Raw genomic sequence first — 72089 nt, 5'->3', positions numbered from 1 at the left:
GTGTCATGTCTGGAACGCCTCTAACGTCTTTGCCTAGCACTACTTTCCAAACTCCACATGCAGGTACTCCACATGCAGCACCTCTACGTGCATCGGATGAAGCACGTGCATTTGCAAAAGCACGTGTAGTCGACAAAGAGGGAGGAGGGAGAGTCGAGGGGGAGAACGAGGCTTGTGTTGAGGTGGGAGGGTCGAGGGAGTTTCATTGCCTTCAAAAATCAGAAAAGCGGCTTGTGGCAGGAGGTGTCGAGGGTAGTCCATAGGAGGTACCCAAATCCTGAGGGTTAGTGATTCTCGGATGATTGGGGACGCACAAAAGTGAGGGATATGCTTCACAACAAAAGATCCCACATCATGACACGCGCCAAGGACTCACTGCGGAGGCACGAGGAGGGGCGTGGAGCCTATAGCCAACCACCTATGTGCCACTGCATAGAGTGGAAGAAAGCCAAGAAGAAAGCAGCAGAGAAAGTGAAGAGTTGCCAGCATGCAGAGGCGCGACGGATCCAAATGGAAACCATGGGATCGTTGCATTACGGATTGGGCGGCAGAGAGTCGTGGGAGGCAGAGTTTGTAAGTATATTTTGATTTCTAGTTTTTTAAAAATTATATTTCTTTCAATTCTTTATATAATTTGTTCTAATATATTGTGACTCATGATTGTTTGTTTATATCATAATTGTTTTGCAGACTACTATCGTTGGTAGGATACCTACTCCTAGAGAGGTAGGTTACCATCGAGGCCATAACCGCACAGCCACGTGGCTTCACTTCTATGCGGAGGGTCTCATCACTGAGGACCAACACAACCAGGCCATGAGGATTCGACAGCCAGAGGATGTATGTTTTTCTTACTTTCCTATTAAAAGTATAGCTAATTATAACTTTTTCTCCACCATGTCTATGTAAGCAACCTTGATCTTTTGTGTGTGTAGGCGAACCCGGATATGGAGCATAGCGAGGAGGGGGATAGCGATGCTAGTAGCCATGGTGGTACTAGTAAAGATGTTTCTTCTTCAGATTCGTAGAGGAGCACCATACCTCCTCTATGGCCTTGTTTTCTTGTATATGTATGAACCATCTTTGAGCCTACTGCTTGCGGCCACTCTTTAGGTCGCAAGCACTTAAACTTCCCATGTAAATGCTTTTGATCTATAATGAATACATGGACTTTTATTTTCAATTCTCGTGCTTTTAGATCCATTGTCTTTTTCCCAAATGCACAATCTGATGTATAGGAGGCGGAAAAAAAAAACTAGAGATTGCAACCACATGCTCTCTAGTTTTTTTTTTCCAATTCTGTTTTGCGTGTCTATCCGCGCGTCTAAATTGCAAAAATGCGCGTTTATATGCGCGTCTACACTGTAAAGTACGCGCGCTTCATAATTCAAATTTAAAAAAAAAATTAAATATTTTTTAATGATATTTTTGGTTTTCCGTTCACGTCTACGAGTGCTTGTAAAAGCGCGTCTATAAGCGTGTCTATATGCCCGTCTAACTGCCACATAGAAGCGCTAATAGACACGCAAAATGAATTAAATAAATAGCAATTTTGGTTTATTATGCGCATGTATTCACGCATGTATATGTGTGTCTATTGCACGTCTATTTTTGCGTGTAAATTCATTTATACATGCGATTATAGACGCGACATGGTAGACGCGCAAATAGAGGGGCGAATAGATGAGCCCGTAAGATTTTCTCTATATTCAAAAATCGCATCTAAAAGTGCGTCTATGAGGCCTTTTTGTTGTAGTGAATTATCCATGTGTCAACTTAGGAGGGAGAGTATTGTCATTAAATCCCTAATAATTGGGGGACACCCTCTATTGAATGAACTTTTTGGAGAGGGAGGAGTACCATCATTAATGTTGAAATTGCATTTCACAGCGGATAAAAATTTGGATAAAAATTTAGTAAGAAATAGAGAACATATAATAAATACGATATGAGTAGAAGCTACTTTAAATTTCAAAGGAATTGATACAAATATGGCTTTGTCTATCCATGTGCTTCCACTTGAATCTTAGATGGCAATCCAAATAGATGATAGGTGAAGAGCTTAAGGATAGCTACTAGTAAAACTCTAACTAGGTGAAACATAGATTGATGCCTTTGGAGGGGTCTTCCTTTTATAGCCTAGGAAGGCAGTCCGATCAAGCTATCCGACCATATTATGAAACTTTCCTAATAATTCTAGGAATATTCCCTTTACCATTGTATCCCAAAACAGGGGTCCTTGATAACTCCCATACCTTGCAACTTGATGCATTATGCCTCAAGTTGCTATGAACATACTACTCTATCTAACCCAAAGGATAGATCCATGAATGTCACTTTCTTTGCCATCCAATCAAATAGACCTCATCTAATATACAACTCAAGACCCACCAATGTTTGTGCTCACACATGCCTTCTCCTCATAATGGGGGCCTTACAACCTAGAGCACTATGGATCATTGGTAGTGCCTTATAAGAGTGGGGCATTGAAATATCTAACATCTCCCCTCAACGTCCATGTCAACTATATCCTTGGTCCAATGACATGTCTTTGAAGATGAATTCGAAGGAGATCCTTTGTAAGAGCTTTGATGATGATATCTACTCCATTCTCCTTTTCTAGATAATAGACCACATCTCTACTATCCCATCCTTGATCAAGTTACACACACTCTCCTCCTTGAGGTCTCCATTCAAGAATGTGAATTTAACATCCATTTGATAAATTGATCACTTCTTATAAGTGGCATTCTAGTAGTTGGGCCAAACAATTCTTGAAAATCAAATCCCTTAACTTGTGAAAATCCTTATGCAAATAATCTAGATTTGTACTTTTTAAAGCTTCCATTACGCTTGTACTATACCTCGATCATAGTCAGTCATGATGTGGTGTTTAAGGAGCAGTCACACACAGTGGAGGAGGAGAATATAAGATCTTCCACTTTATCATCCAATGAAGAATTGGTCCACTATGAACCTATCCCAAGAGCTATCCCTATCCTCAAGGAGGAGGAAGCATCATCTTTGGATGATAAGGAAAAAGTTCGCCAAATTGCAATCACGCTAGAGAAAAAGTGATTGCAACAATGGGGGAAGAAGCTCTATGATTGCAGTAATCCTATGCCTACGATAAGTAAGGAAAAGGAAAATGGACCAAGGAGGTCTCTAAGAATAGAGGAGTAAAGAAAGGCTTCCGGTCACATTGTCAATATGGCCTTGGTGGATGTGATTATGAGAGAAGTAAAGAAGCAAGAAGACTTGAAAGAAGCACTTGCGGATCCAGCATGGAGAGCACCTATGCAAGTTGAGTATGATAACATCATGAAGAATGATACTTGGGAGCTCATTGATTTGTGAGAAAAGAAGATGATTATTGGCATCAAGTGGTTTGCCTCTTGGTCACATAATTTGTAAGCATTTTGCTCATCATTATAATCCAAGAAGATACATTTTTTGCTTTTTTGATTTAATTTGTTTCTCTTATCCTTTGAAACATGTGCATAATATTCGCATCAAGAAGCTCTAAAATATGATACAAATTGTTTCTTACTAGAATAGACCTCGTGAGGAGTTTTTTCCTTAAGAGACTTTGTGTAACTTGGATTGAGAATGTAACACAATATTAGTGAGTTTGGGAATCTCCCAATTCCCATTTTTTGAATACTAAAAAGATGGCATCCGGATAAAATGCCCATAAGTTTCTCAAAACCATATGATGTGACCTATGGAAATGCCTTTCTTTGTTGCTTTCCCATCATGCAAGCTGCACATGATTCCTTCATTTCAATTACCACACGTAGATGAGAAATCATATTTTGCTTATGAATCTCCTTTAACACTGCAAAACCAATACGACCAAATCTTTCATGCCAATGTTTGCTTGTTCCAACACCATAAGTGGTTATAAGAGCACTTAGAACATGTAGGTTGTTCCTTCTTTCTCCTTTGTCGATCACTATATCGATAATTTTTGCATCTATCTTAGTAACCTCATCTTCGATCAGTTATAGAAGCAATTGATAGCAAATTTCTCTTAATCAGTCAAAAATACACCATATTTGAAAGCATTTTGAGTTCACCATTTGCAACAACAAAGGAGATAATACATTTTCTCTCAGTAGGGTATTTTGCATCATTCCCAATTGTGAAAGTGATGGGTTCTTACATAGGCTTAGTAGATTCATATGGTCACCATGAATAACTCCAACTCTGCTTCAGTCGGATTGACTATCTCCTTCCCTTTAGTCTTGACAGTGCCATCCTTTTCATATTTTCCTTCTTGACACAACAATCTACAATTTCATGTCTTCTTGTCTTGTAATAGATGCAATCTCCTTGAAACTTTTTCTTACCACCTTTATTGTTTTTTTCACGAGTGGTAGAGGAACCACCTTTGCCTCTTGAGACTTTCTCTATGTCTCCCTTTTTCCTTTGCATAGTTCTCAATTTGTGAATTGTTTCCTTCTCTTTATCAAATACACACTCTAAGCTCCAAACATAGTTGTCTTCTCTTTCATCAAATACTAACCCAATAGAGAGCACAGAATGTCAAGTTTTGCAATTTTGACTTGGAGAACAGCTATTGATTGCATAGAGTATAGGGTTTCATTGAGATATGAAGAGGTTATTTTGAGTACTATTTGCAAAATCTATTGCCTCCGATATGAAAATTCTAGGGGTTGCAAGCATTCATAGAGAATCAAGGTGGAGCAGACAAGGTCAATATGTCTCGAAGATGGGATCATAAAGGGCATGCATACTCGAGGAGTCCACCTTATAGAACATGTAAGATACTACAAGAGTTCAAAATAAAGGGTATTATATTTAGCAAAATGGGATTATATTTACAAAATCGTTTTTTTAAATTACATATTGAAAAGAATCCGTAAGTTTAGTAAAGTAAAAGGGGTTACTTTAAGGTCTTATAGCATGTAAAGAAAATGTATTTATTAATATCCTTTGAACACGTGTGATATAGATGATTTCTTATACGTGGACCCCTCGAGCATGCACACTACTACCTGATTGATAGCACATTATCAACCACCTACTCTTTCATGCACTCAAATGATTGTACTCACATGTCTAATAGTATTGAGTCAATAAAATATGAGATTGATGACTACATTTATTATACTGCTAGCTATAGCATATCAACTCTAGTGTGCCTTGATATACCCTCAAATGATAACAAATATGTTGACGAAGTGAAAATTTCAAAAGCTACATACAACGATAGAGGTGTCCACATAGGGCTACATTACAAATATTGAGAAGCTGTGTGTGGGCAGCCAAAGCAAGGATATGTCTTTCTACGATAAGTCCATTGTGGCCTTCATTGAGGAGAAAGCTAGGCTAAGTAGATTAAAAATTTTACTAGCACTTTGTGGACCTCCGAAAAAGGTGGATGATTTTCCAATTGAGCATAATGATATGATTACTTTTGAATTTCCAACTACACATATTAAGAAAGAAATGGTAGGCATGGAACATAGGCAAGTATTGAATCCACCTTTTTGGTTCACGACAGCAGTGTGCCCTTAGCATATCCTCAATGACTTGATTGACTTGCTTCATTTGGCCATCAGTTTGGGGATGGTAAGCTGTGCTAAAACAGAGTTGAGTCCCAATAGCTTCAAAGATAGCTCTCCAAAAGTGTGATTTGAAGAGAGAATCGCAATCACTAATGATTCTTCTAGGTAATCCATGTAGCTTGAATATTTCTTTGATAAAAAACCTTGCAATGTCTGAGGCTTTATAGTTTGTCTTTACTGCAATAAGGTGTGCAACCTTAGTCAGCATGTCAACCACAACCATAATGGAGTTGTATCCTCCCTGAACTTGGGGTAGGCCAACAACAAAGTCCATACTAATGAGTTCTCATTTCATTTGGGGAATGTCAAGTGGTTGCAACTTCCGTGGCATCTTGACATGTTTGGCTTTGATACGTTGACAAGACAAGCACTAAGTGACATATTTGAGAACATCACCTTTAAGCCTCTCCCAATGGTAGCTCTTTCTAACTGCATTGAGAGTTTTGGCATAGCCAAGATGTCCTGAGAAAGGGGAATCATGAGCTTCCCACAATATCTTCTGCTTAAGTGACTGGCTTGCTGGTATACATAGCCTCGTTCTATAGTAGGCAAGTCCACTATTGACGGAGAATTCATGATACTTAGCCTGTAGCTTTTGGTTCTGGTCTTTGATAGATATCTCCCTTAGCATCTTTTGATAGGCTGGATCATGGCATGCTTCCTCTCTAGCTAGCTCAAGTATTGGGTTGTTCGGCATAGATACCTTTGTGGCTAGAGATCTAGTTGATAATGGATTTTGCAAGATTAATGAGTTAAGAAATGCCTTGTGACTGAGTGCATCGGCAACTACGTTCTCCTTTCTAGGTCGGTACTTGATTTCAAAATCATACTCCTCCAGCACTTTGATCCACCAATGTTGCCTCATGTTGACCTCATTCTGGGTAAAAATCCACTTGAGACTTTTATGATCAGTCACTAGTCTAAACTTGTTACCCAATAGGTAGTGTCTCCAAAGCTTTAGGGCATGGATGATAGCTAAAAGTTCTAGATCATGGGTAGCATAATTCTTTTCGTGGCTCTTCAGTTTCCTTGAAGAGTATGCTACAGGATGACCTTCCTGCATGAGCACACATCCTAAGGCAAGTGCGCTAGCATCAATTACTACCTGGAACTCCTTACTGAGGTCTAGAAGTTTTAGTATATGTGCTGATACCAAACTTTGCTTCAATTTATCAAAGTTGGTTAGTTCGGGAGTTGACCATGCAATGGATGTTTGCTTCTTCAATAAGTCCGTCAGAGGTGCTGCAATCAAAGCATAATTTTTTATGAAGACCATATACCATCCTGTTAATCCAAGAAAACTGCATTTCTTTGACAGTTGTTGGTATTGGCCATTCTAGCACATCCCTGGCTGGGTCCACTGAGATTTCTTTCGCTGATACGATGAAACCCAGATATTCAATTTGACGTTTGAAGAATGCACACTTTTTCATCTTAGCATACAGCTTATGTGACCTCATTGTCTTAAGGACAATCCGAAGTTGGGTCTCATGATCTTCCTCCTGTTTAGAATAGACTAAAGTGTCGTCGAAGAAGACAAGCACAAAGTCATCAAGATATGGTCTAAAGATATCCTGCATTAACCTGTTGAAGGTGGCAAGTGCATTCGTAAGCCCGAATGACATAACTAGGAACTCAAAGTGTCCATATCTTGTGTTGAAGGCCGTCTTTGGGATATCTTCTTCCTTGATTCTTATCTGATAGTAACCAGACTTGAGATCAATCTTTGAGAAGATCTTCGCACCCTGAAGACGATCAAGAAGCTCATATATTCTAGGGATAGGGTACTTATTCTTGACAGTTGATTGATTCAACCCTCTGTAATCAATACACAGTCGAAGCATTCCATCTTTCTTTTTCTGGAACAGTACTGGAGCTCCCCATGGTGAACTGCTAGGATGGATGTAGCCCTAATCTAACATTTTCTTGAGTTTTTTCTTCAGCTCAATTGCTTCCGGTATGGACATTCTATAAGGTCTCTTTGCAATTGACGCAACTCCTAGCACTAGCTTGATCTCATGATCCACTTCTCTTTGAGGCAGGGGTTCTGGTCCACGTATTCCTTTAGCCAAGAAGATCCTTCACTAGACTCTGCTTCTAATCTAACTTATTGAGCTTAATCAAGTAGACAGGTAGTCCCTTTCTGACTCCCTTTATAATTCAAGATGCTTTGGCCAATTGAATTTTTGGCTTCCCAGCCTCACCTTGAGTTGTGACCAATTTCCCTTCAGGGTTTTGAAAGGAAATTTGGCCCTTTCCACAATGAATGTGGGCGTCATTAGGTTTAAGTCAATCCATTCCAAGTAGACACTCATGGATGCCTAAGTTCATGACTCTGAATTTGATTAAAGTCGTCTTTCCTCCCAGAAGGAATTCCACCTTAGCAGTTTACCTGGTACAAGTAACCTCACAACCATTTGCCAATTTCACAAGCAAGATAGGTGCTTCTACTGTGGCTATTCCTAATCTTTTTGCACAAGCTTGTGAGATAAAGGAATGTGTACTGCCACAATCAATCAAGGTCTTGAAACCTTTACCTTGATAGTCTGACGGTATCTGAATCACCGAGAACTGGTGATTCGGCCCTTTCTTGTGAAGAGCGGCATGGACTGTCACCCTTTCAAACTCTGCTTCCATGGTCGGATCTTCTTTTTCTTCACACATTTGCCTATTGGCAATGCAGATAGTTCTTCCTCTACCTTGGGTAGTGACTCCCTGGCCACGGCCCGTTCCTTGGAAAGGTGCTTGGTGATGTCCTCCTCCAAGCTTGGGACATTGCCTCTTGAAATGACTGGGCTCATTGCAATGGAAACATTGGAAGTTTCGGCTATTTCTTTGAGTAGGGACAAAGTTGTTGACATTATTAGTCCTTGCTTTCTTCCTTTGTCCCTGATTCTGACCTTGGACTCTCTTCATTTGAGGCCTAAATGCTCCTCTGTTCGGGTCATTATAAGACCAAGTTTTGTTACCTCTTGGTCTAGCCTACACCTCTTGAATTATAGGGGCAACTTGAATGAGTGCGTCCTGAAGATCTGATGGGCACATAGATTCGAGACAAATATTCACTGGTGAATTTAAACCAACAAAAAATTTTGACACCTGCTGTGTCATGTCCATCTATGGTGCATACTTAAGAAGTGAGACGAATTTAGAGTAGTATGCATCAAGAGTGAGTTCCAACTATTTTAGCTTGTAGAACTCATTCATTTCTACGTACGATACGCAGGTGGTAAGTATCTTCCCTGCATGGCTTTCTTCAACTTCTCCCAGGTAACGGATCCTTCCGCGATCCCTTGATCTCTGCACCATTGCTTCCACCAAAGCCTGGCTTTGCCGGTGAGCTTCAGCTTGGCGAGCATAGCCTGGTTGGTGGATGCAGTACCGGCTGCTTCAAAGTAATCCTCCATGGATTGAATCCGAATTTCAGCCACTACAAGATATAGACCTTATACCGACGTTTAAAGCGACGAAAATACAAACAACAAAATTTTCCCCCGTCGTCGCAAAAAGCGTTGTTATTGACGACGCCATAGAAACGTCACTATTGGCGTCGTTATATGCGTCGCATTTGCGACGCATATAGCGACACATATAGCGACACAACCAGTAAATTTGCGACGCACATAGCAACGCCAATAGCGACGCGAGCAGTAAATTTGCGACGCAAATAGTGATAGTAACAGGGAAAAAAAATTTTGTGGCAGGGTAGCAAGCTGCCCTACCACATATAGCACTGTGTGTTGTATGAGAGCCATACAAAATATTTTCTGCACTACTGTATACAAAGCGCTTGCAAACAAAAACAATGTATACTGAAATCATAAAACTGATACATGAAATAAATACATGATTGCATAAAATGCGATTGGTACAATCATGAAAGGATATCACTAATACATAGAAAATGTCTACATAGATCAGGCGACTAAAAACTAAAGGTGTGTGAGCTCCAAGGATCCAAGGGCGAGCTACAAATCCTCGTCCCCCAAAAGCTCGTCCCACCGCAAAGGAGCATCAAACGGATTCTACAGAAAAAGAAACAACACATCAATCCACCATACAATAATGCATTCAAATATCTCATGGTAACTACGGACAAGAAAGATGAGTGACTTACAGGGCCGCCGCGTCTATACAATCAGTCGATCAATGCATTGAGACCGTGCCTCTCTGCATATCGAGTCTCAAGGCCTTGCGGATCTCAATTTGTAATGGAGTGCTGCAATGAAAACAAAATGCTAACTGTTAGAAACATGATTGTCAGTACAAAGAATATTTCAAAAAAACAAACAACCAAAACAAAAGAGAAACTTACAAAGTCCTCCAAATATGTCCTATGGCCGCCACTCCCAAGATGATGGACCACTCCGGCCTCAAGTTATGCCCTCATCGCCTCCCGCTGCTGACTCCAATGTCCTGGTGAATCTGTAGCCTCTTCCCTTAGTCGGCTCCAGTCATCTGCATCTAACCACTTGGTCTTTGCAGCCCCACTCTTGATTGCCTTGGGTGCGTTGGATCGTCTATGTGACATGTATGCACGCATGCAATCTATCATCCAGTCCGTAGAGAATCTATGATCTACTGTGACTGGGACTGGAAACTCCTCGTGCAAGGATGGTACTATGTAGTCCTTGGTCCCCTCCAATATGTTCTTCCAATGATCCAGGACGTTGTGCCGAAAAACTTGTTAACACAACTCTCTCATGCGAGCCATCACCCTCCTTCTCTCATCATTCATGATGATGGATCCTGACCTACTATCAACCAGGTATCCATAACCCCTAGGAGTCTGCCTAAGATGGGTCCTCTCCCATCTCCGTCCATGCTCTTGGGCATATCTAGGAGACCCCTCTACATCCGGTGTACCGACGGGGGTAACCTCTCTCGAAGTGGCACTCAAAGGGGTGCCACCAAAAGGGGTGCCACTTGCTGACGGCTGTGCAAAAGCCGGAGTAACTGGAGTAGACGTCCCCACAGGTGTGACAAATCCTGGAGGTGACGCAGCTCCAGCTGAACGACGAGACGGAGACACCACATCCGTGTCTCCACAGTAGCATCCCCCTGATCCCGATGCAGTCCCTCCCTCTGGCCCAAGTCGTGAGGTTCGACATCGTCTGCTCGAAGCTGAAGCATCTGATCACGCTGTAGCAGATCTAGTAGAGCGCCCTGACGAAGAACGAGACAGCTCCTAGTCTGCCATCTCTCTGAATCTCGCGAGCTAGTCTGGAGACATGCGTGCCATCATTAGCTGAAACTCCTCATCGCTCATCCCTCGACTCATCCTAAAAATGTCACCTGCACAAATAAAAAATGGTGTTAGAATAATCAACTTAAACTATACAAAGCACAGTAATATAAATCATTTTTAAAAAATCCCTCTTAAAATGCATATCTTATGTACCTTTATGGAAGATCTAAACAACGAATTGAGTAATACAATTCTCCAAGAATGAAGTATCCTATGGTCCCATGTTAATCTCCTGACACAACTCTGCATACACTGGAAGGTCAATAGACATGTCACCATAAAAGAATGAGTCTGCCTGGTTCTCAAAAAATTCTTGGACTCCTGTATTTCCATCATTGTTAGCCGATGTGGGCTCCAAGCTTGCGGCGGCCTCCACCCCTTGTAATATCGACCCCTCTATTTGCATATTATCTTCATCTATACCCGGAACATCGCTTTGATCTTATACTCTCCCACTTCGAGGAGTTGAAGGTATAACATACCACCATCGAGGTTGTCGAGGGTTTGAATAGAAGATTACCTGTTCACAAACACCTACAAAGCGAGTTCAAACCATTGTGACATAAACCATGTCGTATTACAATTAGCAAGCAAATGACTCTATGCACCTGTTCACAATAGGCCGGCAACACAAAGGTGTCACGCAAATCCATCCATTTTTTTTCGGAATCTATTTTGAGAAATCCAGATGGACCTCGTCGAACTGTTACCCCAGCTCCTCCAAGTACCACTTTGAACCACTGCACATCGAATAGTATCATGGAGAAGCTACGGTAATTCACCGTAATAATACTTTACAAGTTTCCAAAATACTCCATCTCATCCACAACCGTGTTTAGATCCATTGCTCGTCACCGGCTCTCTTGCTCAAACCTTGCCATGACACCACAGTCCATTGTGGAGCACATTTTGTCAATACGCTCCATGCGAAAATGTCGTCCGCGCGACCACGCTGCACTATATATTTTGTACTGTACATTGAAACACTCAAATTAGATGTCGCATATAAAATTTAGATACGACATATTCTAAATCCCTCATCACCCTTGGACTACATCCCCTCAAGAACTCCCACTCCTCCATTGAGACCTCTGTCCCTTCGCTGGATGCTGCGGTCAAGGCTCCATGCAACCATTGTGTTGACATAAACCGCGGCATCTTCTCCATGCCTTTGGGATATCGAATCGGTCGATGACGCATACTGCATCGGAATTCAGCTCGCGCTTCCTCTCGATCTTGCCTTGCAATCTGGTACTTGGCGAGCCATGTCTCCATGGAGGCATGGTGCAACATACAAAAGTGATTCACCTTCTCTTCCATTGAGGCATCCATTCTTTTTTCTACCCCATTTCCAACCACCACATCTCCAGTCAGTCTATCATCGTCCTTCAGCGTCCATAGCATTTCATTGTCTAGTTCCACCGTTGGTAGCCATTCTGAGATATGCACTAACGCCTCTGACACCAACCAACCTTCCGCCATGCTACCTTCTGGCTGAGCTCGTTGTCGCACAAAGCCTTTTAGGGTTTTCATGAAGTGCTCTAGGAAGAACATCCATCGCGCATGGACAGGTCCAGCAATCTCCACTTCGTCCATAAGTTGCACAAGAAGGTGGACTTGTATCGTGAGCATGCTAGTGGGCAGATATTTCTCAAAGAGACAGACTGTCTCCACTGCTCCCCGCCTCGCGGATTCAATAGAGGACGTCTTAATCTCTTTCTGTGAGATCCATTGCACCAAAGTCGACAACTTATAAATGGCCCCGTAAATTTCTGGAGTAAGGCATCCTGCGATCACGATCGGTAGGAAAAACTACCACAAATGAGAAAGCATTATGAATAATGGCCACTTTTCAAATTACAAAATGCCCACGCTAATTACAATCCATTCTGTTCACAAACCTGACATATCTTATGCCAATCATGGGATTTTAGCCCCGACAATTGGTCATCATTAGAAAATGCGGACCTGAGAGAACGCATCATACCCGTTGGAGTGCGGATAGACTTGATTACTTGCTTCACAATGCACTCTTCTTTGGTGGACACAACCCAAGGAGCGCAAGGAAGCTACACTCCCCCTTCAGCACTCGACTGCAGAGCCAAAGCGCCTCCATCTTACCTACCTCCTTCAAATCCATTCGTGACCCTATAGTGTCTCTCTTTCCTGTGATGTGGTCCCATAGCAAGCTACCCACATTCTTGAAAATATGCATGGGATCCAACAAGTGGTTGACCTGTAAGTGGGTCCAATATGGCAACTCGTAGAAAACTGAGAACCGTCGCATTCCATTTGGATGTGATTCCGGGTTTGCCATTTTCAGCTCGTACTAGCTTGCGGCGTTCATACGTGTTGGAGATCATCTAAGAAAACCTTCCCTGAGTTCATGATCCTCCGGCAAGAAAGCGGCGTGTCCTTGATATACCATCTTCTTCATCGTTCGTGACCTTCGGGAGTCTAACTGTGGCCCACACAATGGATATGCATGATAACCTGAGGTAATCAGACCTGTAAGGCGAGCCACGACCTAGTGAATACTTGATTGAATGAGATAAAATATAGATATTACCAGCGAGAATGGAGGTCTGCTCACCTGAGCACTCTCCCAATCCCGGAAAGTCATGCATCGTCCACATGAGAACGGCTCGAATGTTGACTGACCACCGACCATCGCGCCTGCTCATATCTTGCACAGTGACCCCCTCCTCCCACAAAATCTTAAGCTCATCGACTAATGGACGAAGATACAAGTCAATATTTTTTACTTTGTAGCGGCCCGGGACGAGCAAGCTAAGGATGAGATGTCCTTTCTTCGTAGAAAGCCATGGAGGGATGTTGTAGTTGACAAGCACTATAGGCCACACACTATAAGAAGTCGAGCGCAGACCGAATGGGTTCACACCATCCATGGCGAGACCGAGCCGAAGATTCCTTGGCTCTCGCGCAAAGCCTGGGAAGGTAGAGTCAATGTGATTCCATGCGCGCGAATCCGCTGATATTCGTTGAACTCCATCCGTGGACCTATTCTGCACATGCCACGTTGTCAAGCTTGCCATGCCGGACGTGCGAAACATGTGGTTTATGCGGGGGATGAGTGGAAAGTGTCTGAGAACTTTTTGAGGGATGGTTTGCCCTTGCAAGTCCTGTCGATACCTGTGAGCACCACACTTTGGACATATCTCCATAGTCTCGTATTCATCTTGAAACAGTATGCAGTCGTTGATACATGAATGGATGTTATTGTAGTCCATGCCAAGCTTCCGTAAAACATGTCGTGCATCATCACGAGACTCAGGCATGGTATTTGCAGGTGGTAATATATGATATTTCAATAACCTGAAAAAAATCATAAAACACCTTGAAAAAGCACAAATGTTTGCAATAATACTGTAAAAAATAATAATCAATGAAGCCTATATGCAAGGTACCTGAATAACTCGGTCACACTTGTATCGCTCCAATCGTATTTTGCTTGCACACTTAAGAGTGCAAGCAATGTCTTCAACCGAGATACTCGGCACCCATCATATAATGGTATGGATGCTTCCTCTCTAAGCAGGTCAGATGTCTCAACATCCATGGGAATCAATGCATCGATCATTGCCTCCATCTCAGGCTCCAAGATTGTAGGTAGGTCGGGAAGGTTGTCTATCTCCTCTGGCATTGACGGTATAGATGGGACTTGCGAGTGGTGGATTGGCTCCTACAATCCATCCATCGCACGTCCACGAACTCTTCTAATTGGCCGCAAAGGGTGCACTCCCCCTTGAGTCGACACATCACCCCCCTAGATAGAAAATTTACCAACAAGACCCAATCTTATTGTGTATGGTTTTCAATTAGCTTGCGAGTACAATGCATGATTAATATTAACTTCAAATTACCGTTTGCTGAAAATCTGCAATCGCCTGATCAATGATCTCAGATTGAAACTCGCCAAATCATCGTATGTGTTCTATAGACAATCGGTGTTTTTGTCTAATTGCCAACTTGCATTGAGAGCAAGGACATGGGACACGTTGATTAAGATACGTCTCGCGATCTTGAACAATAAGACCTTCTTCGTTTTCCATCTTATCTAAATTACAGCAAACGAGGCTTAAATGGATAGCTTTATGGAGATGCACGTCAAGTTGCAAGTTGATCATAAATCTTGCATTGTACATAGTAGTTGAGAGATTGATTGATGTTATATCTCGGCCTTATATCATGCTCAAGGATTTGTTTGTCCCGGTAGATAATTATTCGTTATTGTAAAAAACTGCACTAGAGGGCTTTGAGTATAAGTAATCCATTTATGAGCATCATTGAGGATCTCTTAGTCTAATAATAAATCAGTCTCAACAAAAAGCATCTTAGAAATGTGGTTTTTTTGTCCTAGGATCGTGTGTTAAAATTAATGCCATCTATGAAATTTATCAACTATATTAATAAAATTTATTTCAATCAATTCTACTCATAGTCATAAGACCTGAGAGAAAATATCCTATACTCAATTTAAGGGATTCTTCTTCTATAACAATACTTTTGGGTTCATTTTGATGAAGTACCGTAATGACCATTAGCTAGGGTATCATTTTCTTTTAGTCCTTCCATTGACTAGTTGGCATGATTTCTAATTTGTTATGCCTATAAAGTTAATACAAAAACAATGAATTATGCATTTCACAATTAGATCCCCTACTTGTAGATTATGAAGGACATGACCAATTTTAAGCCATCTTAAAGAGTCACCAATGTACATGGCCCATGGCAAAGCACATTGTATACCATTATCGATAAGTCTATTATCGTGCATCTTAAATCTCCTAATTAGACTTTATAAACGGTATGACTAATTCTTAGCCCCCTTAAGGAGTCGATGTAATGGTACCCATAAAAAAAGTAAAGTGGATATCATTACCATAATCATGGATATGCTATCATTCCAATATATGTTATCTTTCTCTTTCTCTCCCTCTCCCTCCCTCTCTTTCTCTTTCTCTCGTATTTCCTCTCCCTCTCACAATATATCTTAACACTCTCCAAAAGCAAAAGGGAGAGGGAGAGAGAGAATGCACTCTCCCTCCCTCTTCCTCTCGCTCTCTTTCTCTTTCTCTCCCTCTCTCGTTTCCTTCCCCTCCCTCTCCCTCTCTTTCTCTCCCTCTCTCTCCCTCTCCCTCTCTTTCTCTCTCATTTCCTCTCCTAAACAAGCAAAAAAGAAAGTGATTCAAACATTAAACAAGCAAAAGGGAGAGGGAGAGAGAGAATGCACTCTCCCTCCCTCTCCCTCTCCCTCTCTTTCTCTCTTTCTCTCTTTCTCTCTCATTTCCTAAACAAGCAAAAAATAAAGTGATTCAAACATTAAACAAGAAAAAGGGAGAGGGAGAGAGAGAATGCACTCTCCTCCCTCTCCCTCTCCCTCTCCCTCTCTTTCTCTTTCTCTCCCTCTCTCATTTCCTTCCCCTCCCTCTCCCTCTCCCTCTCTTTCTCTCTTTCTCTCTCATTTCCTCTCCTAAACAAGCAAAAAATAAAGTGATTTAAACATTAAACAAGCAAAAGGGAGAGGGAGAGAGAGAATGCACTCTCCCTCCCTCTCCCTCTCCCTCTCTCTCTCTTTCTCTTTCTCTCCCTCTCTCTCCCTCTCCCTCTCCCTCTCTTTCTCTCTCATTTCCTCTTCTAAACAAGCAAAAGAGAAAGTGATTTAAACCTTAAACAAGCAAAAGAAAGAGAGAGGGAGACTCACCGATGAGATATGGCGAGTGTGGGGCGGCTCTTCTTTGCGATGAAGGCTCCTCCTCTCCTTCGCGAACAACGGCGGCAACGCCGGCGCCAACAGCAACAAGTCTTCTTCCTCTCCTTCTCTCACGATGGTCGCTCTCTCCCTCGCTCTCGCTCTCAAAACTCAAAAGCCACAAATGCGAAATGAAAACCGCGCTCGGTTTCGGCCGCTTTTTTTCCCTATGGAGCATCGCTAAATAGCGATGCCAATAGCGATACCAATAGCGACGCCACTATCCGCCGTCGCTAATCGGCGTCGCTACTAGCTCAAATCCTTGTAGTAAGCATCCGCTTGGACAATCCTACCTTTCCCGTCAAATTCGAGTGGCTTAATCTGCGTGAGAAGAAACTTCTTCTCCTGGATTACAGCAGTACTTGATGTAGGAGGCGAACTGGGAATCTGTACCTGGGGTTGTGACTGGATAAAGATTTCTTAATGTTATTACTCGTTAAACATTATGATTTATCTTACATCTTCATTTCCGCTATCAACCAAGAAATCGAACCACTTAACTTCTTATCAATTCTCATGAACAAAACAGACATTGATAAAAAGAAGTCTAATTGTATTTATATGGGCATAGCCCTTTCGAAATACAACATTTCTTTGGATGATAGGGAAAGTGTTTACATTTAGTTTGGGGAGAATAATGTTGTATTAAATTTATCTACAGGAACTGGATAATAGTATGGTTTCGGGTCATGGATCTTCAGGAATTGGTAAGTCATTAGAAGATCAGGGTATTCTTTCCTTTGGAACCCATTCTTCTCATGGCGCCCCAACACCTTGATCCTGTCGGCGGGGATTACACGGGTCACTTCCTCATATACATATGAGTTTAGCTCAACCCTCCAACCTCGAATATGTAAAGTTGAGTTTACGTGAGCTTCCACAAAAATGAACAGCTTCACGATTTTCAGGTCTTGTAACCACTTGATCCTCTTTAGGTTGGTTTGAAGGTATGCAAACCGGTGGGCAGCTATATAGTAGATTCCTGAGGCACTCGTCCATCTTCCTTCCACGTGCAAATGCGATGGATCATAGATATGATCTAGGATGTTCATCATCTCAACCCTTTCTTGATAATCCGAGGAATGCATCGCAGTGATAAACATGACTCGAAACACTAAGAACTTGTTCCATGCTTCGTAATTCTGCAAGACAGCATCGAAAGTAAGGAAATGTTCAAAACAGTAGCATTTGTTTTACTTCATCTTATTAAAATTTCTTAAAACAAATTCTTCGTTGGTTTGCTCTGATACCAACTATAACGTGTCCGCCTGTAATCTTCAGGACACGTCTTAGCAGCCCATTGGAAAGAATGTCTAGAAAGCTCTGCCCGGCACTCCCATGGAATGTCACGGGGTTTGCGATCTAGGACTTTCCGCGTCTGCCACGTAGCGGAAGTATTCTAGTCGTTCCCACTTAGGACTGACCTGAATCAGGGTTTTTCCCTAATGGTCATTTCCTAAACGGCAACTAGCGTCGAACCTCAAGCAAACTACTTTACGCAGAAACGCCAGGTCCGAAGCGGATTTACGCTACACTTGGTTCAAGGAGAATGGAAAACGAGAGGGATACAAAGCTCGACCTCTCTGCTATAAGGCATAGTCCCATTCCGTTCCCCTAAAACAGTGTAAATTGGGATTATTATAACTTAGATTCAAAGTCAACGCCCTTGCTGTTCATTTCCTTTGTAGGATCTTCTTGCTATCCATCATGATTGAGAAAAGTTCCCGGCCAACCGGGACCACCCATCCATAGGATGGACCCATGGCCACATCCACCGCACTTTCCTCACGTTGTTTTAGTTATTTAATTACCTACCACATTTAGTTGGACATGCATCAATCAGCTTCCTTAATTATCCCGTTAGGCACTAGTTCCTTCACGTAATCATAGCACTTGACATAGAAAAGTAATGCCAAACAAGTTCCTTTTCAACAACTTATCATATTTATCTTTGGAATACATTTATAACATCCAACCCGTAGGCTTATCCATAATCTGCCCGAAGGCTATTCGGCAATCCACAGGGATTACTAATCCAAGAATCCGCCCATAGACTTGTATGCGGGCCTCGAGATCCAATCCCGAGTCACGTTGGCCTCTTGTGCAGGGCCCGAAAGACGAGGGATTTACGGCCAGAGCCCTCTCTAGCACCCAAGCGTCCTCCTGCTCCAAGTAGTGCTCAACGGAGAGACCTCTCGCGGCGGATTCGGTCTACCTTCCCGATGCGGTTAACAACCCCCTTGGTTAGGGTCAGGCAGGTAGTCGGGGGTAACTGAAGTGCCTCTCCCTTCAGGCCTTCAACCTGAAGCATTAGATATCTTTTCATCCTTTAATTCTTTGAGCAAACAAAGCAAAACAATACTCTTAAAACTGTTACAAGCACAATCATTTCCATTGGTCGTTATTTTTGGCCAACTGCTAAGGAGCGAATCCTTCTTTCTGAATGCTTCTTTTCGAGGACTTGGTCATTCCCTTGTGATCAAATCACAAGATCATGCGACTCTGCAACCTGTTACACGAGTGTCGCATCTAATCCATAGGACTATCGGCGTTTTCTAATCATGGCATCATGATTAGAAAGGAAACAAGATTAGGGTGTCTTCATCACAATCTGTTCCTGATTGCATTAGACCAACATTGTTGGTCTTAGTGGTTCCAAATTCAAACCGACTTATATCCTGTTAGCGAGCGATCCTTAGGGTAAAAACCCTAGATCGTCTTTTGCAAGTACGTCCTAGAGTCTCTACATTCTGTGAATGTGGGAAAGTATTTAGGGTAAAAACCCTAAACCGGTTGTGAAGGGTTTTAGCTTTGGCAATAAGAGCGATTAGGTCACGTCCTCAACGTGCTAAATTCCAATTAGCACTTGGGATATGTTGCATTGATTTAACCATTCCTAAACGAGTCCCTCGCGGTTTAGGTGTTTAGGTTAAACCAATTTTACTTTTCTATTCTTGAAGATAATTACGCTACCATTTTCGTAACCACATGATTCATTGCCTACGTATAAGTTGATTTACAAACCCTAACTTTTCGGGTTAAGATCAAAGCATAGGTTAAGTTATAACATAATTCCAATTGATCCTCATATAACATGCAAACAAGATTCATGCTACTAAGCTTTAGGATTTTATGTTTAAACATGCAGCCTTTTTCTACTTTCATTTCGAATGAATTATTCGTATGCTGAACTTACACAACCTTTCATTGATTTGAGTTTTTAGGCCACTTGCCTAGAGTTAAATCTTCTTCATATAGCCCTACCACTTTCCTACGGTTGCTAGCAACTTTCTTTAAAGAATCATTTCGAAGAAAAGATGTTCAATAATGCGACATGCGATTTATTCCTTCCATGCATAATCAAAGTGTACTATCATAATTTTGATTTTATAAAGATGATCTATAATTGATCTAAATTCGTTATTTGTAATGTATATAACAAATTTCTAAGAATGCATAGACGTCTCATGTCCTTACATTCGTTCCATTGGGAAAATACAAATGACCAATTCCTTGATCGTAAGCTATTTCCTTTTAATTTATCCAAAGCGTTTCCATCGAAAAAAAAAGCATCCTAATTTTCGTAAATGAATCATGCACAATTGAATTATTACGATGTAAATCAAAATTAGAAAGAAAAACCTGGACTTGCCGTGAAATGTCCACATTGATGCTAGGAGATGATCCTCCTACGTTTACGCCTTGTGCCTTCTTAGGAGCCATCGCGAATTCCGTCTTTTCATCTTGGATGCAGATTTATGATCTTTGCCAATCTTCTTTGAACACGAAACTCCCTTTGTGACCACTTGCACCGCCTTTTGGAGTCGGCTTTAGAAGGCTTTATAGGTTTCCTCCTTAAACTCGGCTAATGGGAGCTTGTGGGAAACCTAAGGGGGAAAAGGGGTTATTTCTTGGAGTAAATGGGCTTTTAAACCCACTAGAGAGGGTAATAACAAAGGCCCATGGGAAGGGTTTTAGAACTCAAGCTAGTGGAAGCTTGTGGGGAACCCAAAGGGGGGAAGAAGGCCTTAACTTTCGGGTTAAATGAGCTTTTAAAGGGCCTTGGGTGAAATGGAAAAGGGGGGAAAGAGGGTGTTTTGTGAAGGCCAATAGAAAGGGGGTTCTAAGGTACCCCGAGGTTAAAATGAACCTTTGTGTAGGAACGCAAGGGGGAGGGGGGGAAGGTTTAATGGGCTTTTAAAAGCTTGGATGGGACCCCATGGGAAGGGGGGTTTTTGGATCCGGAGGGGTGGGGTTATTAAACCCACATGAAAAGGAGTTATGAGGAAGCCCACAAGAAGGGGGGCTTCCAAGGAGGCTTTAGAAGCTTCCTAAGAAGCTTCTAAAGCTTCTGGAGGTACCATGGAGGCCCACGTGGAAGAGAGAAGGCGGCAGATGGGGTTCGTTGGTGGTAGCGGCAGCAGCTCACGGCTTGGCGGCGCCAAGCGACTCCTCCCTCCTCACAGCAATCACACGGCCCTCCTTTAATGCCAGCAAGCGCAGTTGCCTTCAGCTCTTCCTCTCTCACGTGAATCCGATTATCACAGCCTCCCTCTTTCCTTCCCAGTCAGTCTTCTCCCTACATGGCAAGGTTATTTTATAGGGAGAGGGAGAGGTACCTCCCTCCCCCCACGCGGCCAGACGCATGGCTATAGCCTTCCCTTGAGCTCCAGCAAGGAGCTTAATCAACCTTGCTATTTCCCTCTCCTCCAGCACGGTAGTCGGCTGGGGGAGAGAGGGATAATTTTTTAAAAAATTACCATTATTCCCCATAAATTATCCTTTTGGCCTCCTAAGAGGAGGTTCTTATAAAGAATGTGGTTTTTTTGGAATCGAAATTATTACATGAGGCTGATGACAATGGCAACACCAAGCACAGAGATTTAGAGTGTCGAAGTGTGCACCTACAAACGAAAGACTAAAGACTAAAGAGTGTGTGTTATGGGAGCACTAGATTGTGCTCAAGAGACTGGACTAGATGCAAGATTTATTACAAGACTTTTGATTTTAAGATAATCCCGATACAATGATAACTTAACAAGATATGTAAAATCCCACAACCGAGGACTGTCATAATAGACAACATGACTCGATAGGATATGAAGAATCCCACATCCGAAGACCGTAGGTATGGATACAAGATATTAGAACCATAAGATCTCCCTCGATGGGGATGAAGAAGATACAAGATAGTACTAAACAAGATCTTGTACTATGAGATTACAACATGACAAGACAACATGAGTATAATGGAAGACAAGGTAAGACTAGATACCATGATTAGACAAGAACTACAATTGGATGTTGAAGTTACTTACTTGGAGGCCTGAACTCCTTGAGCTCCCTAGACTAGCATTGGCAAGACTGAGGAGCTCTATAGGGAGCCCCTCCCTGTATAGGTGTTTGAGTGCATCTAAAGATTTTCTAGCATGTTCCATGATGACATCATGAATAATGTAGGCAATGATATGGCATATATTCTAGAAGGTTCTATCATGATGTGGCAAGGGTGGGTTCACATGGTTGGCTCGAGGATGTCTTGTTAAGGTTGCATTCGCATGGGGTGTGGATTCATATGGCATGAGCAAGAATTAATTTGTACACTTGATCATGGGATATCCGTGATAGTATGTGTATCTACCAAGTAGGACGTGTGGCTATAAATATCCAAAACAACAAAAAATCGGCTAACTTGCTCCTATAGGGCTAAAAATGTTGATTGACCAGCTATAAATGTTAGTCACTAAAGAGAAAAATGCCAAAAAAAAGGGGAGACCCCGAAAGAATTCAAGACGATAGTGACAATGTCTGATAGGTTTAGGTAGACTATGGAAAGTACAAGGTACGTAGCCTAGGAATGTGTAAAGAAAACCAACAAATAAAGAAAATGCACCTAAACTATGAGAGCTTCTATGTCTCTATCAAACTCTGAGAGAAGCTCACAACTAAGAGATGATAGATTAATAAGACAAATATAGGTAGGCTAACAACAAGGTCATGTTTATAGTGATGAAATTCTTACGTATGCCAAAGTGTGAAGCTTCAATGTGATTCTAATGTTTTCAAATTGTAGACCTTTTTTGTGTTCAATAGGTTTACATTTTCTAATAATTTTTGTGCTTCTCATGCTTTGAATGGTGAGAACTATCATGGTTATTCCAAAAAAAGCTTCAGATTTTATACATTAATCAAAAGTGCAAGTCTATGGGTGTTAAAGTATTACAACATGACTTTTACAATAGCTATAGACAGAAATAGCTTTGTTGATCCGTTACATGGAGTTGCTATGATTTACAATGATAAAAATGAGGACTATTGGTGTTCTTGCTACTAATTATAAAAATGCCTGTTGGTTATAGAGGTCGTGTTGGTTATCAAGGATGTTGGAGAACACAAAAGGTATCTACATGTATTTTTGCATACCTTACATGGCCATCTTAAATGCTACTATCATAATCCTAAGCATGTTGTTCTCATAAGAGGTTTGATTTTGTTATTACTACTATTAGTATGACGATTTTATGAGCTAAAGTGTTCCTACTATCAAGATTCTATTACATGTTGTATAAGAGGCATTGCAAGAATTTAATCAAGGGTGAGTAGCAGTTTGAGGACCAAGGATATATGACTTATTCCTAGTATCTCTAAAGGTTTGTTGCAATAGAACTTGGATTCTAAATGAGTTCTTATTAGCTATATACAAGGAAGTTAATGTTTAGAGTGCTTGAATATTGCTAGATTTTTAGACAGATGAGTCATGGACCGAGGCTATAGTTTAGACAAACTACAATGAAGTTTCAAGAACACCATAATGGGGAATATAGGAATTTCCCATAAGCTTGGGACACGTGGTCAAATCTTTGGATTTGTCATAACTTGAACACTATAACTCCTAATCGAGCGCTCTATAGCTCAAAATGTTCCATTTTTCAAGTGCTTTCCATTGATAGATCAAATCATATAGTTTTGAGAAACTTATGGGCATGTTATCCAGGTGCCACCTTTTTAGTATTCAAAAAATGGAAATTGGGAGATTCCCAAACTCACTAATATTGTGTTCAAGGAGTTAGCATGGAGAATACATGGAGATTTGGAGGAGAGCAAGAGCTAAAGTATTCTTCTGTTATGACAACTTGAAAGCAATTGTTGTTTGTACTATTGCTATATAGCTAGGTGACTCCCTAAGGATCTATTGTCACAATCATGCTTGAGGCAAGTATAGAGAGGCTATCTAGAGATGTCAAAAGATAAGCAATATACTTGCACATAAAAAGATGATCATGTCTAAAGCATAGTGCATATATGTTGCCTTGAGACTTGAGAGTTTAAATTAGAGTTACTACTTTGTATGTAGTTTGTTGTTGCTAAAGCTTTTTCTAAAGTAGATGGAGCCATATACAAAAGTTAGAGATGCCACATGGGTTTAGATAGTTTGGGCAAGCATGAATCTTTTGTAAGGGTGGAATAGCTATCACGTCTGATCTTTATAACCAAATTTTGTATTGTACTAAGATGTTTAAGTATTTAGATTGTTTATGTTAGGAAGAATCACATGTCATATAATAGTTTAAATAGCAAACGAGTGAAGATAGATTTTCTTTTTCTCATGTGTCTTGTCTCCCTTTGGCAACAAAATCTATACATATTTGAGCAAAGGTATATTGCTTGTGATGATTTATGTGTTGATGATTCATAGGGAATGCATCTAGGAAGTTTCTTTGTTGAATTCCTCCTTGGATAGGTGTCAAGTGGTTTAATGAAAGACGTTGGTTTGAATTGGTGTGCTAGACTAGAAATTCCTAGTTAAAATTTCACTCTATAATTTTGTAATTAAAAATGCCCAGTGGAATTTCCTATCTAGAAATTCACATATCTAGGAATATGTGCAAACTAGAAAAAGTGGTGGATCTCTTACATGCCAATAAGTAGGGAATCACCTCTAAACCCTTTTTCTATATAGGAATATATTCATACATATGAAAAATTTCTTACATAGGAAATTTCTCATGTGATTCCTTAGTTATTTTAACCAGGAAATGTTCCATCTTCCCTAATTTTTACATTCTTTACTTACATTTATTTCTAATTAGCAAATTCTATTAAAAATCCTTTTTTTTTCTTATGTAGGGAATGATTAAAAGTTCCCTATGTGAGTTTTCCTCTAAGAAAAGTTGCCCTTTTCCGTAGACAGCCAACGCGCACGGTTTTGCCAAGATGAGAAATAGTCGGTGAACACAAATATCGTGATACGGCGTGGGCCCAAGCATGACGGGACACAGTTCACCTCACTTCTCCAAGGTCCTTTAAGTTTGGCTTAAACAGTGAAAAGCATCGTTACTAGAACATTAAAATTAGGAGGATAAACATTTGTGTATTTGAGCATCGAAGGACGATTCCATATCGAGCCATTGATCGACAGGAGCAACAAAAAATACATCGCAAGTAAGCAGCATCCTCGCTTGTTCACCGGTCCTTCGTTCTGATAGTATCATCGAAGGGGCAAAGAAGTCGAGGTTGAGGCTGCTTGCCCACGGAAGGTTATTGATCAAAAGGTACATGAATATAATATTCAAAGGAGGATGAATCAGGAATGTAAACATTTGCCGGCTGATCGCATACTAGAAGGGATCTACAAGCGCCGTGCAGGGTGCTTATCTGACAAGTCAAATGCTGCCAAGTTAGCAAGGAGGAAGGTCTGTGGGAGGAGGTGGCAATATTTGGTCGCTTCGCCCTCCGTTTTTGACAATAAAAGCCATGGACATGCCCCATGAGCTATGCAGGTCAAGGTGGCAATGCATAAACCAGACACCTGCGTCGTATCAAACAATGGAAGCGTTAGTGAATCGAACTGGACCTTATGAGAAGGGGCTGTCGGGCACTAATTTACCAAAACAAGACGAGCGTGCAAATCTAAACATTTCGCTTCCAATTTCTTTGCAAGGTTGATTGACCAGATAGTAAAGCAATCAGAACATGGTCCTGTGAATAAATTGTGATCATCATATGGTGTGTGTGTGTGTGTATGTGGCATACCAGGGTTCGTAGTCCTGAAACGGACGGCGGCCCAGCCTCCAAAAGGGATGGCAACTGTGTTGCGCGATGGGGGGTTGATGAGGTTGAAAGTTTTGGGATCGGAGGAGGCATTGAAGGTGCCGAAGCCGGTGCCCACGATGTAGAAGTTCTGCCCGTGGAGATGGATGGGGTGGCTCTCGAAGAATAGCGTGGCGGTGTTCTGGAACACGATCTGCACTTTCTTCCCGAACTCCAGGACCTTCACCTTCGTCCCCATCACCGACTGCTTGTTGCTCGGATCCACTCCCGTGTAGTTGTACACAAACAAGGGCGTGTCCGGGAAATCTGTCGTGTACACTCCGTTGATGTGATTGTAATACGCCTGCGCCAATACATAACAGAGGTCAATGTTGCGAATGACAATGTCCGGCCTTAATTATAATTAAGTACTGTCGTAGTAGCGACATTTATACTATGCGTTGGCCATCAGTAAATGTACCTGAAGAAGGGAAACTGATGGTGTGTTGAAGGTGACGTTGTTAATTGACGCTGACAGCCGGTTGCCTGGGATCGGACCTGAGCAATCGGAGCAAGGTTTCAAGGCGAAGCCGGCTGTGAAGAAGAGGTCCTCGTCGACCGTCTGGGGTACGTTGTAGTAGTAAAAACCTCTAGAGATCGATTGGCCCTTCAAGCTCTGAGTGAAGTTTGCGACGAATGCAATGTCATCCACGGCCGGGAAAGCGGGCAGGGGCAAGTTTGGAGAAAGGACAGTGCTGGCCCCATTGTATCGGAGTATGGCGGTGGGGGCTTTGGTAGGGTAAGGGACGAGCGAAGGGTTCAGTGGTGAGAAAACAGTAGCCGATATGAAATATTGGCCTGTTGGCTGGTTGGCCGTGAACAGCACATTTGTAGTCTGCCCAGGTGCCACCACCACAACATCTGTTTGGTAGGGCAGCGTGTACTCTGCATCGACCTCCACTACTGTGAGTTTGTGGTTGGCTACACCCACGAAAAACGTGAAGCTCATTGCCGTGTTGATGATCCTCAGTAAGTATCTTCGCCCGGGCATCACGTTGAATACTGGAGTATCTGCATGACACCAATCGTAAACCCAATCGACTAAGTACAGACCTCCAATTCGTTAAAGAGAGTGAATTAATTACCTCAGATGAAAAGGCAATGATGCTCAGCCATTTCCCACAAATATCAGTACCCACTTTCCCCTATCCATCGTCCTCGTGTTATTTCCCAAGCCTTCACTATGAACTCGTGTGCTAACACTTGCGTATCAGATTCTGAAGTACAGCGCAATAGAGACCAAACTCGCGGCGCCAAAATTTTTTATCGCATACCTGCCAGTGAGCAATCATATAGGGCACCAGGTTGTCCATTGATTGTCAAAGCATCGGCAACTTGGTTGCCTCCTCCGGTCTGCAAAGCTTGGGCAATGACATCTTCTACATTGGCATTCCACCATTCACCTGTTGATCACGATCACTCGCACTTCAGTAACAGTCATATATCACATGCTGATGATATTATCATCCCTACTCATGATGGTCTCTCCAGTGAGCAGAATATATACATCTGATAGTAAGTTCTATAAAGCATTACCGACAAGAATCGGAATCTCATTATTGGGAGTTGTGAAGGGGTAGGCAACGTTGTGCTTGGGACGGATGATGAAGGCCCCATGCACGGTAGCCCTCAACCAGCTGTGATGGGCATGCCAGAAGAGGGTTCCTCGCTGGTCTATTATTTGGAACTTGTAGGTGAAAGAGCTGCCAGTCTGAATCGGGCACTGAGTAATGTAGGCAGGTCCATCGGCCCATGCACTGAGTAGCTGGCGGACACCATGCCTGCCCACGTGATAATTACATTCACCCCAGTGAACAAGACAGAAGTACACTTATCACGATATTAAGCAATAATAACAGCGTCTCCAATAGCGTTCATATAAAAAGGCCTAGCCATATTATTGCCACCAATAAAATAAAATTACAACAATTTTGTTGACTTATACCAGTGAATGGTAATGTTGTCGGGTACGAAATTTGTGACCTTCACAACGACAGTGTCACCCTCTTGCACGTAGACCGTTGGGCCCGGGTACTGGCCGTTGATGGTGATGAGTGCTTTAGTATGGCAAAGCCGCGTGTAGTTGGCATATTGAACCTGGATTGTTATATGATCAGACGTCGACTAGCATGAATTTAAAACAGATCACTCAGATCGGAGACTAATTATACATCTAATTTGATTCTTGGACTCTCCCAGGCTAGAGAAACGTAGCAGCTAGCTCTAAGCTGATCAGTTCCAGTGTCATGGATTTATAGGGGCTACATCATTTATACGTCTATTGCAGTAATGGTGACGGTGAAGAGCAGTATACCTTCCAGTCTAGCTGATGAATTGTCGCAGCTTCCACGTGTAGCTGATGATCAGGATCCAATAGGAACAGAAGGCAGAAAACAAAATGAGCCGCAAAGATGGAAAGGAGAGAGATCACAGGCTTATCCACCATGTCGACAAACAAAACTGACGGTGTAGGGCCTGCAGCAGCAGGAGGACAGCAGAGCTGATAATAAGAATGCTGGAATGCAAGGTTCTGTATATCGCAATGCAGAAGGTGTGCTGAGCTCGTAGATATGTAGGCACGTACAGGGACGCGGTTTCCTCTGTCAGAGAGAGAGAGATACAGAGAGGGAGAGGAAGGCAGGAAGGCACGTATAGAGAGGAGGTCTTCTCCGATATAGGGAGACAGGAAGCTGATGATAAGAAAGCAAGAAGGCACGTACAGAGAGGACTCGATGAGGTCTTCTCCGATATAGGGAGAGAGAGAGAGGGGGGGACTCGGGAGTAAAGACGGGGCGGGGGGCTGCAGAGCTGATTTCAAGAAAGGAGGAAGGCTCAATGCCGATAGTAGTGCCTTCGCCAATATATAGGCACGTACAGAGAGGAGGTTTCCTGTGAGAGAGCGAGAGAGAGAGAGAGTGTGTGTGTGTGTGTCTGACTTTCTGAATGTCCAACCTCAAGGGTCTGGACTCTGAAAGTCCTACTCAGGGTCACGGTTGGAAGAAAGAGTCAGTCAAACGAGAAGAACAATAAAAATAATACCGAACGTAAGAAAACTGACAGTAATGATAATAATAATAGGAAGAGGGTAGCCGATTAAAATTTAACATAAAAAAGAAAGGGAAGAGCTAACTAATTAACAGCCGATAACCAATTATTTGCGATGTATACTGACCGATTAGACTTGACGTCTGCCAGCGTGCCAGCGTACCTCTTTTGGGAAAAGAATGTTCTTATCTACATCGCCATTCAACAGGGCTGAGGGCTTTTGGCTGAATTGGTATGTACCGCGTGAAGGTGTCCGTACCTACATACCGCGTGATTCGCGTGAAGCTACATACTCGAGTCTCGATTCTCGAATGCTGATTGACTTCCAGCCCCACCATGAGTTGTTTTCTACCACAGTGCTGTTTGACGTGTGCTGTGGTGGGGAGTCGGGACCGTGATCAAGAAAGATGGACTTGTACATTGAAATATCATGGCTTTTTCCGCGTAGCTTCGAGAGGTCATTCGGACGACAAATTGTTAACATCCCCTTTGAGACCCTTTCCACGCCCCCACAGAATGACATAGAAAGAGTGAAATGTAAATACGCTGATCATTGCAATTCCTTTTTTGAGGAAACGTTAAAATATATTGATATTAGAAAATAAGAAAAGTTGTATGGGGTACAAAAGTGAGAGTTTACTCTCCCTTGTTTATAGTTCACACGCCTAGGATTTTCCATTTACAATGTAACATAACTATAGGCTTTAGAGTTCTTTAGCATTTTCTTCCTAGCTTTGAAGGGCCCAAGCCAAAGCAGAAGTCTGGTGTGTACAACAATGTTAACTTTGAGTTCTTCCATTAGAACCTATGCTTAATAGCATCGTCAATTTTTGCCTTTTGCCTTACAATCTCTTTCTTTCGACAACTTCTCATGTTGTTGTAGCAAGGTGTCCTCCTTCTCATTGACATGCATCCATACATCAAGTTTAAATGCAATGAGTGGATCCCCTTTGGTGTTATCAAATTGAGAGTTGTTTCTACTTATCGATGTATTTCATAGATATAATCCACGTATCCAGGTCTAGATTGCAAGAGGAATCCCTTGTATTTCCCTTAGTAAGAATTATTTCGAGTTGAAGCATGTTGGGTGGACTTTCCAAAACAGTACTTGCAAATACCCCCAATATACTTTGGTTAGTTTTACAATTAATAAAAGTATGAGCTATTGTTTTTGTTTCTTTTCCACATCTAACACATAGTCCATTGAACCCTATCCCCATTTTTTGAGTCCTTTCATTAGTCTAGAGAGCTTGTGAATTATTAGCCATTGTAGACATGAGATCTTTCCTTGACTGGAGCTATTCCGATCTAAATGCCATCTTTTGTTCAACTTTTGGAACAACTAAGAATTGGATTCTTCTTGAAGAGGTACAGGAAGAAGAGGTTTATTTGGGGTCCAAAAAAATCCTTTGAGTTCGAAGCTAAGGTCGTGGTTGATGGCCTACTTAATGTGTTGGTTACATTTGTCAGGCGTCCTCTCCTAAAATAGAGCTAGCTCATAGTCTTTGAGATTATATTCACGCTTGAGGAGTATGTTGTTCATCCAGCCCCTTATTTTCATACATCTTCAAATTTTTCTATGCCTTTTTTGAATATCTTGAACTAAATCTGGTCTGGTTCTACATGTGGGAGGAAGCAACTAAACCATAGAGAGTCCATCCACCAATACCATGGGAGGGTGAAGTTTTATTCGGGTGACAAAGTAAGAACCTAGGAGTATTTAAATCGTGCTTGCCATATATTTTTAATCAATTGAGAATAGTCCATCATTTGAACTTGGACTTTGCTAAAGGCCACAAAGATTACACTTAATCCTCTCCATCTTGAAGATTCCTCTATGTTAAGCTATCTTGCACTGCAATGGATGAGTATAGCCCATCATTTATCAAGGAAAAGAAAGCTTTGTACTAACCACTTAGTAGCTATTCTTGTGGCTATCAACTCTCTAGATTGGAAAGTCCTAGGCCTCCCTTTCTTTTTGGCAATATAGTGAAGCTATCACATGTTGGAGGATGTGTAGGTTTCGAGGGGTTGGATTACCATGAACACCTAACAGCTTCCCATTGTCATCTAGTGGACTTCGTTTGTTCCCAATCTACTAATGTCATCAAATTATTGCTATACCCATCTATTTCCACCTTGAGTTGGTGGAGTTCTCATCAAAGTGTCATATCTGCTTTTTTGCAATATCTCCTATCTCGTAGCTTGCCTTCGTAGTATTACTAGCTCCTCATCTCTTGTCGCCATCATCTCTATCTTGTACTTTTAGTGTTGCATTTGATGTTTGTGTATTGGTCACTATCAAAATCAGTTGAACTCCCTCCTCAACATCTTCAACATATCTCCTACCTTTTGCAGTTGCTATTGTGCTTACTATACCTTGTGGATAACTATATTTTGCCCTAGATCAGGGCCTACAGTTGTCACCATGCTCATTCCAAATTATCCTACTCTAATAATTCTCATGGTGGTTGTATTTTTGTAGCCTACCCGCTCCTACATCGTCAACTCTAATTAGTGGTTACTGCAGTTAGGATCCATCTCCAATGGATGAAAAACTGTGACACCACCCTCAATGTTAATAGATTAATCAATCTAAGTTTGTATTAGTGGCTAGGAATTTATGATGTAATCACATGATTTATTGAGACCTCTATGTGACTAAGTAGGCATTTTTATGATAGCCCGCCTGATTATTTTATTTTCTTTGTTTGCCAACTTTTTCATATTTATGGCCTATTTATAGGGTGGGCTCCCTCCTCAATCATTCACTTCAATTACTTTGACGTTTGTGGATCCTGTTGCAAAGGGGAAGCTAATGTCAGTGCCTATTTGTGATTCACTGGTATTGTACTATCCCTTATCTTGGTATATGGATTACATTTCCCAAGCATTCTTCTGAGTTCTCTTTGTAGTATTCTTCTCTTTCTTTGCAATCTCTCTCTTCTCTCTTGTGTTGTGCAATCTATTACATTAGTTTCACACACTTCCATCACTGCACCCACTTGCGACATGGTATCAAACATCTCTATTTAGTTCGAAGAGGTATTTCTTTTGCCATTGTAAATCTGTCCTCACCGTTTGCTACTACTTGCTGATCTTTCTCTATCTATTGCTATCCAAGTGACTTGTCCCTAACCAAAATCGGTCTGTCTCCAACCATTTACTACTTAGGTTGTCGACAACAATCTACGATTTCAATCTCTACATTATTTTATTCATGTGCTACTGCATTTAATTCCCGTACTGCTTGTGTTTTCCTAACAATTGCATTTTTTGCATTAAAGGTCTCTGTAGGCTAGGATGATTGTCATTTCAAGTCCTCTTGGTTGCAAACTTCATTTCTTGGTTGTGTTTGATTAGATTTTGTTCTTTTAGACAACAATCCTTTTATGATCAACTTAGTTGTTCTCTTCACTGCATATGAGCTCTTGCCAAGTGCAATTTGTGATGTGTTTCTGCTATACCCTCTCTCTCTACCTCTCTTCTTTTCTTCATCTTAATATAGTCAAGGGGAAGGGATTGTGTCAAGCCACAATCTATAAGGGATAATGAGATCAGACATGATACAAAAGATTGAATGCAATTGACACCAAGAAGAATCTCTGTGTATTATGAAATAAGAGGACTATACAATATAAGAAACCTTAAGTTCAATACCAAGATACAATGAAGTAAAATCACAATAGAAGCCATGATAAGAAACCCAATGTTATACCTTGAAACTCTTTGAAGCGTGAGTCTTGGATCCTTCTTCAAGTTGAAGGAACCCGAGGTTAAGTGTACTCTTCAATCTCTACTCTTCATATATATGTCTTCTCTTGAAAGTTTTCCCAAATTGCTCTTTCCTCTATTTATAATGGGTGTGAACAATTTACTTCAAATCTATCCTTATTTATGCTTTCATGCTTTTGACTTTTCATGGTCTTGAAGTTGAGTTTACTTTTCCTTGTGGTAGAGCTTTGAAGCTCTTGCTTTCTATATATCTTATCCAACAATATGGTGCACAAATCGGATGTTGGATGCGTATGTTGTAGTGAGCACTGAAAGGTCCCCAAGAACAAAAGAACTCTACTAAAGCTCATAAAACAAGAAGAAAGATTTGCACAACATGAAAAAAAGAGGCAAATTGGGTATAATCTCCCCCCATGCCTTGTGTGAGTGCTTTACAAGGCATATATTTATAAATTTATTCATCTCAAAGCTAAAAAATAGCCCAATTTACAATTAGCATGCTTTTAGCTTTTGTGCTTGCTTTTGTCCAAATAAAGAATAAAACGATTGGGTGCCCCAAAAGTCAAGCTGTGCCCAAATACAATGTCCAATAATGAAATATTTAAACCGAGTGCATAAGCGTATACAAAATAATAAATGTATGTCAAGCACTTCAATAAATAAGTGCGCCTAAAAAAATATTAGTGCCACACTTTTAATGATAAGGTGCGTGTCCATAAAAAATGATAGTTTCTTCTAGGTAATCTGAATATACATTGGATACACCCCATCGCCCGGCCGCTGCTTCCCAATGCCGCTGCTACCTGCACTACACATCAAACAACTGAAGCATTCACAATTGTTAGAAAATAATAAAATTTAATCGATAAAAGTGAATACCTAGTAGTCTTTAGCTACAAAATAATCAAATAGATTGGAACTCTGTCCTAACCTTAATTTAATACGAGTGCACTCTAAACTCATAAACATCCATTAATTTAAATATGTATTTTGCAGAATCACCCGCTGTGGAATCACCCACTTGCACATTAAATTTATCTGATGCCAAAAAAGGACAGGTGTCCCCTTCAACTTCTCGCACAAGGAATCCACCTTGTGTACGAGCCTTGAAAAATAAATATAATTTTACGGAATCCACTGCAAAGCCTCATGGAATCCACTACAGTCTCACTAAGTCCACCATGGAATATACCTCCTGGCATCATACCCCTATGGTGGGATAACAATTGTCCTCAATTGCTATTAGCTCAATGTGGAGCGAGCAGTGAGGGGTAAGCACTTAGGTTGCGGGCGTGCATCCATTGGGCCTCTTCAACAAGATGATTTTTAAACTTAACCAAATATCTATAATATCTACGGCTAGTTCTAGTCAATATCTAGAATATTTTCAAGTTCAAGGATTTCACTTTCTTCCGTAACAAAGGAGGGTTTTCATAGACAAGATGGATAGGTAATTGGCCTCTAAAAGGTCGTAGTAAAGTGATATGAAAAGTATTGTGGATTTTTCAATGTGGGGGTAGTTCTAATTTAAATGCATTGTCGTTGATTTTGTGAATGATTTTGAAAGATCCATAAAATCTAGGGCCTTACTTAACAACATGGTGTTTCTCAACACTTTGCAATCTTATCTGTAACTGGTGTAGGCAATCTACATCCCCATGGTGGTTCAGGAATTGGTCGTTCCCATGGTTGTTCAGGAATAAAATCCATTGAAATATGTTCCCATTGTCGTTTAGGAATTGGTAAAGGCATGAACAAACCATATTCCTTACCATGGTGTCGCTTGACTCATTGACAAATTAAACACTTAGAAACAAAGTTAGAAACATCAGATTCCATTTGTGGCCAGTGAAAATCTTCAACTAATGAGTAGAAATAATACCTCTATGGCCATGATATGGGGGGCAATGAATTTCGTGCAACACAAATTATCTAAATGGTACAATGACAAACAATCTTTTCTCATAAAACATAAATCCATTAGAATAAGATAAAGAAGCAATTGGAATCTAGTTATTAGTAACTAATTTACTCCAATCAATTTGAAAACTGGGGTCATGGTCATAGGTATCTTTCATAGGGATAAGGAAATCAAAAGATAGAACGGAAATGTTATGGATAGTTGGTCTTCTACTCAATGCGTTGACAACAACATTCTCTTTTTCGGGTTGATATTGGATAAGTGTGCAAGAAGCTGGGAATCAGAGCATTGGTCTTTGATCCATTCTATGACAAGTGGTATCAGAGCATCGGTCTTTGATTCATTCTTTTCTTCTATTCTTAGTCCTATTTTCCTATATCAAAATCAATTTCAGACAAAAATGGTATAAGACAGTGACTAGTGGAGTGTTGCAGATCATCTATAGTTAGTAAGAGACTATATATGGAGATATCCAAGGTCAGATATGGCAGAGAATGGCTTAAATGATAGGACGTCATCAAATTTTATGCAAAATTGGAGGTAATTACGGTAAAGGATGGTTAACCGGGCTTAGTTTGGGAACAAACTGTGGTTACTTTGAAAAGAGGGAGTTCTCTTTTCCCTTTCCTAGAGTTTCCTGCAGGTTTCATGAAAGTTCAGCACCAAGATCAGTTCATTCCTCTCAAACCCCTGATCTTCTTGGCCAAGAATCACCTGGAGTAGCTTCCCCTTATCATGAGCTTCAGAATGAGCACAAGGTTGCTCAACCTTGGCTCAGTCAGGCATCCAGGAGCAGCCCCGAAAATTGCGGCGCAATTTTCGGACTGATTCCAGCCTGCTCCCTGCACAGCCTGCTCTTCCCTTCAGCCCTGGGACTCTTCCTGGTCTTTTGCACAAGCAGTAAACTTCAGCAAGATAGAGATTCTTAGCCCTATTCAAGGTTCTTCAGCTTCTTCCTAAATCCTAGGTGAACAGTCTATGGCAGCCATGAAAGCTTCAGTCTGACCTTCCAATTTTCAACAATTTCTTGAAGATTCTTCATCCTTTTAGCCCGTGGGATCATCTCAGCAAGGATTCTTCAACAAATTGCAAGGATTATGCACGAAATGGTTAAAGATTGAAGCTCAAGAGCTTCTATGGAGCAAAAATTTGGGGGAAACGGGTCTAATGCTTCAATTTCAAGCATTTGAAGCTTCAAGATTGTTCCTAAGTACTGAATAAACAAGCATTTGGGATTATTTTACCAACATTGAACAACCGGAGGCTCTATCAAGCATATGAGATTGATCAAGTCATCATCAGCCATGTTAAAGGTACTCTCCTTCAATTCTCAATGTCTCTCATTAATCCAATTGCTGAGCTTAATCCATTTGATCGAGAGATTAAAGAATTGAATAATATCCATCAAATTTTCAGCCAACCTTTGCTTGAATCAATCCATTCATGAATGCAATGCTTACTTTATGCATACTAGTTCCAATCAGTGAATTAGAGGCTTCAATTTGAAATTTCAGCAAAACAATTGAATCCCATTGATTGAATCTATTGATTGATGAACTAGTTCACTCTAATCCAATTCATTGGCTCAATTTCTTTTACCCAAGCTGAAATATTTTAAAAGGGTAAGTACTAGCAATCAGTGAGTCACTGAATTGCATTGGTAAGCTCCTATCCCAAACTTTCAAAATTTCATTCAATTGCATCTCATGAAAGGCCGAATGAATATTTCAAAAATGCATCTCATGCTGATTGATTAGAATACTCGCCTCTGCCATGTTGAAATTCCCACCGAGGAAAAAGGTGGATGCCGGGGGAGATAGTGGGACAAAAGAGAGGTGACCCTCCCTCACTATCAAAGATTCCAAAGGGGTGCAACCAACCGACACGAAGTGAACTTTGCCCGCCTCTCGGTGATTCGGAGCCCGTGTAGGGAGACTGTCATGCCGTTTTATCCCTCACACAGGTATAGTTAGTGGAAAATTAAAGACTGAAGACTTTCCAAAGGATCAAGTACCTACAGGTCCAAAACATGGTAAAACAGGGAATTTACAGGGCATTTATAGGGTACTTACAAGTAGTTATAGGTACACCCTTTATTATTAAAGTATAGGTGCAGGTACTACAAGATACCCACAGGTCCTATATACCCTTTTACTGGGTTTGGTAACCATTTGGGGTTACTATCTTGCACTACAGGGTCAAAACAGGGCACTTATAGGTCTAGACAGGGTGCAGGACTGGACAATTCAGACTCAGAAATCCAGATACAGAATTTTCTGTCCTAAATCTGTTATAGTGTGCTATAGCTCATCTTGAAGAGGGCATTCTTAGCTTCGATTTGAACTAAAAAGTTTTTAAATCGGATTTCCCTAGCAAAAGTTATAGTCGTTTTTCTGACAGGGGGTACTGCAAGACTGCACTATTATGGCAAGACATAAAGGCGAAAATAAGGTCCAGGAAGATTATGCTCAGCAAATCAGGGATCATCTTGTCAAGAATGGAGCAGATGGTTCTATCTACTGATCAAACCAAGGCTTCTATTGATAAATTGGTGGAATCTAATGAACAACTTATGGCACAAATTTCTCAATTCATGCAGTTGCAAATGGGATCAAGAGAAGCTAATGAGAAGGCTTGTTCAAACAGTGGCCCTTCAGCCCCACTTCATCCATCTAACCAAAATGGTCATAGATATGGGATTATTGGAAGAAGAGGCATTCCAAATAGTCAGTATGAAGTAGGAGAGGCTTCACAGAGGCATGATGACTATTTGGGCAGTTTGAATGGAGCCAATACTCAAGCTTTTGGACTACATAATCAAAATTCTAGGGGTGCTCTACCAACAGGAAGATTGCATAGTAATTCTCAGCCACTTGTTGGAAGATTTCCGTCTCAATTTGAAGGTTCTATACTTGGTAATCCTGATCACTCAATTTTGGGACAGCAACCCTTTCATAAAAGGGAGTTTAAGGACAAAATTGTTTTAGCCAAATTTAATGGTCAGTCATCTTCACCATCTGATTTAGAGGAATGGGCCTCTAAGATGGAGTTCTACTTTGACATACACCCTAAAACTGATGACATGAAGATTCACTTTGCTTCCTTGCATTTGGAGGGATTTGCCCATACTTGGTGGAGGTATATTAAGAAAGAAAACATAACTGTAGAGAATTCGAAACCTTTTAAGATACTTATGGCTGAAGTTTTTGTTTCTCCTCTTGAGAAAGAGAAATTAGCACGGAGATGGTATGGTTTGGAACAAAGGGGCCTAAGTGTAAGAGAGTACACTAACCAATTCTTCAACCTGACCATGTATGTGGAAAGCATCAGTGATGAGGCTAAGCTTCACAAGTTTATGTATGGTTTGGAGCCATCTTTATCAGTTGATGTTATGGCACAAAATCCTACTTCACTTTTTAAGGCTATTGAGCTTGCGGAGCGCTATGGAAGAAAGTATAGAAAAGAATCTTCATTTCAGCCTGGTTTTGGACAGCCAAGGACTGTTTTAAAGCAGGGAAAAGTTGGTAACACTTATGGTAGTAATCATGTGCCAAATGAGAGCTTACGGGTACCAACTTATCCTCCATTCAATGCTTCTAGGCCTCAAAGTAATTTCAGGACAGCAAACAGTCCAAGAGTTGATTTCAAACAGGGGGACAACAATCCTAAGTCCATCTGAGCTAATACAAATCCTAAATCTATTCCTATGGATCTTTACAAAGAAAGGAAGGACAAAGGCTGATGTTTCAAGTGTGGGAAAAAGTATACACCTGATCATGCCTCAAAGTGTGTATACAAAAATATCAAACCCAAGCTTCAGAGTTGATGCCAGGAGGCATATTTCACGGTGGATTCCGTGCCACGGTGGATTCAGTGAGGTTTTACGGTGGATTCCGTAAACTTTGATGACTGGGGCTCATACACAAAGTCGATTCTTTGTGCGAGAAGTTGATGGGGACGCTTGTCCTTTTCGGGCGTTTCATTAATTTAGTGTGTACATGGGTGATTCCATAGCGGGTGATTCCACAAAATGCATATTAAATTAATAAACGTTTATGAGTTTAGAGTGTGCACTCGTAATAAATTAAGGTTAGGATTTATTTCTAACCAGTTGATTTATTTATATAGCTGAAGACTGCTAGGTATTCTCTTTTGTTGGTTTAATTGTATTATTTTACTAACGATTGTGAATGCATCAGTTGATGTGTAGAGATAGCAGCAGTGGCAGAGAAAAGCATTGGAGGATAGCGAGTATTTGATTTATGGATTATATTTTGATGGATCCATACCTTAGACATGGCGCTTATATTTTGTCACGCCTATTTATTGAGGCATTGGATATTTATTATTATTTTGTATGTGCATGGGCGCACGATTATGTTATTTCTACTTGGACATTGTATTGGGCATACCAGACTATTTGGGCACCGCCCATTAGCTTTATTCCTATTTTTGTGTTAAAGCAAACTCAAAAGCTAAAAGCTTGCTATTTTGTAATTTGGGCTATTATTTGAGCTTGAAGATGAATAATACATAAAATACATGCTTTGTGGAGCGCTCACACAAGACATGGGGGGAGATTGCACCCAATTGGTCTCTTGCTCTTGTCGTTCATGCTTTTTACCTTGTAATTTGTGCAAAAAGTAGAGTTCCATTGTTCTTGGGGACCTTCCGGCATTCACTACGCGAGCGTACAGCATCCGATCTACGCACCAGTGGTATCAGAGCGAAGCTGAGATCAAGAGCTTCCAATCGCTACCCATCTCGTGCGAAGGCAAAGCTCCTGGAATGATCGGGCTCTACGGTCAATCTCGTCGCGAACGGTCGATACAGGCAGATTTCTGGCAATCAAGAACCCCTGTTTCCATCATCGGATCGAGAAGGACCGGTCTGCAGAGACGGAGGACCACTCCTACATCTTCTTCATCAAGTGGAGCCCCAAGAGGAACACCAAGGAAAAGGGAATTCTCTTGCAAGAAAATCTATCTTGTAACATCAACAAGCTTGTTTATCATGTTTCATATGATCACAATGAAGAAAAGAACACCAGGCACAACAAATCTTCATATAGCATCATGTAGATCTCCCACAGATTTGATAGAATCAACCATATTCTTCAATATCTTCACAAAATCCATCAATAGAACAAAGAAAGCAAAGGAATACACCATCTTTGAATGGAAATATATCACATAGTATTCATCTTCAATATCTTCATAGTCTTCTCTCTCAATCTCTCATATACAATCACTCTGTTCAATAGAATTGGCTATCTCTGTCTCTCTCTCTCTCTCTCCATCAATAGTACATCATCTCCTCACTACAATCTCTCATAATCACTCATAATAATCCCTCTTAGGTCGTAGATACCCCTCCTAAGAGGTATGTCTGATATGAAGAGTCACCAAAGCCACTACAGTGTCTTTTCATAGCTCACTACTGTCACTTCACTCTAGTCTTCACTTGAGTCTTCAATAGCTACTTCTTTCACTTCTTTCAGCTCCTTTGCACTTGTATTCACCTCTTTCCAAGGCTAGAAAAATTTCCCAAGCTACACTCTCATCCATCAAAACACATACAGAAGCATACAGAACAGTCATAGAACAGTACCAGAACAGCTACAGTACAGAACAAAACAGAACAGAAACAGAGGCTCTACAGAAGACCTACAGAAGGTTACAGAAGGTCATCAAAACCACATAACTCATACTCAAACCATTCCAAACTCTCACAAACCATTCAATAAGCTTTCATAAGATCTCAATCTTCATCAATCAATACTCCATCCCTCCTTACAGAAGACAATCAGAACAAAACAGACCAAAACAGAACAAAACAGAAGGTATACAGAACCAATCAGAACCTATCAGAACATCACAGAACCACATATCTCCACTGATAAACATCATGAACTTCCAAAACACAATCAATATCATCCAAAACACTCTCAAACCACTTCTAAACCAATCAATCATCTCATAAAATCAACCATTCAGCTCTCAAAAACAACAAAAATCAGCCAAAAAAACAAGTCATTTCAACACTCAACATATCCCCACACTTAATAAGGAAGCGTCCTCGCAACCCAGGAAAAAGAGAATACAAGTTCAGGGAAAATCTCAACTTTGATCGTCAATATCTCTTCAAAAAGAATCCATCCATCACGACCCCAACTTATAACCTATTTCTGATATAAAAATACAAAGAAAGGAAAACCCATTTTACAGGAACACTTCTTATCAAACTAGAAAATCACAACAAATTTGTAAAGGATATAAGAGTTTTCTTCTTCTTCATCAGCATCAGCTTCAACTCTCCAACCACGACCCCATCACCACAATTCTCAAAAATGTAGTTTGCACGAAATCCAATCCAATAGGAAATCACCACGTTTGTTTTACGTAAATGAACTCACAATACAAACACTACACACAACACAACCATCTGAATGAATCCTTCAAAAAGAGAGATTTTGATTAAAAAGCTTCCACCATACATTGGAAAGGTATCAATGAAGATGATCCCTCTTGAAAGATTGATGTTGTCGGAAACGATCCATAGACAAGGATTCATCTACAAAGGTTTTGGGAGGATTTTGAAAAAACTGAAGACAGCACATCCTTTCCAACAGGACCAGGTATCTGCTAGGCAAACAAAGGGCATGAAAATACAATATATCCAATTGCTGGGAAAATGCTCACATTGACATTCATGCACAACTTTGGAATAGGCTTGGAATCATTATGAGAGTGCCTATGCATATACGCCAGGTACCAAGCAAAGTGAGCAGTTAATCTCACTGAAGGATCTACAGACTGTGAATACTGCTGAGCAAAATGAACATAGTTCTGATAAGCTTGATTGGCAGCTATCCATTCTCCTGGAATTACTGGCCAATTAATTTGAGGTCCTATAAGGGAATCATCCGAACTCCATCCCCTTCTTCTGGAAATCTGATTATCAAACCCATCACAGTCACTAACCAACTGAGGTGGTTGAGATATAGAAGTGTTAAGTGAAGGAAGTGGAATAAGGAAAAGTGGATGAAGTGAGGGATAGGCAAAATCATAAAAGGAAGAAAAGGTTAAAGAAGGAGTGGCAGAAATTTGGAGGGAATCACTAAGGAAGGGTGTTAACTGATAAATAGGAAATGTAGAGGGTACATGAATGGATGGAGAAGGACATGGTGGAGAAGGGGAAAATACCCTATCCTCAATAAAGGAACAATATGTAAAAATGGGAATTTAAGGGAAAGATGAAGGTTGGAAAAGAAGGGGTAAAATAGTTGTGGAATTAGATTGACAAAGGGAAAGATATAGAGCATATCGGTGAGCCATTTGTTGGTAATATAGGAGGGTAGGAACAGAAGGTCCTAAGAGAGATCGTCTATGATAGGCATCAAAGAAGGTAGAATCAAACGGATTATGTTTTGAAAGATAGGCTAAGAGATCCATCCTCAGTTGATTAGTACTCTGGGCAAAGGTAGGAGCTGTGTTTTGTCGTTAATTCAGAACCACAGAATCAATCATAGGATGCCACGAATTATCATGACAATCAGCCACTTTGGAGGAGTAACCCTGGAACATGTCAGCTATACGCAACTCCAAATGGTTGACATACAAAACAGCCTATAGTACCACATCCCCCACATACCATGCCATATCCACCTCATCTGGAATTAACAAGTCTCCTCGTAGATACATGTATGACATCAACATGGTATCTGGCGTGACAGAATCTTCAAACACCATCCTTACTACCTCTGTGAACAACTCAGCAGACCAAGCCCCACTCCATCCATCCTCTGGAAGAGGTAAATCCATCGTGGAAAGCTTCATGTAGAAGACTAACTTCTGTAAGTGGTAGTGGACAAAGAAAGAATGGTCTGGTGGAACATATTCCTCAAACTGCTCAAAGGTAGACCATAACAAGTCCATTCTAGATTGCAATCATTCCACTTTATCTTGGAATAGAGGACATAAGGTAGCCTGTCTCTGAAGAGCAGCCAAGTCCTGCGGTGAAAGAGAAGGAATCAAGGGAACATTAGGGCTTGGAAGAACAGATCGTGACTTTGCCAGTTGATCTTGCAACTGCTGGATTTGGGAGGCTTGGGATTCCACTGTGTCATTAGCAGTCTGTAAAGCTGAAAGTTTGGCATCTAAGAGAGCTTGGAACTCCTACGCTTCTCTGGACATCCTCTCCTTCTCCTCTGAAAGGCTAGTAACCTGGGAGTGAGCCTCTAGTAACTGGAGCTTCAAAGAAGAGATCTCATCGCTTTGGGTGGCAACCAGCTGGGTTTGTTGTTCCATTTGCTTAAACAAATCTGCTAGGGTATCCTTAGCAGAAGCTAACTCGGATGTTGCCTGATGCAACTGGTCCTTAGACTGCATGAGTTCTTCATAAAAAGACGCGTATAGCTGTTGAACACAGGCTGTCACTGACAATTCAATGGAACTTTGAATATCTTTACAGAGGAAAGGAATTGCATCTCCCGAGACGAGACTGTTCAGTGAGGGAACTGATATGTCCAATGATCCTTCACGATGTGCTCTGAATAGGTTATTACAAGTAAGATACCTAGGGTGTTCAGTGCCAGAGGTAGCAAGAATGGGCACTGAAGGAAGTACTGAAGGAGCTTTATCCGCTACCCGCTTCAAGTGTTTGCGCTGTATGACCAGGGGGAGGCGGAGAATCATCATCCTCTATGTCAATAGGTTCTGACTCATCTGAAGGTGGAGGAGGAGGTACTGGATCTGATGGAGGAGGTGGAGGCACAGTCTTTTGTAAACCTGAATAGGTCAAGAAGGCAGACAAATATGATCCATATGTGACATTGGTAACATTACCCCTGGTGACTTTGACGAAATGTTGATCCATTTTAGTGAGGAGGTAAGTGCTCCAATCAATAGCAACTCCTTTCAACACCATCCTGGAAGCTGTGAAAAGCTCTTTGGACAAATACTAGGATGGCATTTTGGCAGGCATAGACCTGTCCTGGAGAAACTGACAGACCATCTTCCATACGGGATCAGTGATCATGGAAAAGGAAACGCCTGAAGAGTTGATCACCTTCTTAACATCCAACATTTCCCTTGTTTGCTTTTGCAACAGCTTCAGAATCTCTTCATTAGAGAAAAGCTGACGAGTGGTAACAAAAGGTTCACCTTTGGAGGGAAGAGATAGAGCCTTCCCTAAGCCTCGAGGGGTCAAAGTCATAGAAATTCCCTGGACTAGTCCTGTCTTCTTGCTGTAGGAGGCCAAAAACTCATCACATAATGACGGATCCTCTGGAAGCAATGGAAAAGAAGTAGCCACAAAAGCAGCGAGTCCCGCCTTCGTGAGAGGCTCAAAAGTGAGTAGGGAAGAGTAATCCCTACTAACTAATGGGACGTACTGGATAGGGGAGGAGCGTGAGAAGGCGCCATTCAGATGGTTACACACACATCACAAACACAGACAATCAAGGAGAATGCCTGCAAAGCAACAGACAAAAACCAAGGATAAGATATCAACCAATATGGTAAAACGTAACTCGACTAACTAACCCCAAGCAATCCACAACCTAGAAAAAATTCGACATGACCTCGAGACATATGCGACCGAAAGCTTCATGCTATGCATCAGACAAACACCCAGAACCCCGTATCAGGCAAGAAAAGAAAAAACTACACACCGTACCCGTAACCGTAACAAAGACAGGAAACCAAAAGATCACCACATCCTACACACATCAAGGCCACAACTTTGATAGACCAGTGTTTGACCATGGAAATAACTCCAATGACTGTGCAAACCCATCCCACGAAACCGGTTCGTTAAAAAAGGGAATTAAGTGCAGTGAGAGAGGATGAATTTAATAAAGGGTTTATTTTAAGAAATTATTAAGAATGGGTGAATTTTTTTTAAGTGATAAACCTTAGCAAGAAAACGGCGGTTCGTTTTTATAAATTTAATTACCAATTATTAGGTGAAAATAGTGCTTTAATTCGAATCCCGGACTGCGATACCCAGACGGGGTCTCTAAATGCAAGTTCATTAATTACAAATTAAGATGATGTGGAGCGCTTTTTTGCCAGCGCGTGCTCTGGTGACGGCTGGTTCATTTTAATGAAAAATAGCGCGTGCTAAGTGAACGACAGGTCTATTTTAATTAAAAAATATGTGTCTGTAGCGCGAATGCGCGTGGAAACTGTGGGTGAATAAATAGTTCATTTTAATAATTAATTTGTGATTAAGGGAAAAATGAAAATAAATAAAGCACATAAAATAAATACCTCAAAGGGGTGTGTGTGTAATGCCTAAATGCGCACGGAAGAGTCCCCCAAAAGGAGTGAATCCAGGAAAAGAAAAATAAAGACCACTGACGAAACAACAAAGACAACACCTTAGTGGGTGTGTTAATTTTTTTTTGTTAATTTTTGTAATTTATGATTATTTATGGTTGGTTTTTGTTTTTGTGGTTGTTTTGTGTTTTTTTTTGTTTTTTTAATATTTTAATAATAATAATAATAATAATGAAATCAAGATATATAGCACATGAATATGTGATGAAGGGAAAAAATAAAAATTCATCCGTGGAGGAAATATCCACAATTTAGGTTAATAAAATTAGGGTGTTATTTTTTTTTAATTTTTTTTAAAGAATATTTGGCCCGTGTATGACAATATTTTAAAGTGAGAAATTAATGGAAAAATTTCAGGGGTGGGTGGAATTTTGTAGAATTTTTTGGAATTTTTTCTGTATTTTTATTAATTTTAAATGAATTTTATGCATTTTTCAAGGTATTTTTGAATAAATAACCAAATATTTAATTTTTGGTAACTGTGGGGGTGGAAATTTCCATCTCACAAATTTCAAAAAAATTGGCAAAAATATGGGGGAATTTTTAGAATTTTTTTTTGGAATTTTTTTTGAGTGGAAATTAATTTAGAAATTAATTAAGTCAATTAAATCAGGAAAATCAGGTTAGTTGGGTAAGTAGGGTCAAATCAAGTCAGCTAAGTCCTGTTAGTCTGTGTAAATCATGTAAGTTAGACTAAGTCAAGTCAGGTTAGTCAAAGGAAACTAGGTTAGTCTGGGTTAGTCAAAGTCAGTTAGGGAGACTAAGTCGGATTCTAACTAACCTAGGGTAGACTAACTAACCTAGGGTTAGTTAGGGTAAGGTGGGGACTAACCTAAGGGGGGTTAGTTAACCTAAGTAGGGTTAGTCTAACTAGGGTAGGGTTAGTTAACCTAGTGGGGGTTAGTTAACCTAAGTAGGGTTAGTCTAACTTAAGTAAGGTTAACCTAACTTAACTAGGGTTAATTAAGTTAATTAAGGTTAGCTAAGTGAATTGTGGTGAGTTAACTGAGGTGGAGTTAGTTGACTTACTTGTAGGTACAGGGAAGAGGAGGAGGAAGGGGAGGAAGGGGGGAAGGAGGAGGAGGAGCAGGAGGAGGAGGAGAAGGATGAGGCGGAAGAGGGCGGCGGCGCGGGCGAGGTTGGTGTTGAGGAGGAGAGGAGGTGGCGCGTGGATGGCTTGGCGGGTGGAGGCGCCGAAGGGGTGGTAGAGCCGAGCGGCGCGGCACGGCAGCTCGAAAAGGCGGGCGGCTGGTCGTAAAACGGCGGGTGGCACGGAAGGGAGCAACGGCGAGGGCGGCGTTGAGGAGGTGGCGCGTGGATGGCCTGGCAGGTGGAGGCGCCGAAGGGGTGGTGGGCACTGCACACGGCGGCACGTGGAGTGGCGAGTAGGGAGGATGCCCGGTGGCGGCACTGCACACGGCGGCGCGGGCGCCGCTGAAGGGCCGTGCGAGGGAAGGAGGCCAAGAGGAGACGGCCGGTGTGGGTGGCCGCTGAGGGGCGCGCGGCTGGCGGCGAGGAGGGGAGGGAGAGGGAGGAGGGTGGAGGGAGGAGGGGAAGGGTGGGGAGGAAGAAGAGAGGGAGGGGAAGGGAGGGGCAAGAGGAGCAGAAGGTGGGGGAGATGGTAGGGGAGGGTCGGGGAGAGAGAAAGAGGGGAGAGGAAGAAGAAGAGAGAGAGAGAGAGAGAGAGAAAGAGGGGGAGGGTGGTTGTGGGTGTTCGTTGGGGGGATGGGTGGGGTCCATGGGTGGGGTGCCCAAGGGGTGGGAAGGGGGGTAGGGGAGGAAGATGGGCAGGGGCCCAAAGGGGGAAAATGGGCGGGGTGCCCAAGCAAGAGAGGCGTGTAAAAAAATTTACCGTGATGGGATCGAAAAAGGACCGAGAGGGTGATACGGGCCACGCGGACGCGACTGGGGCGCGCTAAGACGCAGAAAATTGAAAAAGGGCACGTTCACGCGCGGGACAGAGCGCGTAAAAACTCATAAAAATAAAGAAAAATTAATAACTCCCAATCCAGACGTCAAAAACAAAATGTTGCAAAAACAAAAAGTGGGAAGGACGGCAGGAGGAAGACAGGGAAAATATGTGACGGAGGTTTCGGGAGGGGTAAAGGGCGGTCACGTGCAAAAAACACAAAAAACGGATCAAAAAACGCAATTAAAAATTAATATTGGAAGATCCGTGCATCGGAACGAGGTGGAGGAAAAAGGAAAATTGTGCAGAAAGACGTGCCCGACAATCCTATCACATCAAAACGTAGTTCCGACTGAGATAAGATGGGTTCACGTGGGAAAAACCCAAAAAAAAACCCCAAAATGGGATCAGAAATTAATCTCGGACGAACCGTTCGCCGGAATGATATACAGTAAGAAGGAAAAATGTCCGCAGGAAGGGGTGGCACAGGGTTGTCATGTTAAACTGCAGTTTCGATGGAAGTAGGAGGGGTTCACATGCGAAAAACTCCAAAAATACGCCCGAAAACTCATTGAAAAATTAATAATAAAAAATCCAGAAGTTGAAAGAGGGGGGAGGAAAGAGGAAAAAGGTAGGGGAAGACAGGAAGGACACGGCTGTCTAATCAAATTGGAATTCCGATGCAAATAGGGCAGGTTCACATGGAAAAATATCAAAAAAACGCACGAAAAAGTCTTAGAAAATCGGAAAATTAATAATGGACAAATCGTGTATCGGAATGACTCGGAGTAAAAAGGAAAAATATTAGAGGAAAGGTGGTTGTCAGGGCTATGATGTCAGATCACGGTTTCGAAGCAAAAAAAGCGCGTTCATATGGAAAACCGTCTAATTTGTGCAAAATGCTTCAAAAATTAATAACTCAAAAATCGTGCACCGAAACAGGGGTAGCTAAAAAGGAAAAATGGTCAGTTCAAAGGAAGGAACAGGGCTATAAGGTTGGATTTGGACTTCAGTGAACGTAGGGTGCATTCACATAGCAGGACCTCAAAATCAGGGAATGAAGGAAAACTACAAGGGAACAGCCCCAAGGGTGGGTGGAACATGAACGGTTGGGTGGGAAGGGACCCCATTAGGGTAATAGCAAGGCATGGCATACATCCATGAGCAGGTTGAGGCATATGCAGAAGGGTATACAATGTAGATGCGCAGGGACGCGTCCCCACACTTAAAACCTTAACAGATAGGGTTAACCGAGCAACAGGGACCTAGGACCACGCCACAGACCATCCACTAACGTCCCCACACTTAAAACATAAACGTCACTGAGAAACAGAAGGTGTAGGGTTAGAAAAACTTGGCCCATGTTGTTGAGGATCAAGGTTGATTGTCAATGGCACGTCCTGTGTTGTTGTCGGCTGCTGGAGGTACCAAGGCATCTTCTCGGCACACGTCCGTCATGGAAGGGACCACGCGGTAGCACCCAGGGAGGTAGTTGATAGAAGGAATCGCAGAAAATTTGTCGATGATGAGGGATACTACACTCAACTCACAGTTACTCAAATGGAATGAAAGAACAGTCACTCGCCCCATGACTAATATCACTCGAGGAAGAATGATTGAAACCCATATCTCATACCCGGTTTAGAAATCAACAAGGGGAATGGTGCAGAAGGAGTATGCCAGGGTGCACAATTGATGGTGCATTAGTGCGTCGAACCCGTCTGGCATAGGTGCAAGGAGGAAGGCAAGGGAGCCTTACAGTGCAGTGTACAGAACAGGGTGACATGTCCTGTGATGACGGTAGAGACCCATCCCGTGGGTGCATAGGGAAACGGGAATATACCTGACTCCAAGTGTCGTAACGTCCCTCAATCTCACCTCTCGGTAATTGATTGAAGAAACTCCAGTCACACTCAGCCCACCCTCTGTCTCACGCTCTGTTGATAGATACAGGAGGGCAACCTTTTCCTGAAATCCATTGATGTTATCCTCACAGTCACTTGTGCAAGGGTTGTATGCCTTGTGCGCATTGGATGGTGCAACTGTGCATCTCGCCCTGTGTCGGCATACGGTGCAAGAAGGAAGGCCAAGGAGCCTTATGGTGCAGTGCACAGAAACAAATTGTGCTTTGTGCATTGAGAGGCCCATCCCGTGCGTGCAACACTTCATTCATACTACTTACCTCTCATTTGATTTGAAGGGAAAAGACTGGTCTCTCGCCCCACCCTTTGTCTCACTCGTTGTTGATAGTTACAGAGGGCAATCCATACTCACGTGCCCCATCCGGTTAGGATGAAAGCTCACATCACTCAATTGTTTGTCGATGAAGATCGCGTCATCAGTTGTGGAAGAGGCGGACCCAGGGAGGTAGCCATAAAAAAAAATGTTGTGTTGGATAGGAACATGTTGTCTGCTAGAGGACAGTTAGACACTCTGCAGAGAGATCCAGGACACAGCATACTAAGGGAGGTAGCTTCGGAATTGGATCCTGGAAATTTCAAGTGATGAATCCACTTTTTGGACTGCTGGGTGTTACCACCTTTTCCACAGCCAGCTTCTCGCCCAAGGGTGTTTGTCACCTTTTCTTGGAACGAGGCCTGCTATGACAGGGAATTTCTTCCTTTTCTCTCATAAAAATTTTTTTTTTCTCTTGTTTTTTTTTTCTTTCTCTTTTTTTTTCTTGTTTTCCCCTATTCCCGAGGGTGTTTCCACCTTTTCTCGAAGAATAGGTCGGCATGACAGGGACCTAAGTCCTTTTCTCCCATGACCGATATGTATATTTTTTTTTCTCTTTTTTTTTGTTTTTCGAATTAAACAAGGGAATGGTAGAAATATCATGTATCCGGACCAACCTCGCCACTGTCGTTGGTGGAAAATAGAGGATAAGAGATCAAGGCTGGAAGGGGGGTTTGAGGGAACAGAGGGTTGCGTCCACTTCATCAGGAGTGACTGAAGAACGGCTATCAGAAGTAGCATCATAAGAAGTAGAGTGCCGCGCCAACGAGGGAAAGGATCAAGTGACCGTGATTGTCAAGATCCCCAAGGAGGGAAGTACTTCTTCAGGCGATATCCATTGATCAGAAAGGGATCATCAGAGGCATCAACGGTCTGCACTTGGACAGAGCCATTAGGGTTGATGGCAAGTACCTTATAGGGGCCCATCCACCGCTGTTGGAGCTTGCCAGGAAACTTGCCAAATCGTGAATCATAGGCTAGGACCAAATCACCTTCTTTGAACTCCTTGTGCTTGATGAAGCTGTCATGGTAAGCCTTGCGTCGAGCTTGCGTGGCTTCCATGTACTGTAGAGCCATCCTGCGAGTTTCGTCCAAACATTCTAGGTGCAGGAGACGGCGTTGCAGTGAATCATCGTCCCCCAAACGCTCTTTGATAGCCACTCTCAAAGAGGGTAATTCCAGTTCAACAGGGAAAACAGCTTCTGTACCATACACCAGCTGGAAGGGTGTCTGTCCTGTTGCTGCTTTATGGGAGGTTCTGTACGCCCTGAGGGCCTCTATAAGTCGATCATCCCAATCACGACGATGTGCGGAAATTGTTCTTGTCAGAATCGAGCAAAGGATGCGATTGGTGACTTCGACTTGGCCGTTGGCTCTGGGGTAATAAGGAGTGGACTTGCGATAGCGGATCTTATACAACTCTGTCAACTCTTCCATGACTTTATTAAGGAAATGAGTGGCTCTGTCACTTACCAGCTCTAAGGGATTGCCAAAACGGGTGATGATATTCTCGTACATGAACAGGGCCACGCTGTTACCATCGTCTCGCTTTAGAGCTTTAGCTTCACACCACTTGGTGACATAATCCGTATATACGAGGATGTATCTGTTCTGCTTCCTTCTGGTGGGAGGATCGATTGGACCTACGAAGTCAATGCCCCACTTCTCAAACGGCTTTAAGGGAAGGATAGGTTGCAGTGGCATGGCACTTGTCTTGGTGGGTTTCCCCATTCTCTGACAAGCATCACATCTTTTACAGTAATCATAGGCATCCTTGTGGATAGTAGACCACCAGTATCCTGCTAGCAGAGCCTTCCTGGCTGTAGCTTCTCCTGCAAAGTGACCTCCACATGGCTCGTCATGGCAAGCCTTCAGAACAATCCCAATCTCATCTCCTGCAACACATCTTCGGAACACTTCATCTTTGCCTTTCTTGTACAGTGCACCGCCTAGCAGGGTGTAGGGGACTGATTCTAGCATAAGCTTCTTCCTCTCTCGACTAGAGATACCAGGAGGATACTGTTGGGTTGGCAGCAGATTGGCAATGTCTGCATACTAGGGAGTTACAGTTTCTACCAAGAATAGGGAAGCATCAGGGAGGTCTGGATCATCTTGCTCCTCGTATGCAGTTTGTGGGATACGCGGCAGATGATCAACCAGAACATGGGAACGACCAGGCTTAGTAATCACCTCAAAGTCAAACTCCTGGAATAGAAGGAGCCATCTCATCATTCGTCCTTTCACATCTTCTTTGTTCATCAGGAAGGATAGGGCCTCATGATCCACATAAAATTTAAAGTGGGTGGATAGCAGGTAGTGGCAAAACTTCTCTAGGGCAAACACCATTGCCAAGCACTCCAGCTCACTGTATAGTTCTGTTCCCTATCAGTGACTTTTTGGCTTGCGTAATAGATTGGTTGATCCAGCTTTGAGGAGCCCTTCTAGCATAGGACTGCGCCTAAGCCTTCAATAGATGCATCAATATGTACATGGAACTCCTTCGTCCAATTAGGAGGCTGCAGAATGGGTGCCTCAATCAAACACTACTTCAAAGTGTGGAAGGCTTTGTCACATTCTTTCGTCCAAGTAAAATCTGCATCTTTCCTCAGAAGCTTGTGCAAGGAGGTTGCCTTTGTTGCAAAATGGGCTATGAACCTTCTGTAGTAACCCACATGGCCTAAGAATCCCCTCAACTGTTTGAGGTTGGTGGGTGCTGTCAGAGCTGCGATTTTTTCGATCTTTGCAGGGTCCGTTGATATCCCTTGTGTAGTGACAATGTGGCCCAACAGAACCCCAGAAGAGACCCCAAAGATGCATTTGTCAGGGTTGAGGGAAATCCCGTACTCCCGGCATCGGTCAAAGCATTGTTCCAGGTGTTCCCAATGTTCACGGATCAAACTGTAGACACAAAAGTCATCCAAATATACCTCAATAAAATCGTGCAGATGATTTTGAAATGCGGCCATCATGACTCGTTGGAAAGTAGTAGGGGCATTGCAGAGCCCAAATGGCATCACTCGGTAAGCGTAGGTCCCCCAGTGAAGGTTGTTTTGGATTGGTCCTCTTCTGCTATCTGCACTTGGTTGTATCCACTGAATCCATCCAGAAGGGAGTAAAGCTCATGTCCTGCCACTGTGTCCAACAATTGGTCTGTGAAAGGGATAGGAAAGTGATCCTTTTTTGTCTTGGAATTCAACTTGCAGAAATCCACACATATTCGCAATTTGCCATTATTTTTGGGTACAACCACGATGGGTGAAACCCGTTCACTATTTGCCAGTGGATAGATGAACTCGGCTTCTAGAAGCTTCAGCAGCTCCACTTTCACCAATGTGGAATAATTCGGGTTCATTCGCCTCTGTCCTTGCCGTACTGGCTTGGCATCAGGCTCGAAATCAATATGATGCTGACATATTGTGGGATCAATCCCCTTTAGGTCTTTGTAGGACCATGCAAACACGTCCAAATTTTCTTTCAACAAGTTGTACAAGGTTGGAAACTCCTCTTTTGGGAGGCTGCTACCCACCTTCAAGTGGCGTTCAGTGCCTTCTGCATCCACAAAGGTTAACTGCCTTTCACCTTCTACTTCACGGATGAAGGTCCCACGGACTGCTTCTGGGTACAGATCCGACTCCTTCAAGGAAGTGATGTCCTCTTCCGATGTCCCACTAGAACCAACTTCTTCTTTTGGTGGAGACTTAGGTTGCTCCTTAAGATGTTGAAATGGGATTAGAGCCGTTTCGGGTTTGGTTTCAAAATTAATTACCTCTTGGCTGGAATACTCATCTTCTGATGACACATCCAGGAACGTCACATAACAGGGACCCTCTGATGCCTGTTGGGTTGGTGGTACTGGTGCTTGTTGGCACGGTGCATCATCATCATCTTTCTTTGGCAAGGATGGGTTAGGACGGCATGAGCCACTATTGAAAGACGGCTTGTTCTTCTTAATCCATTTCTTATAAAGATTTTGCATACGAAAAGATCCATTTACCAGACCAAATGGTACCATCATCATTCTATCCCATAACATGAGCTCGTCTGCTTCTGATGCTTCTGGAACTTCTTCTTCAAATGTATCCTCTGCAGATGGGATAGATTCTTCTGTCTTACTTTCAAAACCTTCTTCGTCCATATCATATTCATCCTCTTCTGTCTCTGTTTCTGCTTTTGCTTTTGTCCATGTTTCTGTCTCTGCTTCTGTCTCCGTAGGAGCTTTGTAACAGAAGAACAGATTCTCGGTTTCCTCTTCTGCCTCTGTCTCTGTCTCTGTTATGGCCACGTAACAGGGAGAGTAGTACATCCATGCTTCAAACTCACTGTCAGAAGTGATTTCAGAAGTCATTCCTGGTTCAGGCAGGAAGTATTCACCCATTGATAATGGCTTTGCATCTTTTGGGAGTCGACTTACAGTATCCATTGTCAAGGAACGTGCCATTGTTTTCTTGGGAAGGATCTGTTTGACAGCATCTTCGTCTACTGATGTTCCATCTGTAGTCTCATTAGGGGAGTCAGAAGATAATTCCAAGGAGGTGGATCCATGTCCTTTTTGAGAACCATACAGTTTCAGCACCACTTTGTTGGGTCCTCTACCCAAGGTCAAGGTTCCTTTGAACCAATCCGTCCTTGCTCGGGCTTAAAAAAGCCATGGTCTGCCCAGTATAACAGAGGGTAGGATGTACCATAAGAGTTCCGTTTCACCACCAGATAGGTTAGCCAATAATCTTTCCCAGCCACTGTAGTCTTCACATATGGGAGAATGCCCAAAGGATTGATTCTTCTCTGATCCGCCAGTCTGATGAGCCATTGGGTGGGTTGCACACCTTGTAGGCCTAGATCCTTCATTGTCACATCCGTCATAATGTTCACTGATGAACCTCCATCAATCAGTGCATTTGCAATGAAGCAGCCTTCTATCCACACGCCAGTCTCTGGAGTACCCGGATCTAGGAAGGCGTAGCTACATCCACTTCTTTGACAGGCTCTGGAGCTTTGTTGGACTTTGTTGCTGTTGAGGGAGCAATCCTTAAGCCATGTCTTCTTGTCAGTATACTTTTGAACCTTTTTCGGCAACTGGGAGATAACATCAATAATTGTCGGAGTGTGAGGTTTGGTTTAAAGGTATCTAGATCTCTGACTAGATCGTATTCCTTGATAGGATCCACTGGCTTCTCTAACTGGTTAGGGAATGGGGCGACACCCATTTTCATTTTCCCTCTTTCTTCCAACAGAGACATCATGGGAACTTCTTCTTCCACTTGCGGCACCTCCGCCTCCTCTGTCTCCTAGACCTCTGGTCCTGTCCCTGGAACTGTCTCTGTAACTCTCTGTGGCACTGTAGGGCTCTGTACGGCACTGTCAGGCTCTGTTCTGTTCTGTTCTTCTGGTGGAAGATTGAACTTCACTATTCTGGCAGGAGGATTATTTTCTTTCTGGATAGATGGTTCCTTCTTCTTTGCACGTGTGATGGCAGCAACTTCCAATTCCACTAAATTGGAGGTAGGTTCTTGGGCCTTGGCCGGACTATCAGTAGCACTGTTTTTCACTGGGGCTGGGCTTGGACAATCTTTTGCAGTGTGGCCTTTTCCTTTGCATCGACTGCATAAGGGCTTGTAATCCACTGACCTTTTGGGATTTGGACAATTTGGTGAGATGTGTTCCTTTTCTCCGCATCCGTAACACTCCACTTCTGATCTCTGACCACCGCCAGACTGTCTTCCTCTTTAACTTTGGGATGGAAAGCTTCTAGGTCCAAAATTAGGACCAAACTCTCTAGGCTTGGGTCCAATATCCTGCGTTGTCATTTTGGATTCTAGCAAGTTGAATCTTGCGTCTTCTTCCTTCCTTCTCCTATCATGCATCTCCTTCAGAGAGCAAATATCCTCTGTATGGTTCTTCCGCAAACAGTAGGAACAGAGTGCTCCAGGAATGGTTGGTTTTCGTTTACATTCAGTGGCTAAATGGCCTGCTTGATGACACTTACCACACCAAGTATTTGACCGCATCACATCTCTTCCTGCTCCTGCAACGTTGGATATGCTAGCGGTGTTCACTTTCAGCGTCTGTAGCTGCTTTGTAATCACATCCATCAACTCCTTTTTGATGTTTGCAACTGAGTTGGATAAGTAATCCTTCAAGCTTTCTCCTCCGGAGGTACTGGCAGGAGGGTTCTGAGGAGTCTCTGTAATCACTGCATAAACAGGTTGGGCTGGTGCAGAGGGATCTCTGTTCTGATTCTGATTCAGAGCTCTTGTTTGAACTGTTGGCTGTTGGCTCCAGTTGGTAGGATTCCACTGTTGCTGATGATTTGGCATTGAGGAAATTGGTTGGGACCATTGTTGTTGTGGTTGAACCATCATTTGAGGCAAGGATTGTGGCCACTGTGAATTTGGTGCACTGTACTGTGATACTGGGGGCATCTGTTGGTAGGGATAGGGAACAGTCCCTGGGACTGCATTTGGTGGATACATCATTCCTGGCATCAGAGGAGGTAGGACTCCTCTTCCTGGATTCATCGCCAATCTAGCTTCCACTTCATCGTACAGTCGTGCACCTTCTGTTGCAACTTGCAGCGTGGCTGGTCTTTGCAGCTCCACAAACTTACGGACTTCTGGTTGTAATCCTCTGAGAAACACTCCCTTCTGAATGCCATCATCTAGATTATGGTTAGTCCATCTCTTCAGGATGGATTCCATTCGTGAGACATAAGCTTCCACTCTTTCTCCAGAAGACTGACTTAGGTTCATAAATTCCTCTCGCATCCGCTCTTCAAAACCTTCACGCCTGAATTTAGTGAGGAAGGCCAACTTCAGGTCGTCCCATGTGCCAAAAGTTCCTGCTGCTTGTCTCTCATACCATTGAAACGCCGCGACCTTGAAAGTGGCGGGGAATATTGCTAACCAATGCTCAGGGGTTCTGGCATTGTTAGCCACACACGCTACCATAAACTCTGCTACATGAAGATTGGGGTCTTCATTGTACTCTCCCTTAAAAACTGGCAATGGAACTACATTCGCTGGCCTGTCATCAATATTTCTAGGATGGATCTGGCTTGGAAGTGGACCTTCAGCAGGAGGAGGAAGGGCTTGATGTGCCGTTGGGACTTCTGTAAAGAGTTCCGCAAGGGCGTCAAAGGCGGCTTCTGCTGTGAGCTCGTTCTCAGCCTTGATTTTTGCTTTCTCTCTTCTCACGTACCTTTGGACTCGTTCTAATACTTGCCTCTTTATTGTGTCATTCATCAGGGGGTTGGCTCCACTATGTTGTTAGTGCTCCAGAGAGGGTTAACAGAAGGCTTCAGTCTCTGGAGGACTCTCTTGCCAACATTTCTTCTACTTCTTTCTTTTCAATGTCCCTGAATTCTGCTTTCATTCCACTGCACAGAGGAAGGTATTCGGTTCTAAAGGTGTCAAAATGCATACGTCTGAGCATTCTGGTGGTGCCATCATCATAGTAATGCCAGCTTCTGATGGTTTCAACAGTGTATGTTGTGAAAAACACTCTATCTACATCCATCAATAGAACAAATAAAGCAAAGGAATACACCATCTTTGAATGGAAATACATCACATAGTATTCATCTTCAATATCTTCATAGTCTTCTCTCTCAATCTCTCATATACAATCACTCTGTTGAGTAGAATTGGCTATCTCTGACTCTCTCTCTCTCTCTCCATCAATAATACATCATCTCCTCACTACAATCTCTCATAATCACTCATAATAATCCCTCTTAGGTCGTGGATACCCCTCCCAAGAGGTATGTCTGATATGAAGAGTCACCAGAGCCACTACAGTGTCTTTTCATAGCTCACTACTGTCACTTCACTCTAGTCTTCACTTGAGTCTTCAACAGCTACTTCTTTCACTTCTTTCAGCTCCTTTGCACTTGTAATCAACTCTTTCCAAGGCTAGAAAACTTTCCCAAGCTACACTCTCATCCATCAAAACACATACAGAAGCATACAGAACAGTCACAGAACAGTACCAGAACAGCTACAATACAGAACAGAACAGAACAGAAACAGAGGCTCTACAGAAGACCTACAGAAGGTTACAGAAGGTCATCAAAACCACATAACTCATACTCAAACCATTCCAAACTCTCACAAACCATTCAATAAGCTTTCACAATATCTCAATCTTCATCAATCAATACTCCATCCCTCCTTACAGAAGACAATCAAAACAAAACAGACCAAAACAGAATAAAACAGAAGGTATACAGAACCAATCAGAACCTATCAGAACATCACAGAACCACATATCTCCACTGATAAACATCATGAACTTCCAAAACACAATAAATATCATCCAAAACACTCTCAAACCACTTCTAAACCAATCAATCATCTCATAAAATCAACCATTCAGCTCTCAAAAACAACAAAAATCAACCAAAAAAACAAGTCATTTCAACACTCAACATCAAGTCATCAAAAACCAGTGAGATAAGCTTCATAGCTTACAAGCTTAAAAGCTTTTATTTTTATTAAGCTTAGTATTAAAGCTTAATAAGCTTTAAGCTAAAGCTTCAAAATTGCAATGCGAGGTCTCAGAGTATGTCCGAAAATTCCGCCACGTTGAAAAAAACGACCCCCCCCACGAATTTCGCCGTTGGCTGTCCATTAAGCCCCAAGCTTAATCACTTAAGCTCCTTAATCAATCAAGTCATCACAAACTTCAAGTCACACACAACCAATCAAGTTCAGCAAGTTCTAACAAGTCAAAGTTCTGCAAGTCCGACAAAGCAAGCAAGTTCTGCAAGTCTACAAACTCTGCAAGTCACATTAGTCTGGTACTCTGCAAGTCAGACAAGTCAACTGGAGTCAAAACTGACTTCTGTCCAAAACTCATAGAAAGGCTGTTCCTACGCAGAAACTCTGAACTGCAAAGTTGTTCATTGGAAGGTACTCTACCCATGTGCAGGTTTGCTGAAGCATTTTCAGCCATATGAAGAAGGATAAAACGTAGATTTTTCGAAGATAGTGAAAGCCACAACCAAAAATACATAAGTCTTGTATTCCCGAACTTGAGCTACGCTCATCCCGCTAACTTGATTTTGAGTGAGAAAGGTCTTTTGAGTTTTGCAGGATGACGGAACCACATATGGATGATCTTAGGCTGAAGGCAACCTACCTGAACTTACGATGGAGCAAAAGCTGGATTTAATCATGATGCAATTGGATGAAGAACGAAGGGCTAGGCAAGCATTGCAAGTTCAATTGGAAAATTTACAAAGATCTTCTATCGAAAAAGAAGAACCTCAATCTGAAGATCTTATCCGACGTACCATCGACGCAACTCTCGAAGCTCAAACCATCCGCAAGGAATCAAAGATAAGTAAAAGAAATTTCAAATTCCGTACTTTCAATGGCACTCGAGAGGGAAAAACTGTTCTTGCATTCATTAGTCAGTTTGACGACTACTTTCATGAGGAAGCCTATGCAGAAAAAGATAAAATCAAGTGTGTCACTAATCATTTAGTAGACAGAGCATCTCTTTGGTGGACTGTAGTACGCAAGAGTATAGATTGTCCCGCTACCTGGGAGAATTTCAAGAAGAAGTTTATGCAGAATTTCCTTCCTCCACAATTTCATGAGAAAGCTATTAAGCAATGGGATCTTCTTCAGCAACGGGATCGTGAGCCTATTCCTCAGTACACAGAGCGTTTTTGGAATGCACTACTCCAGTTACACATGCTTGAAGATGTACCTGAAGCGACACACAAGCGCAAGTATATGTCTGGACTTCTTGGGCATTACTACGCTGAAGTTAACATGTTCAAGCCTGCTACTCTTGAAGATGCAATTTCACTAGCTCACGACACTGAAGACAAGTTGCGAGGTAGAGACAGACATCCACAGCAATTCCAAGCCAATGGTAACTATGAATCTAAACAATTCAATTCCAATTTTAGAAGATTTAATCCAGGTCGTTTCTCTTCATCATCTTTCCGTAAAAATTGGGCAAAACCACCTGCTTTACCATCCAATGTCAATCAAAATTCCAAGCCTATTCCATAGCCAAATTCTAATGTACCTAGACTTCTTGCCATTGCAAACAATGTAACCAAAGCCAAGCCAATAGTATGCTATAAATGCCACCAACCTTGACATTTAGCAGCAAATTGCCATTCGAAGAAGCCACCTGCCCATATCAACTATCTTGGAGCAATGGATGATGAAGAACATGAAGATATGCCCGATTTTACAGAAGATGAGGATGACACTACTACTCCTTTGGATACTTTACCAGGTATGCCAACTCCACATTCTTTATTGACTATGACATGTTTGGTGCATGGAAAAGAAAAGATTATTTTGCATGATGACGGTAGTACTCATGATTTTATTTCAGCAAAATTAGTAAAAGAATTGAAGTTACAGACTGTACCTACGCATTATCGCATCAAAGCAGCATTCTTAGGCACTAGGTATAATGGTACACAGGAAGTGCATGATTTAGAAATTCAAATTGGTCAATACACTGAAAGAAGAATTTTTCTAGTTGTTCCATTACAGTCGAGTGACATTATTTTAGGTATGCCTTGGCGTCATCAGCATAACCTAGATATAGATTATTCCACGCATTCAATTAATATTAAATTTCAAGGAAAACATATTACATTGTATGGTATGCATGCGTCTAATGTTTTTCCACTGCTTTCACATACTCAAGCTAAACGTGCATTACGCAAGAGTAGTAAATCCTATCTCATTTGGGTGAATGAATTGCAAGTAAAAGAAAATCATATGCATCCTAGGCATAAAGAATTTCTTGCACATTTTAAAGACTGTTTTGCCGAAGACCTACCACCTGGTTTACCTCCTTCACGTCCAGAAGACCATAAGATAGATTTGATTCCTGGCACACAACCACCTTGCAAAGCACCATATAGGCATAACTAGATAGAGCAAAAAGAAATTGAGAGTCAAGTTGAGGAATTACTAAATAAAGGATTGATTAGACCTAGTAGTTCTCCATTTGGTGCACCTGTTCTGTTAGTCAAGAAAAAGAATAATACCTATCATATGTGCATTGACTATCGAGCTTTAAATAAAATCACTGTAAAGAATAGGTATCCCTTTCCTAGAGTTGATGACCTTATGGATAAACTACAAGGCTCTACTATATTTAGTAAAATAGACCTTAAGTCTGGTTATCATGAGGTGAGACTAGATAAGTCAGACATATTCAAGACTGCATTTAGAACACAGTTTGGTCATTACCAATTTTTAGTGATGCCATTTGGATTGACTAATGCACCTGCTACGTTTAGTAGAATGATGAACCGTATATTTTTGAAATATCAGTATTGTGTAATTGTCTTCTTTGATGATATTTTGGTGTTTATTCAAAATGAGAAAGAACATTATGAGCATTTGTCATTGGTTTTCCAGTTACTAAAAGATAATCAACTATATGCAAATCCTGAAAAGAGTGAATTCTTTAAAATAGAAATTGAGTATTTAGGTCATATTGTATCATCTGATGGAATTAAAGTTGATCTTAAGAAAATAGATGCAATATTGAATTGGCCTGTACCTAAAAACGTGCATGAGTTACGCTCATTCCTTGGTCTTGCTAGTTTCTATAGGAAGTTTGTGCGTAATTTTTCATTACTTGCTTTACCACTGACTAAAATTCTGAAGAAAGGTATTGTCTATCATTGGTCCAAAAATCAACAGAAATCCTTTGACTTATTGAAACATGCCTTAACCCATACCCCTATCCTACAGTTGCCTGATTTTAATAGACCATTCTTTCTAGTAGTGACCGATGCTAGTGGATCAGGAATAGGAGCTGTACTTATGCAAGACAATCATCCTATAGCCTATTCTAGTTATAAGCTGAAACTCTCTGAACTGAAATATTCCACATATGACAAAGAACTATTAGCTGTTGTACAAGCATTAAGACAGTGGAAACACTACTTAATGGGTTCAGAATTTATGATTAAGACCGATCAGCAAAGTATTAGACATTTACTTAGCCAACCCCAAATCTCTGACCGACATATCAAATGGGCATCTTTTATCCAGAGTTTTCATCCTATCATTCAATATCAACCCGGTAAAGAAAATGTAGTGGCTGATGCATTAAGTAGAAGACCTGCCATTCATAATATTTCTGTTATATCTTTCGATTCTTTGATTGCTATGAAAGATACTTATCATCAGGATATTACTTTTCATGCTGATTGGAATAAATTAGTTCAAAATAACTTGATTCCTACTGATTCATTATCTTATAATGATGGATTTATGTTTTATGAAAAGAGATTGTGTGTTACAATTCCATTCCGATCTTTTGTTTTGAATGAGATTCATTGTCCCCCATACCAAGGTCATAGAGGTATCATATCTACTTTACGTACATTAACTCAAGATTTTTATTGGCCGCATATGGACACTGATGTATCTAACTTTGTTTCCGAACGTTTGATTTGTCAAAGAGTTAAGAGACATCATGGTAAACAGTATGGATTACTTATGCCTTTGTCTATTCCATCTAAACCTTGGGAACAAATTTCTATGGATTTTATTACTGGTTTACCTAATACTAAATCTAACCATGATATGATTTGGACAGTAGTAGATAGCTTTAGTAAACAAGCATATTTCATTCCATGTAAGAAAACTTTAACAGCATCACAGGCAGCACAATTGTTTTTAAAAATTGTTTTCACTAACCATGGATTGCCAAAAGCTATTATTTCAGATCGTGATTCTAGATTTTGTAACAACTTTTGGATTACCATGTTTGCTAACCTAGGCACAAAGATTGATTTCTCATCTGCATTTCATCCTGAAACTAATGGACAAACAGAAGCCACTAATAGCACTATTATAGATCCCTTACGTGCATATACTATTTCTAAACCTCAGACATGGGACACACATTTGCATTTATTACAGTTTGCATATAACAATACACCACACACATCTACAAAGAAAGCACCGTTTGAAGTGATTTATGGATATAGATTATCTACACCTGTTGCATCTTTGTCAAATAGAATTCAGAGTGCTGATGATATTGCTAGTATGCATAATACTATTTTTGATGAAGTTAAAGACATGATTGCCAAAGCCCAGCAATCATATACCAAACAAGCCAATAAGAAAAGACAAGCAATGAATTTTAAAGTTCATGACTATATTTGGTTGAGAATAGAAAAACGTAGACTACAAAGTGTAGATAGACACCTAGTTGTGAAATTAGCCCCTAGATTCTATGGACCATTTAGGATCAATCAATAAAATAAATGACAATGCATTCAAGTTAGAATTACCACCTCACTGGAAAATTCACAACACATTTCATATTAGTTTATTAAGACCTTTTAGAGGCCATTTACCTGTACACCCTGTTTATGAAAACCCACCTTTGTTAGAGGAAGAGATTGAAATACTTGAACCTGAAGCTATCATAGACACTGACTTTATGACCACTAGAACTAGCCGAAGATATTCTAGATATCTAGTTAAATTTAAGAACCATCCTGTACAGGAAGCACAATGGATGCACGCTAGAGACTTAAATGCTTTCCCCACTCTGTTAGCTCCACATTGAGCTAATAGCAATTGAGGTCAATTGCTATCCCACCTCGGGGGTATGATGCCAGGAGGCATATTTCACGGTGGATTCCGTGCCACGGTGGATTCCGTGAGGTTTTACGGTGGATTCCGTAAACTTTGATGACCGGGGCTCATATACAAAGTCGATTCTTTGTGCGAGAAGTTGATGGGGATGCCTGTCCTTTTTGGGCGTTTCATTAATGTAGTGTGTACATGGGTGATTCCATAGCAGGTGATTCCCCAAAATGCATATTAAATTAATAAACGTTTTATGAGTTTAGAGTGCGCACTCGTAATAAATTAAGGTTAGGATTTATTTGTAACCAGTTGATTTATTTATGTAGCTGAAAACTGCTAAGTATTCACTTTTGTCTGTTTAATTGTATTATTTTACTAACGATTGTGAATGCTTCAGTTGATGTGTAGAGATAGCAGCAGTGGCGGAGGAAAGCATTGGAGGATAGCGAGTATTCGATTTATGGATTATATTTTGATGGGCGCATATCTTAGACATGGCGCCTATATTTTGTCATGCCTATTTATTGAGGCGTTGGATATTTATTATTATTTTGTATGCGCATGGGCGCACGATTATGTTATTTCTACTTGGACATTGTATTGGGCATGCCAGACTATTTGGGCACCGCCCATTAGCTTTATTCCTATTTTTGTGTTAAAGCAAACTCAAAAGCTAAAAGCTTGCTATTTTGTAATTTGGGCTATTATTTGAGCTTGAAGATGAATAATACATAAAATACATGCTTTGTGGAGCGCTCACACAAGGCATGGGGGGAGATTGCACCCAATTGGTCTCTTGCTCTTGTCGTTCATGCTTTTTACCTTGTAATTTGTGCAAAAACTAGAGTTCCATTGTTCTTGGGGACCTTCCGGCATTCACTACGTGGGCGTACAACATCCGATCTGCGCACCAAGAGTATGTTGGTTTTTGAGGATTTTGAAGATGACATAGATGAAGCTAATGCAATGGCACTTAATGCTGAAAATGAAGATCTTGAGGAGGAAGTTGGGCAGGAGTATTTTTATGATCCAGCCGACTCTTTTCCTTTTGATCCAGGTGGAAGTGTTCCATTTGACCGAGGTGAAACTTGTGATGAGTCGCTTGTTGCTACTAATTGTTCTATCTCTATGGATGCTTGGACAGGATCTAAGAGCCCTAATACACTCTCTATGAAGGGAAGCATATGTGGAAAGCCAGTGTTCATCCTGAGAGACAGTGGCAGTACTCATAGTTTTGTGAATAAGTCCATCATGGACAAGCTAAATTGTGTTCCCACAGATTTATAGCAGTCCATTAGCAAAACAAGTTCAATCAACAGTTTGGTGAAATGTAGGTTTTTGGAGGCAGAGGAAACTTTAGAGGCAAGGGAAGCTCTAGAGAAAGATGTGGATGGCAGAATAGAGGTTCTAGAAATTCTGCTATTGTTTGTCATTATTGTGGCAAAATAGGCCATATTGCAGCTCATTGCTATGCAAAGAAGGATGATATTTGCAGTGGTAAATTGAAGCAAGGAAACTATGCATTGTCTTCACGATAGAATGAAGACAAAAATGAGTGTCTGTTTGTTATGCAGCATATGATGAATGCAGTTACAGGAAAGGGGACACATGATGATGTGTGGTATGTCAACTGAGGTGCATCTAATCATATGACCAGTCATGTTGAATGGTTTGGAGAGATGTAGGACTTACAAAACCCAGGTTATGTGCAGACGGGTGATGATTCATGCTACCCAATTTCACACATTGGAATGGTTTCCTTATCATTGTATGATAGCCAGACAAAGAGTTTGACAGATGTATTACATGTTCCATCACAATTAAAAAGAATCTAGTGTCTGTTGGCCAAATGGTAGAGCACGGGCTGCAGGTCAGATTCAATGCAAAAGGTTGTTTTGTAGAAGACTTTAACAATAAGTGCAGGTTGGTCGCAAAAGGAAGTAGAGTTGGCCGAATGTTCACTTTAGATGCTAGAATCCCTGCAATGGATGTTGCTATGTATGCTAAAGGAAAAGGAGTAGCTACAGATATTGGGTATGCAAATGTGCAAAGGCTGAAATTAATGCAGTCCAAAGGATTGGTTACAGGGTTGCCTTCTTTTAGAGTTGTAGAATTGCATGGTGGTAGCAAATACTTTTTCACATTTATTGATGACTGTTCAAGGAAGCTATGGGTATACTTCATAAAGGAAAAGAGTGATGTGTTTGAGCACTTCAAATCTTTTAAGGTAGCTGTTGAAACAAAAACATGCTTAAAAGTGAAGTGCTTGAGATCAGATGGAGGGGAAGAGTACCTATCTAATGAGTTCAGTGGTTTCTTGAGGACTCATGAAGGTGACAAACTTTATGGAGAAGGTATCAGCTTGGAGGATGTCCATTCTAACAATGAGGCAGAATATCAAGCCTTGCTTTTAGGTTTGAGGTGGTGTCTCTCACATGGTGTCACTCGACTTAATGTTTTTCGGGATTCTATGCTAATTGTTAAGCAAATGAAAGGAATCTGGGCTTGTAAAAATGATAACTTAGCAGTGAAAATGAGGGAAGCTAAAACTCTCATGAGAAAGCTACAGAAAGCCCAAATCTATTTTGTGCCAAGGCGCACAAATGGCGACGGCAATTTTTGGATATTGTTTCTCTTTAGGTTTAGGAATATTTTCTTGGATCTGTAAGAAGCAACCAAGCCAAGGGAACTTTCTTTGTTGCATGTGAATGAGTATAGTTAAGTGAATCCTTTGGCATATGGGAGTACACGATGAAGATCCAACGGTAAGATGTGAAAAGCAGAGTTGCATCACCATTGCCAAAAAATCAAATTTTCATGCACGCACCAAACACGTTGAGATCCAATATCACTTTGTGTGTGACTTGATCAAGGATGGGATAGTAGAGCTTGATTCTACTATCCAACGGAAGAGAATGGAACAATTATCTTCACCAAAGCTCTTACGAAATATCTCCTTTGAATTCATCTTCAAACACTTTTGGCATTGGGCCATGGATGTAGTTCACATGCGGGGATTGAGGGGGGGTGTTAGATATGCTCAATGGCCCACCCTCATTAGTTGCCACCAATGATCCATGGTGCTCTGAGTTGTAAGGACCCCATTATAAGGAGAATCCATGTGTGAGCATGGACATTGGTTGGATCCTAACTTGTATGTCAGATGAGGTCTATGTGACCAGATGGCAAAAATGTGACCTTTGTGAATCTAGGCTTTGCATTGGATAGAGTAATTATGTTAGTAGAAACTCAAGGCACAATGCATTGAGTTGCGAGGTGTAGGATTTATCAGGGATCCCTATTTTAGGGTTGACGGTAAAATGGAATATTCCTTAGAATATTTTCTAGCCGACTAGGGAAGGTTCATAATATGGTTAAACAGCCTGACCAAACAACCTTTCAGGCTATAAAAGGAAGATCCCTCCAAAGCCATCATCAATCTATCTTTCACCCCTAGTCAAAGTTCTACTAATTAACCTTAAGCTCTTCAGATATCATATGTATGGATCGCCATCTAAGCTTCATAGTAGAAGCGCATGGTGGTCAAAGCCATCGTTGTATGTGTTCATTTGAAATTAAGGTAGAGTATGTTCTTCTCATATTTGTTGTGTTCTCTACTCCTTGCTCATATTTGGTCCATTGTGCCATGTAATTTTTCTAATAATGACGGTACTCCCCCTACAATAAATTCATTCAATAGAGATTACCCCCCAATTATTGGGGATTTAATGACAATACTCCCCCCTAAGTTGGCACATGGATAATTGTAATTAAGACATTTTAACACATTGATTTATGCATTTAAGACATTGGACATTTTCCCTTCTCTTGCCACATACTAACATGTCAAAGATCCCATGATTTTTTATGATTGAAGCAAATAAAACATTGCTAAGTCACCCACACGTGCATGTTTTGGACTTAGAAATAACAAGAGAAAAATCAAGATGTTAGTGATTTCCTAAGACATTCATCAAGTAAGAGAAATATTGTATAATCAATTAGACCCAACTAATTTATATCCATCTAGAGTATAGGATGCCACCTAAACATAAGGTTAAACATGAGAGAAAGGTTTATCCCTTATGTCAAAATGTAGACCAAAGCGAACTTGATAGAAATATTCAAATTAGATCCTAAGATAGGAAAAGAATCCTCATCAAGCATAGTGTGTGGGACTAGTGTATCCAAGAGATCCTAAGAAGAAGAGAGGATGTATGGTGAGAAAGGGGCTTAGAATGGGGTCAAAAATATCCAATGATGAGGGTGAATACCTAGTGGTGAGGCCTAAAGTCTAAGATGTGAGGCCAGGCAAAATGATCCAATAAAAAGAAACAATAATATGTTACTATTATTTTTGTGCATGTAATTAAGAGCATGAAATAAAATTGCAAACAAGATAATTAAGGATGCAATGTTTGAATGTCAATGAGTGTAGTAGGTAATAAATAATCAAAATTATATCTTGAGAAACTAAAGAGTAGATTTCCAATGGATCTAGCCTCTATGGATGGGTAGTCTCGGTAAGCCAATAGGTTTCTTTTAAAAGTACTAGAATTAGGTTGTTTAGAAAAGAGTTGATCAATGACTATTCCTAGATTTTGGTCTTAGAATTCGAACATGCACCATTTTAGGAGATTTAGTGGAGGATATGTTAGATTGAACCCTCTCCCCCCACCTTTCAAACTAGCTAGGTACCCAGGTAATTCACTATATGTATACCCTCTATATCACATGTGTTCAAGACCTATATATAAACATCCTTATTTGTGAATTTTCCCTTAATAAAACTAATCCTTTTCTATTCAATTGTAAGTAACCCCTTTTTACGAGATCCTTTTGTATATAAAAAATATGTAAAAATGGTATTTCAAAAATCCATTATGTTGAATCCACATGATACATACATATATTTATCATTGACCTCCCCGGGTGGCCATGTAAGAGTCATAATGACCACTAACATGCTAAGTGTAGATGTGCAAACCCATCTAAATGAGAAGCCCATGATCAATGTCCACACATATTGAGCTTGTCATCTCAATACTCCCCCTCAAGCTCAATTTCATCTTTGCAACTCTAGGTAATCTTTGAAACTTTCAAAGTTTCTCTTCACCCAATGCCTTTCTGAAGATGTTAGCTATATGATCTTGTATGGTAACATATACCAAGTTGATCTCACTTGAAAGTATATTTTCTCTCATAAAGTGGTAATAAACTTCAAGAAGTTCTATCCTAGCATGGAACAGAAGGTTCATAGCCAATCGCATGGTAGTCATGTGGTCACAATTAATGACAACTAGATCATTTACCTGCATATCCAAATCACCCAATAACTTTTGTAGCCATATCATCCCACATGGTTCCATAGCAATACCTTTGTACTCAACCTTGGTACTCAATAAAGTAACTATAGGTCGCTTTTTGTGGCTCCATCCTTGGTAGATCTTCTGTCATAGACATGCTACTAGCCCAATTTGCATATGTGTATCCAAACTCCTATATGTACTTGTCTCATCAAAAAGTCCATAATGCGAAGTGGACTTCACCTACCTCAACTAACTGCATCCAAATGATGCTTTCTAGGCATCTACATAAATTGACTGACAAGGCCAATAACATAGCTCAAGTCTAGCCTTATGATAGTCATGCAAATCAAACTCCATACTATCCTCTTAAACATAGTAGTGTCATTTATCTCATCCCCAATATTTCTCATTTTGCTTCAATGGCACTAAAAGATGCTTATATGTTGTCACACAATACTTGGATAACATATCCAAGCCACACTGTCATTGGATTATTCATATACCATTATCACATTTGATCACCTCAATCCCAAGAAAGTACCTCAGCTCACCCAAATCCTTCATCTCAAACTTGTTCTTCAAAAGGTCATTGACTTTAGAAATCCCACTATCAACATCACTTGTAATAATTAAGTAATCCACATAGATGACTATGATGACCAAACCTGCATCTCTCTTTCTCATATAAAGTGATTGATTACCATTAGAAACATAAAAGACAATGTTAGCAAGATACTCTCTGATCTGTTAGATCATGCTCAAGGTGTTTGCTTCAGTCCATAGTGTGCCTTGTTTAACTTGGATACATATGCGGGATGCTCTAAATTCTCAAAACTTATTGGATGCTCCATATACATCACTTCTTGCAATTTATCATTCAAGAAGGCATTCTTTGCATTCTTTTGTTGCAAACTCCAACCTTTGGTTATTTCCAGAGCAATCATACATCTCAACGTTGCATCCTAGCAACTTGATTGAATGTCTCTCCATAATTTATGCCATATGTTTGAGCATAGCCTTTTGCAACTAGTCTAGCCTTATACCTGCTAATAGATGTTGAGATATTGAGAGGTAGAAATTTCAATTCTACATTTCTACAATGGATGGGTGAAAAGATTAAAAGATAAAATGTGGCTTAAGAGGGGGTGCTAACATTGTAAGTTTTGGTGTTTGTGGGTGTGTATATGTGAAATCACCCTTATGTACTTAAGGTTGTATGGTGCATGAATGTAGATGAGAGATATGGAGTGAACTCTGCCACATATGGCACACATGAAAGGTGTGGGTTATATGGTCTCCATAAGGAAACACATGGGAAGTGCGACGGATCATTGAGGGAGCATCTCCTCATTTATATATGTAACTAATTTATGCAATGAAAGATAAGCAGAGAATAATTATTGAGTGTGCATATTGTGTGCCTTCCCTCTATAGCCACGGAGTTCCTTGTATTACAATCCACCATAATTAAGTGTTAATCATTTTGTATGGGCCATGATTAAACACACGTTAGGATTGCTAACATGGTATCAGAGCCATGGTTAGGGCTCTTAATGTGGAAGCTTTCGCTCAACTGCCAAGACCCACGGACCGCTTATTGTTCAAGCGTTCCAAGCCGAGCACTAATGGCTACCTCTCACATAGCCAATGCGCTATCCATATCTACGGGTGTAGTGAGCTTACCTCCATGTCAATCGAGTTACATCCTCTCCCACGCACTTTGGTAGCTCCACGATCCAAGTGCAAGCTTCAAGCAAGCTCCATCTTCAAGCTCCACGCTCCAAGCTCCATCTCGCCGCAAGCAAGATAGGAGAAGAGAAGAGAAGGGAAGAAGAGAGGAGAAGATGGAGAGCTTCTCCTCCCCAATCCCTCACCCTCACACACTCACTCCCTCACACTCTCACACTCCCTCTCTCAAGCACAAGCTCAAGCAAGCAAGAACAAGAAGAAGAAGAAGAAGAAGAGGAGACCCACTTTTGGCCACACACAAGAATGAGCTTCTCTCATTCACTCTTCAACTTTATATACAAAATCCTAAATCCCTTTTGGGTGGTCATTCCCTTATCCCCTTTTTTACATGGCCAGCCACGATGTTGCAAAATATCTATCGGTATTGAATAAGCTGCCACGAGTACTAGATGCGTGTGCCACACTCTAGTACAATCCAGATTTCTACAATTGGATTTTATCCTCGTGATGTGACAAGGATTCGTAAATATGTACATAAATAAACAATGAATATTGTGACCCTATATAGACAATATTAACACACACAAGCAATGATAGTCAAGCGTAGGGAGAAGAGTTGGGTTCAACAGGCTAAGCTCCTCAGGTCCTCCTCTCACCACACATTCAGAAGTTGTGTGACCGTTCCCGTGCATGCAACCCTCATTACCACCATAGGAAGCCCTGACGAACATCTCTGAGGGTGTAGACAAGGTACTGTCCCTTTCTATACACATTTCCCCCTTTCCGGTCTATCCTTTCGAGGATAAGCCCTGCCCCACTCCATGAAAACCAGTCCACGCAACTTAGCATAAGGTAAGATCTGCTAATGGCTGGAGGAAAAATGAACATCATCATGGGGGGCCATCCCTTTACAACAAACACTGCATGCCTCATCTCTCCCCTCCTCGTCATATGCGCTTGATAACCCACACTATAATCCCCACCATGCAAATGGTTTTATCTTGTATCAAGGCCTAATCCTTGGTTTGCATTTTGCAGGTCCCCCTACGTGGAAGACATGGAGCACCCAGGGCAGCTGGCTTGCAAAGACACTCTCTGCCATGGAAGGAAACATGCAGCACAAGCTCCTCCGCCAGTGTCATGCTGCTGCACATTCGAGGTGTGGAATCCACCAAAAAGTTTGTGTGTGTGACATTCGTTACTTTGTGCATACTTAGTTGTTGTGTTTGGATTTTGTTCTACGTGTGGCTTACATGTTTATGTGTATATGAACCCTATTTTTTCCGTAAGTGTTGTTTCATTTATCGTCTCAAACCTGTGTGTGTGCTGGGACTTCGTTCCATTTTAAATAATATTAGCTGTGTGCATTTATCTATGCGTGTGTGTGAATGAATGCTTGTATATCATGCGGAAAAGTGGCAAAGCGGAAAGGCAAGCAGTTATGTCTTCAGACTTTTCTATGGGACAGTTTAGATTCTTGAGAAAGTTCCTATTAGTGCATGGACATTGGAATTACCAAAGATTGTCCTACATGGTGTTGTATAATTTCTATCGCAATGCTGTGTTTGTCATGATGCTTTTCTGGTGCATCTTACAAATAGCATTTTCTCCCTCATCTGCCATTTTTGATTGGAACCTGATGTTCTATTCTTTGATCTATACATCTGTTCCTACTGTTGTGGTTGGAATCATGGACAAGGACATTGATCACAAAGCATTGTTGAAATATCCTCCTCTCTATGGAGCTGGTCAAAGAGATGAAAATTACAACAGTTTACTCTTTTGGGTCACCATGCTGGATACTCTATGGCAGAGTTTAGTACTCTTCTATGTCCCTTTCTTTACTTATCAAATGAGCACAGTTGACATCTGGAGCATGGGCAACTTGTGGACACTCTCAGTGGCTACATTAGTGAGCTTGTATCTTGCAATGGATATTCAACAGTGGACATAAATCACACATTTAGTTATTTGGGGCTTAATACTAGCTACTTTTGGCTGCCTTTTGATTCTTGATTTTGTGACACAAGAGTCTTTTCTTACACACTACGGGGTCATGTATAAGATGGTAACTTCATTTAGTTACTGGTGTGATATTATCTTGATTGTTGTTCTATCTCTACTGCCTCGATTTTGTGTCAAAGTTGTGGCGTAAAGAATGTGGCCTTCTGATGTAGAAATTATCAGAGAGACAAAGCTTAAATATAAACGTAAAGGATGTGAAACTGTGTCACCAACTTTCAAGCTTGGTTGAATCTGGGGATAGCAAGTTTTTTATAAAAAAAAGAGCTTTTCTAGCGATTAGTCTGGATTGAATTGGCAGCTCTGTGGATCTAGAAAAAAAGGATACACTCTGATAGAAAAAAAAAAGCATGGTTGCTGTTCTGAGGGGGTGAACTGTCGAAGGCAATCAGAGAGGCACATGTTAAAAAAAAAGAATTGAGGGAAAGACTACTTTTGCAAATGTTTCTTCAGTATTGACAAGCATTCCAGGAGTAAAACTTGTCTTTGGCACGAAAGAATTGGAGGAGAAACAAGCGAAAAGCCGCATCTGGAATGCAACCTGGTTATCTTGCTTTTTTTCTTTCGACCATGGACAC

At 41.3% G+C, this 72089-nt stretch overlaps 1 protein-coding gene across 1 annotated transcript; it reads right to left on the bottom strand.

The window, feature by feature from the left end:
- Positions 1–24953: 24953 nt before the first annotated feature.
- On the bottom strand, positions 24954–28497 carry LOC148017940 (putative laccase-11). Its single transcript, XM_087661965.1, has 7 exons — positions 28020–28497; positions 27651–27802; positions 27242–27486; positions 26980–27108; positions 26127–26716; positions 25649–26009; positions 24954–25424 (listed from the first exon to the last, which is right to left on the bottom strand). Exons 1-7 carry the CDS (start codon positions 28149–28151, stop codon positions 25294–25296), a joined length of 1740 nt encoding a protein of 579 aa, XP_087518091.1. The 5' UTR covers positions 28152–28497; the 3' UTR covers positions 24954–25293.
- Positions 28498–72089: the final 43592 nt, after the last annotated feature.

This window comes from Lygodium microphyllum, chromosome 21 (assembly GCF_053477565.2).
Source record: "Lygodium microphyllum isolate KBCC chromosome 21, Lygodium_microphyllum_v1.1.10, whole genome shotgun sequence".
Classification (NCBI taxonomy): domain Eukaryota; kingdom Viridiplantae; phylum Streptophyta; class Polypodiopsida; order Schizaeales; family Lygodiaceae; genus Lygodium; species Lygodium microphyllum.
Note: the sequence above shows the minus strand (reverse complement) of the source record. Positions and strands in the feature narration are given on the sequence as shown.

What these genes read in the sequence shown, in the direction of transcription:
- LOC148017940 (XM_087661965.1), bottom strand. Translation starts at nt 28,151, where the DNA reads ATGGTGGATAAGCCTGTGATCTCTCTCCTTTCCATCTTTGCGGCTCAT. An exon ending in TGAGATTCCGATTCTTGTCG is followed by an intron (nt 27,109 to 27,241) that starts GTAATGCTTTAT and finishes CGTGATCAACAG; the next exon opens with GTGAATGGTGGAATGCCAAT. An exon ending in TTTCAGGACTACGAACCCTG is followed by an intron (nt 25,425 to 25,648) that starts GTATGCCACATA and finishes GATACGACGCAG; the next exon opens with GTGTCTGGTTTATGCATTGC.